Source organism: Harpegnathos saltator, unplaced genomic scaffold (genome assembly GCF_003227715.2).
Source record: "Harpegnathos saltator strain DR-91 unplaced genomic scaffold, Hsal_v8.6 scaffold25, whole genome shotgun sequence".
Lineage (NCBI taxonomy): Eukaryota > Metazoa > Arthropoda > Insecta > Hymenoptera > Formicidae > Harpegnathos > Harpegnathos saltator.
In genome coordinates, this window is record NW_020230039.1 from 1522805 (window position 1) to 1594893 (window position 72089).

Consider the following 72089-nt stretch of genomic DNA (forward strand, 5'->3'; position numbering starts at 1 on the left):
TTGTCACCGACACAATGAGACAGTGTAACGCGCCGAGACAATACCAGGCGGCAAGACAAAGATCGAGCAAATAATTCGTTTGTAAACATGGGTGATTTGCCCGAGCGGTGACTCGCTGTTACCGGCGTCCAGCACACGCTCCGCGAGAATCCGCTGGACAATTTTAATGAGCACGCAGAACCGCCGATATGATTTTCCAATTCGGAACACCTATCCTTTTTGATAGTTTGTCGTACAACTCCCTGCTCGCAGCATCCAGTCTGCTGATCCGCAGGGAGTCGCCGAGTTCCACTCTCCGCCCCTGCATCTCCGGTCTATACACTTTTGGTATCGGTGCCGTGGCCTTCTCTCTCCTGAAAAAGCCCAAGTTATCATTATATACCATGGACCTACCCTCCTCCACCTCCATGTCCTCTGTGGAGTTGGCCTGCTCCAGGCCAACCTTCCTCTTCTTCAGCCGTTTCACCTTCTTCCGATACGACAGTCATCCTCTCTCCCGATCCGTCTCCGAGGGGTCGCTGCCGGATACCACATCGGCATATTTTCTTCTCCCGGCTGTTATTGGGGGAGCGGGAGCAGAAGCAGTACCGTTGGCAGTCAACCTGGCCGCACCGAGCTCCTCCTCGAGCTCACGGTTCCGCACCCTCACCCCCCTTAGCTCCTCTCTCAGTGCGGACATTTCCTTCCACGCTTCTGCGGCAGCGTCCTCTTCCCTATCGTATGCCGCAACCCTCGCGATAAGGGTCGACAGGACGGCCTCGGAGGTGGCCACAGCACGGTTCAGCAGTGCCTGATAAGTCCCCTTCAGGGTTCTGGACCTATGAGACACAAGCCGAACCGCGCCAAGAGCACGGCCAACCTCCGAGGCCAGTTCTGCTGACCCGGCCTCCTTTAGTAATGCCCTCGTGGCAGGGTCTTTGAAGACCTCCTCAGCGGTGCGCGTGTCCTTCAGAGTGCGACACATCCCCCGCTGAGGAGGTCCTCCACCTCCTTCTGCAGATCCCTACGGGCCACCACCTTCTTCCTGATGACCCCCATCTCCCTCTTATGCCGGAGACCAACTCCAACACCCGTAATGGCCTTTCTCCTTCTGTGATCCTTCTCCTGAGCCATCTCCCGCGCGATCTCCTCTACTTCCTTCTCTACGCCGGTTGTGCTGGCTGCGGTCACGTCCCCGACGGTCATCTGGCTGGTGGTCGCCAGGCTGATCGCCTTGCTCTCCGCGGCCGTTGCACCTGCTGGGCAGAATTTTCCTGTCTTGGGGTCTCTAGGTCTCACTCTAGACCCCTGGAACAGGATTACATCCGAAATGACCACTAGTTTTCCAGTGGTCCTTCCTCCCGCCCTCGCGTCCGCGTGACCCCCCATCGCTCGCGGGGCCCCCTCTTACCGCAAAGGGGGCCAGGTCGATTCACGCCCAGCGTCGTAGCAGGAGTTCTGGTGACCGATCCCTGGGCCGCTGCTCCTCCCACATTGGGTGGCCGCTCTGCTTCCCCCGAAGAGCTCACCACACCACCCTCACGGTTGAGGAGGTGCTTCCCATCCAAAGACGGGGGACCACTTCCCACGCCGCATGGCCGCCCCTCTTCTCTTGCGCGGGTGCTCACGTGGCGAGCCTCCCGATGGAGGCGGCCTTTCTGACTGGTGGTAGCCAGGGTTGCTCCCGCGTTGGACGACCGCCTTTTCTTCAGATCACGAAGGCTCGCCCTGCCAACTCCCCGGTGGGAGCGACCTTCCCGGTCGCAAGCGGCCGAGTTCAGAGACCGATTATGGTCTCCTCTATCGGAGGTAGGAGAGTGAGAGGAGGACACTCCACTACTCCTACTTCTGTAGGAGGCGTTTCCCCCCTCTGACGGCCCGTCGTCGGTTGCTGACGTGACAGGGATCGTGAACATGTCCCTGCCAGGACGCTCCGCGGTAGCCAATTCTACCTTGGGGGCCGCGGTGCACCCCAAGGTTAGCCCATCGCTGGTTGACGACGTGGGGGGAACTGGGACGACATTCCCACCAACACACCGGTTCCTGGTTCCGAGACCCAGGACGTCTTTTGCCATTGTAGTCATAGTATAATCCATCTGAGTGTCGGATTGTTACGAACCCGACCCACTCGGGTTTGAATTCGGGGTTTTCCTTTCCCTAGACCGGCTGCTTACACAAGGCTAACGAGCCCGCTCTGCCCGCGCTGTAGGAACCTTTGGGTCGCACGAGTGCAACCCTCCAGTTCCTGGGTAAAACCTGAAGGCAGCTGCCCCTCCAGGAGTATGGACGCTCTTAGTCTGGTCCCTCCGTACAGACCACCCCGGCATGATAGAACTTGCTAGGGGCCGAAACCCTCGCCGGTACAGCTCTGTATGTCATTGGGACACGTAAGCTCCCACACCACGGCAAGGTGGCGTCCACGGGGGAGACCTGACGTGAGCCTCCCCCTCGGCTGCCCAGGATTTCTAGGAGTGGGTGGTGGAGGAGAAAAGCGAATCCGACCATCGGTACATAACGTGGTCTCTTCGACTCCCCACCCCTCACCGGGTGCTGGACCGCTGCCCAGGGGAGGGAAACATTCCCCTCCCCAAAAGATGGGCCCTCGGTCGTCTGGACGCGGATAGGTTTCAGGCGGCCGTCCTCGCGGCCACCTGGCATCTCTATCAGAAGCCAGGTGAGTGGGACTCCAGCCCACCTCAGGAGAGGGCTAGGGAGGTAGTGGGCATTGTGGCGTCGGCGTGCGACGCCGCGATACCCCGGTCCCACCCCTGTCGGCACCGGGCTGCCTATTAGTGGACGCAGAAGATCGCAGACCTCCGCGACTCCTGCGTCTACGCTAGGAAGGTGTACACCCGGGCCCGGGGTGAGGACGCGGACGCTGCGGGGGCGGAAGAGGGCTACCTCCGAGAGAGGGAAGCCCTCAAAGCCGCCATCGCTGAGGCAAAGGATAGGGCCTGGGAGCAACTAGTGAGCTCCCTGGACGACTCCTGGGGGCGCCCGTACAAGCGGACGGTCGGGAAGATCCGCCCGTGGGCGCCCCCGCCAACGGAGTCTATGAAACCCCAGGACTTCGAGGGGCTCCTCGACACTCTCTTTTCGAGGGCGGAGCCCCCCCCCCAGATCCCAGTTCCTGAATTACAGGACGGGGACTGCGACGAGGACCTGAGGGTCTCGCCAGAGGAGTTCGCTAGGGCCAGGAGAAAGCTCGGGGCCAAGGGCAAGGCCACTGGCTCCGACGGAATTCCTGGCCGCGCCTGGGCTCTCGCCCTCGGCGAGGGAAACCTATCCGCCGCCACGCGGGAGGCACTCGAGGGGTGCCTCAGGGAGAGGGTTTTCCCCAGGAATGGAGGAGGGCCAAATTGGTCCTCCTCCCGAAGGAGAGCAAGACGCCCGGTAGGGCACGGGCCTACAGGCCTATATGCCTCTTGGATGAGGCGGGCAAGGTGCTCGAACGCATCATTGCCGACCGCCTCGTCTAACGTCTGTCCCTGAAGAGGCCGGACCTCCACGACAATCAGTACGGGTTCAGACCCGGACGGTCGACGCTGGATGCGATCCAGCATGTCCGGGACCTGACCTGTACCGCCGTGGAGAAGGGAGGCGGAGTGTTACTCGCGGTGTCATTAGACATCACAAATGCGTTTAACACCCTGCCCTGGCCGGAGATTGGACGTGCACCACGGAGTGCCCGTCTATCTCTGGCGCATCCTGTCGGCGTACTTCAAGGACAGGGACCTCGCCTACTATGGGAGAGGTGGGGTCCAGGGCCGACGCAAAATGGAGCGCGGTGTTCCGCAGGGGTCCGTTCTCGGCCCACTGCTCTGGAACATCGCGTTCGACCGGGTGTTACGCTCTCCCCTCCCCCTCGGCAGCCACGTAATCTGCTATGCAGATGATACGTTGGTGCTAGCCGAGGGGGAGGACTGGGGGGAAGCCCTCCTCCGGATGGAGGTGGCACTCGACTCGGTGGTAGACACCATCAGAGACCTTGGGTTCAAAGTGGCCACCCAGAAGACCCAGGCCATGTTTCATGGCCGGGGTCGAGGGAGGCCACGGAGGGCCCGGGTCCTGGTGAATGGAGTCCGCGTCCACGTCAAGTCTACGATTAAATATCTGGGCTTGACGTTGGACAGCCAATGGGGATTCGGGCCACACTTCAGGCAACAGGTCCCCCGGGTTCGCAAAGCAGGCATGGCGCTGGCCGGCCTCATGCAGACCCAGGGGGGCCCAGGTTGGCGGGCTCGTCGCCTGTACGTTGGTGTCATGCTCTCGATCGCCCTGTACAGGGCGCCCATATAGGCGCCCCGACTTTTAGTCACCGGCCGCAACAAGTGCCTGATGCGCCGCGGCCGGTGAGGGCGATCAGAGGATACAGCACCGTCTCGTACACGGCGGCGACCACCCTGGCCAACTCTCCTCCAGTAGAGCTCCTAGCTGAGGAGAGATATCTTCTCTAATGGCGCATAACGGAGCTCCGCGAAGGGTGAGGGGGATTAGCGGCCAGGGACCTGAAGGCCTTGAAGACCCAAGCCAGAGCCCTGGTCCTGGACAAGTGGTCAGCCGAATTGGCCGACCCGCGAGGATTTGGGCTCCAGACGGCCGATGCTGTCCGCCCCTGCCTGCCGGAGATGGCGGGCGAAAGGGGGCGGGGACTCTCCTTTCACCTGGTGCAGGTGCTGACCAGACATGGTTGCTTCGGAAAGTACCTGCACCGGATAGGGAAGGAACCCACCACCGAGTGCCACTACTGCCCGAGGCCTATGGACTCGGCGCACCATACGCTGACTGCATGCGAAGCATGGAGTCAGCAACGCCGAGTCCTGGCCCAGGCGGTGGGGTGCCAGGTGGAGGCACTTTCGCTCCCGCACATGGTTCAGGCCATGTGCGGGAGCGAAGAAGCGTGGGGGGTGGCGGCCTCCTTCTGTAGAGACGTTATGTCCCAGTTGGAGGCCGCCGAATGGGAGCGTCGCCCCCCGTAATAGACGGCGGAGGGAGCGGGGCTCCTCGAGATTAGGTAGCGGGCCCGTGGTGGCGCCGACCGAGGAGCCACCCCCGATTGATCGGGGGTCTCTTCGGCCGCTTCGGGTCCGACTTCGGACGCATGGGGAAAGGGCAACGGGAAGGGTGTGAGCCCTACCCCCCGTGGGCGCCACCTTGACGTGGTGGGGGGGCTTGCGTGCCCTGATGATGTACCGGCGGGGGCTTCGGCCCCTGGCAGGTTCTACCATGCCGGAGTGGTCTGTATAGAGGGGCCAGACTAAGAGCGTCCATAATACTCCTGGATGGGCAGCTGCCTCCAGGTTTTATCCAGGGTTTGGAAGGTCTCATTCGTGGGGCCCAAAGGACCCTACAGCGCGGGCAGAGCGGGCTCGTTAGCCTTGGCAGGTAACCGGTCTAGGGGAAGGAAAACCCCGAATCACACCTGTGTTGCAGGGGCACGTAAAACCCCTGCAATTTATGGTAGTATGTCGACTTGGGAGAAAAATGCCCCGGTACTCGGGGCCGGGGCACGGCGGGAGGAGGCATACAGTCCCGGCACCCACCCGTCGTCATCATGCGACGGGCCAGGCGTCGCGTGCCAGGCGGGCGCGCCGCCCGAATTGGTTACCGCCCGAAGGGAGGCGCTCTTGGACCGGCTGAGGCCGAGTGTGGGTCGGATGGACCCACCCTCGGCCTTTGTTGGTCCAAAAAGCGCCAAGAAAAGGAGACGCGAAGCGGAGGAATCCGCCTCACCACCGTGGCAGAAGGAGGGGGCGCACTTCCCTTCGCTCGGGGGCGTTAGTTCCCACCGAGGGGGGAGGTGCGGCCCCCCGTACGAGTGAGGGTGGGGAGGTATTCTCTGCCTCACAGAGATGGGATGAGCTCTTCCTAGGGGAGGAGTTTCCCCCGGTCGAGGGCGAAGAGCTCTCGGCCGTGGGGGCACCTCCCCGAAACGCGCGGGAGGGGGGAGCTCCGGGGTAGAGCGTTACGCACGCCAAAAGTGGGGTCTTCCGCCCGTGCGGAGACCCGCACTGGAGGCAGCAAGGGGGAGGGATCTGCTCGGGGAGGCCTTGCATGGGATCGACTATATAAAAACTCTCCGGGTAGATCCCACTATAAGGGCAACTAAGGGCTATGGGAGACCAGTAGAGGCCCTTAACGAGGGGTTCAGAGCATCCTTAACATACAGGATGCTCTCTCTGACTATAAAAGGTTGGTGGAGGAGGGCGGCCCTGATGGAAGACTTGAGGCCCTGGAAGTTCAGGTCCGGGGCCTCAAGTTTGAAATCGCCCGCATTGGGCGGCTGCTGGAGAGGTTCTTGCCCACTCCAGCAGCAGCAGCTCCGGGCAGCGGGGCCGCCCCCCTCCAGCCGCCCAGGGGACAGCCGGCTGTCACTGGGGTGGGAAGGGAGGGAGAGTGGACGCTTATATCCACTCGCAAGGGGAAAGGGAGTGGGAAAGGGGGGAAGGGGAAAGCTGAACCCCCCAAGTCGTTGGGAGGGGGGCACAAAGAAGGTGGCCCCTCCTCCTAACAAAGTAGGAAAGGTTGCGGGGAAGGGGGCCCCAAAGAAGGGACCCATCCCTCGCAGAAAATACCACAGTTGAGGTGCCCCCCGCGCAACCCTGTAGTAACGGTTACAGCGTTGCCGGGGGGTTCCTCCATAAATGAGGTAATGGCGAAGGCCAGGCTCCGGGTCGATCTCCAGGAGATCGGTCTGGAGCCTGGTGCGTTCAAAATAAAACGCGCCAGAAGTGGAGGGGTATTGTTGGAGATCCCTGGCCAGGGTGGTCGGGACAAGGCCGACCGCCTGGCCAGGGATCTGCAGGATGCACTGCATGGGGAAGCTGTAGTCTCCAGACCGGCGAGGAAGGTGGAACTCCGTGTCGTCGGCCTGGAGGACTCGGTTACCCCGATACTGTTGCGGGCGGCGCTATTAAAAACGTCGGGTTGTCCTCCGGACGATCTCCAGATCGGAGAGATTAGGAGATCGTCCGGAGGACTAGGGGCAGCTTGGGTTCGGTGCCCTCTAGCAAAAGCTGTCCAAAAGCTGTCGGCAGCGGGGGGAATTATCGTGGGGTGGGCGAGAGCCATGGTGAAAGTACTGGAGGACCGGCCCCTCCGATGCTACAGATGCCTGCGATATGGACATATGGCAGTGACCTGCCAGACCGATAATGGTCTGGCGGGTCACTGCTTTAGATGTGGGGGGGCCGGTCACGTGGCGAAGGGGTGCACCGAGGCAGTTCGGTGCCCCCTTTACCACCACGAGGGGAAAAGGACGGACCACCGTATGGGGGGCATGGTGTGCAGGGCGCTTCCCAGGTCTGCCAGGTCTGCCCCGAGAGGAGGGGCTCCTCCCAGGAGGAGAAAAAGGAAAAAGAAGGCAGCACGTTGGGGGGCTGCGGCTGACGAACAGCTGCGGCCCCCCGACGGTGCCGCCAATAAGGAGAAAGAAAAGAAGGCACCGGTCGCCGGTCCGGATACGGCCGGATACGGCCGACAAGGTAGGGACGGGTGACGGAGGCTGAAGCAATTCATCCTCCGTCATCAACAGTTCAGGTAGGGCTTGAGGCAAGAGGAGCGACGGCCGTTCCTACTGCGCCGGACCCTCCCTCGGCGGTTAGACCGAGGGAGGTCTCCGAGGCGGAATCGATGGAGGTGGAGGCCTCTGCATCCCTCCTGGCGGAGGTGGGGTGGGAGGAGTGGGGTGGCAATGAGCAGGAGTAGCTCTCCCCACCCACTCCCTCACCCCAGACCCATGGGATCTGCTGGTGCGGTAGTGGCCTCGAAGTGTTAGAGGCCCCTGCACCGGAACACATGGGCCAGGTAGGAGCGGTCGGGGGTGGGCCGACCCCTTGTGGGAACACCCCTGACCGCGCCAGGAGGGATAGCCTCCCCCCAGGGTGAGAACCCTGAATCCGCTTCTGTTGCGGAAGTGGAGGGAGCCCTGGGGGGGAAGAGCCGCTCCCGGGAGGGGGTAGTTTCCCCCTCGGTTCCGCACCGAGGGGGAGTTGGGGTGGTCCGGTTGGGACCCCATACCTTCCTCCCCCGTGGGCCACCTTGTTGTGGTGGGGAAGCTTGCGTGTCCCTATGATGTACAGAGCTGTGCCGGCGGGGGTTTCGGCCCCTGGCAGGTTCTACCATGCCGGAGTGGTCTGTACAGAGGGGCCAGACTAAGAGCGTCCATAACACTCCTGGATGGGCAGCTGCCTCCAAGTTTTAGCAGGGTCTGGAGGGTCTCATTCGTGGGGCCTAAAGGATCTTACAGCGCGGGCAGAACGGGCTCGTGAGTTGGGTGAAGGCAACCGTTCTAGGGGAAGGAAAACCCTGACTGCAAACCCGTACTTGTCAGGACGTATAACCTGACACAATTGCGAGGGGCCAGGGTACTTCGGCACTCTGGTACAGGGGACTCAGGCAACACCGACAGACCCTAGCCTACTACACCGTAACCCTAGGTCAAGTCTCTGGGGCCGGGAGTCTTGCCTTAATTGGCCGGACCGCGAAGCAAGTCCTCTATAAAACACCACGTAATCCTACGGTTGAGGCATGCCACGCTTAGGGGATGAATGGCAGGTACGTGACCCATCGCTAGTGGTTTCTCACTTTGGGCACCTAGCGAACCCAAGGGACATGCTAGCCTTACCCCGGTTAATGCGGGGGCTCTACCCGGGGTCGACGACCCATTCCCGCCGAAACCGACCAGAAATGAGATCTCCTAAATTAAAAAAACTAAACTTCTCCGAGTCTTCGGACTCAGAGAGTCCCGAAAAGGCGGGTGTAGCAACCCGCCTAAGGGCTCACCACCTGCCTCGGCAGGTGATATTTTGTCAGAAGAAGAGAGAGCAGGAAGAATGGGCAGAGATTTGCCGGCGGGTGCCATCTCCCCTCCCCCCAGGGAGAGAGAGCGGATGGACCTCGGAGGAATAGCCTCCGGGGAACCATCTAATGAGGGTAGTCCATCCCCCTCAACGACCACTAGCGATAGTGGTCGAGACTATCGTCCTCACCGGAGGATTGATAGGGTGAGCTCTTCGCGGAGGACCACGAGAGCGGCCACCCAAGGGACCTTGGCATGTCCCTGGGGTCCGGAGTCCCTGCGGGTGAGGGGACGCCGGTACCAGGGGCCAACAAGCCCGACCCCCTCCGTATGAAGAAGATGCAGAGGGAGTCTGTCCTCAGCAACAGCGAGGGGGCACTTGGGGCCAACTTGGGAAAAGAAGGATGTGGGGACCGGAAAGAGAGGGGAGGAGTCGGGGGCGAGGATCGCGGGGCCGGTCGTCGTCACCGACATACTTCTCTCTCAGGGGTTAAAGTTTCAGATCCGGAGAGCAGGAGAGCCCCCCTGCTCTAGGTTGCAGCAGCGCCTTCGCTGCTGCAACCTACAGAGGCGAACAGGGGGAACAGCAGTGTGGTCACGGGGACGAAGAGGGGGAGATCTTCCACCAGTGGAGGATCCACATCGGCGGTGGAGATTGTGGAGGGCCCAGCCCTGGCCCTTATACAAGCCGAGAAAAAAAGGGGAAGACGACCCACGACCGGTGAAGGAGTGGGGCTAAGGGAGAGGAGAGAGAGGAGGGTAAGGGAGACAAAAGAAGAGCGCCTCAAGAGGCTGGAGAAGGAGGCGTGGAGCCTACTGGATAGAGGGCTCTGCCATACTCTGGCGGACAAACGCCCCGCTGAGGAGGTTTTTAGGGATATCTCTTCTCTGAACCTTCTCAGGGGGGAGGGTCCGGCGGAGCTGGACGATTAGGTGGGTTGGGCTCTGGGAGCAGTCAAGCTGGTGGCGAGACGTTCGAACACGCTCAAGGGGACGTTCACCAGCTTGCTGAATCGGGCCACTAATACCACCACTCAGGCAGCCATGACGACTCTGATAGCCAGAGCAGCAGCACAGGAAGTTGGAGGAGCGGAGAGGCCAGAAGTGATGAAGGAGATAGAGGAGCTGAGGGAGGGAATCAGGGAACTGCGGGCGGAAAATTTGAAGCTCCAGGAGGAGCTCCAGACAAGCAGGACCGAGGTGATTCCCACTCAGCCCCCTCCTCCAGAGCCGATAAGAAGAAGGAGGACCTATGCGGAGGTGACAAGCGGGGCGGCGTCCACCTCAGCCGAAGAAGAAGGAAGAGAGGAGAGAAAGAGGAAGAAAAAGAGGAAGAGGAGGATAGTGGCGAGGATCAGCTCCTCCTCTTCCTCCCATGGGGGGGAGGTGAGGGATGGGGGGTCTCTTCCGGGGGTCTATCCCGTCTATGACGATAAACTCTCGGGCGAGACTCCCTCTCCGACATGGAGACCCGAGCCTGAGAGTGTGCAGGGAGACCTGGATGCCTCCATGACGACCATGGCCCGTGCATCCGGGGGTGGGGTGGGGCGGCTGATCCATCAGAAGCCTCACCTTGTCTACGGATGGAACGGGAGCCGGGTCGAGGAGGGAGTGGTGACCCCTGCACCAACCCAGGGTCTTAAAGGTAAGGAGAAGGAAGAGGACCGCGGGAGGAAAGAGGGCCAGGCCCAGGCCCAACAAGCTCCGGCGGACCGAGCGAGGAAGAGGGAAAGGGCCAAAGAGAAGAAGAAGAGGAAGAAGGCGAGGGCGAGGTTCCAGAAGGAGAGGGAGAGGGAGCTAACTCAGGAAGGAGGAAAGGGAATCCCGGCTAAAAAATTGGAGGGGCTGGGATACGAAGGAGGATTGGGATGGGCGCTTCGGGTGGAGGAAAGAAAGGAAGAGGCCTGGTCCCGAGTCTTAGGTAGGAAGGAAAAGAAGAAGGAGAAGGAAGGGGCAGGAAAGGATCCAGCTCCTCCACCCAACAATCAGGCGAGGGTGAAGAAGGGTAAGAAAGGGGCGAGACCGGGTCAGCCGAGGCCGCCGAAGAGCGCGGCCGTCGCCATTACCTGCCCCCCCGCCAGATACCGGGAATTTATAGTAGAGGCCAGGCGCCGAATTAGACCAGCGGATCTAGGTGTTCAGGGGTCCCTGAGGGTAACCCAGGCCTTGAACAAGGATATGCTGGTCGAGGTGCCTGGCCTCACTGTGGGGGCAGCCGCCAACCGGCTTGCGGAAGAGCTCCGCAAGCTGGCGGCGGAGAAAGGCCCCGGTTTTCGTATCCGCAGGCTGGTCAAAATCGCAGCGTTGCGACTGACCGGCCTCGATGCGACGACTGGGGCCGACGAGGTGGCGACCGCTGTGGCCCTCGCCGGGGGATGCACGCCGGAGGAGGTTTCCTCCGGCGAGGTAAGCATCTCCCGGTGGGGAACGGGCATGATGGTGGCGCGGTGTCCGCTGACGGCTGCCGCGAAGGCCGCAGAAGGAGAGAGTCCTAGTTGGATGCACTCGCGCCGGGGTGGTGCCGCTGCCTGCTCGCGTAAAACTATGCTACCGGTGCTTAGAACCGGGGCATGTGCGCGAGCAGTGCGATAGCGCCACCGACCGCAGCGGACTGTGTTATCGCTGCGGTAACCCCGGCCATCGCGCGAAGGGATGCCAAGGGGCGGCTCGCTGACCGGTCTGCGCCGAGGCGAGCAGGCCCTCCGATCATAAGATCGGAGGGCCTGCCTGCAAACCTTCCTTCTCCAGGAAGAGGACGGGGGGTGAAGGTGCGAGAACAGGGGAAGGGAGTGCTGCCGACCGTGGTCGAGGGAGCCGAGGAGGAGGAGGCCCGACCCCCCCGGAGGGTCCCATGAACCGAATCCAGCAGCCGGAGGAGACCAGTCCGGCCCCCTCTGCAACGAGAGACCAGGAGGCTCCGGGAGGAGATTACGAGGAGAGGGACTCCTCTTTGGTGTCGTGGGAGCTCCCGAAGAGGACATCAACACCAGTCCAAATGGAGACCGAGCCACTGTCGCAAAGAAAAAGGAGAGGGGACGAGCGGAAGAATACCAGCAGATTTTCAGAGGAGGACAAGACGACGAAGGTGAGGCGGATGCAGTCCGCGGACTCTCCCCCAACCACTCTAGCAGAAGGGGAGACAGTGGGTGAAACACCCCTGTCTCCCCTCGTGGTTGTAGACGACTCCCCCCATACCCCCCAGAGGAAGGAGAAGTCCGGGTAGGGACACCCGAGAGGCAATCGCCCTCCGTGCAAGAAGAGGCACAGGTCATAGCCACCAAGACCGAAGCCCCCTCTGAGGAGACTGAGGCGGTCCAGCCAGAGGTCTCCCAAGAGGGGGTGAAGGTAGACAGCCAGGAGGAGGCGTGTAAGGCCTAGCCTTCACGGCACTCCGGGTGCTACAGGCGAACCTAGGCCGCGGCGCCCGGGCCCAGGACCTGTGGGTACACAGGATCCGAGAACTGGGCGCCGGGCTGGGGGTGGCCACCGAGCCGAACTGGGTGCTGATTAGCAACGAATACTGGTTCGGAATACGGCAGCCCGGACGGCACGGTGGCCATGATGGCTGACTCTGCAGCGAGGACCCCTCCCTGTGTTTTAAAGGAAAAGGGGTCCTCGTACGTGGCGGTCGACTGGAGACCCATAACTGTGGTGGAGGTATATCTCCCCCACCACAGAAACATAGCCGGACTTGGCCGCCCCGCTCGCATCAAAGGGATCCTGAACAGGATCGGGGAACTGGTACGCAAGTGCCATCCCCGACCTATCGTGATTGCCGGGAACTTTAACGCCCACTCTGAGGAGTGGGGTTGCAGTCCCCGGCAGCGGGATCCCAGGGGTGAGGTGGTCATCGGCTGGGCGGCGGGATTGGGCCTTCTGTTGGTAAATAGAGGGTCCACCGGCACCTGCATAAAGCCGGGAGGGAGGTCATCGGTCATTGATTTGACTTGGGCCTCCCTCTCGGCTATAAGGATGATCTCCGAATGGAGGGTGGAGGCGGAGGGCGAGACGTTATCTGACCATAGATACATAGTCTGGGCCCTCCGCCTCCCCAAACCGAAGCAAGTGTCGGCTCGCAACCCAGGGGAGAGGAACTTCCTCTCCTCAAAAGATGGGCCCTTAGTCGACTTGATGTGGACAGGTTCCAGGCAGCTGTCCTTGTGGCCACCTGGCACATAGAGCCACGTGAGTGGGACCCTGGCCCCCTGGAGGGGGCCGAGGAGATAACGGGGATAGTGGCGTCGGCGTGCGACGCCGCGATGCCCCGTTCCCACCCCTGTCGGCGCCGGGCACCGTATTGGTGGTCGGAGGACATTGCGGTACTCCGCAGTGCCTCCGACTGCACCAGAAGGGCGTATACGCGTGCCCGGCGACAAGACGGGGATGCCACAAGGGCAAAAGAGAACTACCTTGCCGCCAGGGTAGTCCTAAAAAAGCCATTAAAAGAACCAAGCGGGAAGCCTGGGAGCAATTGGTGAGCTCCCTAGATGACGATCCATGGGGGCGCCAATACAAGAGGACGATGGGGAAGACCCGTCCTTGAGCGCCCCCGCAAACGGAGACGTTAGAACCCCAGGCCCTTGACGGGCTCCTGGACGCCCTCTTTTCGAGGGCGGAAGGGGGCCTCCCAGTGATCCCTTCCCCAGAGATGGGGGAGGGAGACTAGGACGAAGGCCTGGAGGTCACTCCAGAGGAGCTCGCCAAGGCCCGGAGAAAGCTCGAAGGTAAGGACAAAGCCCCTAGCCCCGATGCAATTCCGGGCCGCGCCTGGGCTCTCGCGTTGGCCGAAGGGACCTGTTCGCAGCCACATGCAGGGTCATGACAGGATGTCTCAGGGAGGGGGTCTTCCCCCCAGAGTGGAGGAGGGCCAAATTGGCCCTCCTCCCGAAGGAGGGCAAGGAGCCCGGTAGTGCGTTAGCCTACAGGCCGATTTGCCTGCTGGACGAGGCGGGCAAGATGCTGGAGCGCATCATCGCGGACCGCCTCGTCCAGCACATGTCCTCGAGTGGGCTGGACCTCCACGACCGCCAATACTGAATCAAGCCCCGACGATCCACGCTGGATGCAATCCGGTTGGTCCGGGACCTGACCCGGGCGGTCGTGGAAATAAGGGGCGGGATATTGTTAGCGGTGTCGCTAGACATATCCAACGCCTTCAACACCATGCCCTGGCCGGAGATAGGACGAGCCCTCGAGCACTTCGAGGTGCCCGCCTATCTCCGGTGGATAATGTCCGCCTACTTCAGGGACAGAGACCTCGCCTTCGCGAAGGAAGGCGGGGTTCAAGGCTGGCGCACCATGGAGCGCGGTGTCTCGCAGGGATCGGTGCTCGGCCCCCTGCTATGGGACATCGGCTTCGACCGGGTTCTTCGCACTCCGCTCCTCGACGGCTGCCACGTCGTCTGCTATGCAGACGACATGTTAGTGGTGACCGAAGGGGAGAACTGGTGGGAGGCCCGCTTCCGCACGGAGGTGGCAGTGGCATTGGTGGTGGGTACCATCGGAGACCTGGGTATCAAGGCGGCGCCCCAGAAGACTTAGGCTGTGTTCTTTCACGGCCGACGTTGGGCGGCGCCGCGGGAGACCCGGGTCCTAATCGATGGCGTCCATGTCCGCGTCGATCCGACGATTAAATATCTCGGCCTGACGTTGGACAGCCGATGGTCGTTTGGGCCTCATTTCAGGCAGCTGGCCTCCAGGGTGCGCAAGGCCGGACTGGTCGTGGCCAGGCAGGATGGCAGGCTCGCCGCCTGTATGTCGGTGCGGTTCTCTCGATCGCTCTGTACAGGGTGCCTATATGGGTCCCTCAGCTGCTGACCACTGCGGTGGCCAAGCGGCTAATGAGGCAGGCCCTTAGGCCCCTCATGATCAGGGCGATTCGGGGGTTCCCGACCGTGTCATACATGGCGGCGACCACCCTGGCCGGCTCCCCCCCGTGTAGCTCCTAGCCGAAGAGAGGAGAATCCTCTACTGGCGGATAAAGGAGTTCCGCGAGGGGGAGAGCTGAAGGCCCTAACGACCCGGGCCAGAGACCGGACCCTGGAGCGGTGGGAAGGCTTGCCAGCTGACCCCCGAGGGTCCGGTCTCGCAACGACCGAGGCTGTCCGACCCTGTCTGTCAGAAATGACAGACAGGAGGGGTTGTGGAATGTCCTTCCACCTGGTGCAGGTGTTGATCGGGCATGGATGCTTCGGGAGATACCTACACCGGATAAGGAAGGAGCACACCGCTCGGTGCCACCACTGCCCCGAGCAAGAGGACACAGCGCGGCATACCCTGGCTGCCTGCGCAGCATGGGATGAGCAGCGCCGGATCCTGCTCGGGGCGGTGGATTGCCGAAACGGGGAGCTCTCGCTCCCGCACCTAGTGCGAGCTATGTGCGGGAGCGAAAGAGCATGGGACATGGCGGCCTCCTTCTGCAAGGAGGTAATCTCCCAGAAGGAGGCCGCCGAATGGAGGCGCCGGCCTGGCAAGCGCCGTCGCAGAGGACGGCGGGGCCGGCGCTCCCCTGGGGGGGGGGGAATCTACAGCGGGCCCGAAGTGACATCGGACGAGGAAAGGGCGCTGGCCTACACGGGCCGGCGCCTCCCTCGGCCACCAGGCTCCGTCACTCGGAGGGGGGCGAGGAGGATACCTCCCGCTCCCCCGAGTGATCGGATAGGAGGGAAAAGGGGAGGTGGAAAACCCGATTGGGGTCGGACCCACCCCAAAATCCCCTCTCTCCCTTCAGGAAGAGAGGGATAAGGAGGAAGGGTAGATGTCCCCTTCCTCTAAGGTGACACCAGAAAGCCAATCGGCGGGGTTACCCGCTGGGGACTGCACCTCTCCCACTAATTCCCCGAAAGGGGAAGGGGGTGCGGTACAAGAAGGCGAGGGGCTCTTAGATTAGAGCCCTGGGGCCGGGGGGTTGGGGAAGGAATGCGGGAGCAGTTCCCATAACTCCCCTCCTCACGGTCCGACAGGTAGACATCCCGCAGAGGTTTTAGTCGGTAAGAGTCCGACATAACCCTCGCCCCTCCTCAATGGGGCGGGGGTATCCATGATGGATTTCCCCTGCGTGAACAGAAAGAAAAGGGCAAATGAGGGCTATCTCCAAGCAAAGGAAGCTCCCAAAGTCGCCATCGCCGAGGCCAAGAAGAGAGCCTGAGAGCAGTTAATGGACTCCCTGGATGAGGATCCGTGAGGGCGCCCCTATAAGCGGACGGTCGGGAAGATCCGTCTGTGGGCGCCCCCGCAAACAGAGGCCTTAGACTCCCAAGTCCTCGGAGGGCTCCTCGACACTTTCTTCCCGAGGGTGGAGGGGGCCCCTCCTAGATCCCCGTTTCCGAATTACGAGATGGGGACTGGAGCGAGGACCTGGAGGTCACTCCAGTGGAGTCAGCCAGGGTCAGGAAGAGACTTACGACAAAAGGCAAAGCTCCTGGCGACTGCATTTCTGGCCGCGTCTGGGCTCTCGCCCTCGGCGAGGGGAACTTGTCCGCGGCTACGCGGGACGTGATCAAAGGGTGCCTCAAGGACAGGATATTCTTCTCAGAGTGAAGGAGGGCCAAATTGGTCCTCCTCCCAAAAGAGCGCAAAGCGCCCGGCAGTGCGTCAGCCTATAGGCCGATATGCCTGCTGGACGAGGCGGACAAGAACGCATTATTGCCGATCGCTTCATCTAACATCTGTCCTTGGAAAGGCCGAACCTTCACCACCATCAGTACGGGTTCAGGCCCGGACGCTCGATGCTGGATGCAGTCTTGCACGTCCGGATCTTGCACCTCCTGACCCGTACGGTCATGGAGGAAGGGGGCGGGATGTTGTTGGCGGTGTCATTAGACATTACGTACGCCTTCAACACCCTGCCTTGGCCGGATGTCGAACGGGTTCTCGAATACCACGAGGTGCCCGTCTACTTCCGACGCATCCTATCGGCCTACTTCGAGGACAGGGACCTCGCCTACTCGGGGATAGGCGGGGTCCAAGGCCGGCGCACCAAGGAACGCGGTATCCTACAGGGGTCGGTTCTCGGTCTACTACTATGGAACATCGCGTTCGACAGGGTTCGCTCTCCCCTCCCCCTGGCTGCCACGTAATCTTCTAAGCGGATGACACGTTAGTAGTAGCCGAGGGGAGGACTGGGGGGATGTCCGCCTCTGCGCGGAGGCGGCATTAGCATCGGTGGTGGGCACTATCAAGGACCTGGGGCTGAAGATGGCGCCCCACAAAACGGAAGCAGTCTTTTTCCATGACGGCAGCCGTGGGGCGCCACCGGAGTCTCAGATCTTGGATGGAGTCCCCGTCCACGTCGGGCCCACGATCAAGTATCTGGGCTTGACGTTGGACGGTCGTTGAGACTTCGGGCCGCACTTCAGGCACCTGGCCCCCCGGGTCCGCAAAACAGATTAGGCTCTCGGCAACCTGATGCAGACCCAGGGGGCCCCGGATGACACGCTCGCCGCCTGTACATCGGTGTGGTGCTCTCGACCGCCCTGTGGCACCCATATGGGCACCCCAGCTCATGGCCACCGACCACAGTAAACGCCTGATGCGCCAGGCGCTGCGGTCGGTGGTAATGAGGGCGATCAGGGGGTACGGCACCATGTCGTACATGGCGGCGACCACACTGGCCGGCTCCCCCCCCCCGTGGAGCTCCTCGCGCAGGAGAGGTACACCCTCTATTGGAGAGTGCGCGATCTCCGCGAGGAGGGGGAGGAACTAACGGCCAGGGGCCTGGCGGCCCTGATGTCCCAGGCCAGAGCTCGGGTCCTGGAGCGGTGGTCAGACATATTGACCGACCCCCATGGATCCGGGCTCCGAGCGGCCGAGGCCGTCCGCCCCTGTCTGCCCGAAGTGGCATACAGGCGGGGACGGAGACTCACCTTTCATCTGGTACAGGTGCTGACCGGAGACGGATGTTTCGGTCGGTACCTGCACCGGATCAGAAAGGAACCCATCACCGGATGCCACCACTGCCCGGAGCGCCAGGACATGGCGCAACATATGCTGGAAGCATGGGACCAGCAGCACCGTGTCCTCGCCCGGGCGGTGGGGTGCCGCATAGAGGTTCTCTCGCTCCCGCGCATGGTTCACGCCATGTGCGGGAGCGAGGAGGTGAGGGGCGGCGGCCTCCTTCTGTAAGGACGTAACGTCCAAGAAGGTGGCCGCCGAATGGGAGCGCCGCCCTGGCGACTGCCTGGCGCAGGGAGAGGCGGCGCCGGCGGCGTTCCTTCGGATTAGGAAGCGGGCCCGAGATGACGCCGGCCGAGGAGCCGCCTCGATCCTTCGGGGGCCTCGTCAGCCACCTCGAGCCCGCCTTCGAGCGTGGGGGGGTGTAAACCTACCCGCCTCTTCCTGAGCGTTGGTAGGGAATGGTAAAGGGGGAGTGGATGCCCGCTTGGGGACGGGCGCCACTCCCCCGTCCCTCTTGACTAGCAAGAGAGGCCAGGAGAGAGAGTGGAGTGTCCCCTCTCTCCAGTAATAGGAACCGGAAGGCCAACCCGGTCGGGCAACCGGCCGGGACGCCGCGCCTCCGACTCCCTTTGTGGGAGGGGGCGCGGCACTTAGGCGTGGAGCTCCATAGAGCCCCGGGGTCGGAGTGTTGAGGAGGGAATGCAGGCGTAGTTCCCCTGGCTTCTCTCATCACGGCCCGATCGGTAGACACCCCGGTGGGGTTTTAGCCGAAAAGAATCCGGCATAACCCATGACCCCCCCCAAGGGTCAAGGGTATCCATGAGGATTTCCCCACCGTGATAAAAAAGGGGGGTGAGGGGGAGCATGGACGCCACGTTGTCGTGGTGGGGAGGCTTGAAGGTCCCAGTGAAGTACAGGGCCATGCCGGCCGGGGTTTCGGCCCCTGGCAGGTTCTACCATGCCGGAGGGGCCTGTATGGAAGGACTGGACTAAAAGCGTCCGCTCCTGGACGGGTAGCTGCGTCCAGGACCGACTAAGGACTGGACTGGTCGCCTAGACTCGACCCAAAGTTTCCTACAGCGCGAGTAAAACGGGTTCGTTAGCTTTGTGCAGGCAGCCGGTCTAGGAGAAGGTAAACCCCGATAACAAACCTGAACGTCCGTTCGAGCTCGTGAGCCTGGCTATCCAGGTATCCGAAACCTGGGGAAGGAAAAACCTCAGCTAACAAATCCGGGCGTTCGGGCTCGTTAACCTGAATTCAGGCATCCGAAATAAGGGAAGAAAAACCCGTAAACCCGGGAGGTCGGTCTCGTAAGCCTAGTGAGGCATCCGACAGTTATAGAATAGAAGGTTTCCTGGGTGCCGTTATACAACCCCTTGAGGTAACTCGGGGTGCACTTACCGGTATCCAAGTTTTGTCTTCAGTGGGGGGTCGACTGGGCGGTGGCCCGGCGTACGGGTTACGTTGGTAGCACGGCCGTGGCGGCTGTTACTGTCTCTAGCTGCCCGCGCGGCTGCCCCCTGCCCTACGGGTTGGGGACCGCTATACGGCGGGGCGAACGGTGTAGGCGCAGAGGACGACGGCGGCGGTGTTGCGGCCTTAGCGGGGAGGGGGCCTGGCGGGTACGGTTGAGACTCACTCCCGTGCCGAGTATCCCCCCGCCGGCCCGTGATACCGCGTTGGTTACCATAGCCCGGTTGATACGTCTACGGGCGCTTGAGAATGAAAAACCCAATATCTAAACCCGGAAGGTCGGTCTCGTTAGCTTAGTGAGGCAGCTGACCACAATAAAGAAGGGTCTCTGGGTGCCGGGTGGGCAACTTCTTGAAGTGATTCGGAAATACACTCAACAGTGTCCCAGGCTTACTCTTCAAGGATTGACTGAGCAGTGGCCTGGCGTATGGGTTGCGAGAGTAGCGCCACCGCGGCGGCTGTCGCAGTTGCCGGCGGCGTGCTCTGTTGCCCGCCTATCCCACAGGCCCCGTTATCAGAGCCCGCTGTAAAGTAGTGCAGGCGGCGGAGTGAGTGTTGAGGGCGATGGCGGCGATGGTGTGGCCTTAGTTGGGCGGGGAACAGGCGAGCGCGGTTGAGACTTAGGCAGAAGCTCCTGCCTTTCTACCATGCCTGGGGGCCGTCTCTCGACCCGCGAAACCGCGTCGGTAACTAGGGCCCGGTTGATACATTTGCAGGCGTTCTAAGTAGTGATGGATGCCGTCGAGAAGATGGCAGTGGCGAACGCGAGGACGCACTCGCAGGTAGGGATAGACTGGATGAAGGCCCGGCGTAAGGGTTGCGGTGACTGCGCAGCTGCCGTGTTGCTGTTAACGGCTGCCGCCAGTCCTATGCTTCCGCTGTTAACGCAGGCTGCTGCCCGTCGGCCCGCGGGCCCCGTTTGGTCGAAGCCCGCAGTAGGGCTGTGCGGGTGGCAGGTTGCGCGGCGCGGGTGACGGCGGCGGCTGTGCAGCCTTAGCTGGGGGCGGACCCGCGGGCACAGAGTGCTTGCTTGGGACCGCCCTTGACCCACGGAACTGCGCCGGTCACTGTGGTCTGATTAGCACATCTGTGTGCGTTAGTATGCAGTGTTGGATGCCGTCTGGGAGACGGCGAAGGCGGGTGCGAAGATGCGCCTGCAGGTAGGATATGACGGGGCGGCGGCCCGGCGTATGGGTTGCGGTGACTGCGCTGCTGCGGCGACTGTCGACGGCTGCACACGCTGCTGCCCGCCTGCCCCGCGGGCCCCGTTTGTCGAGGCCCGCGGCGGGGCGGGTGGCGGTAAGTGCGGCTGGGCGGCGGCGACGGCGACAGTGCGGCCTTAGCTGGGGACGGACAAAAGTTGTTCAAATTAATTGACAGAAAATAACAGTGTAATAAAAAAATAGGAATTCCCACTTAAAAAACGCAAATTGACCTTCAAATAATCTCCATGGTCGAGGTCAAGATCAGATTTGAAGTCACAAAAAACAGAACTTTATGAACCCTAAAACTTTTGTTCGGGTCATTTTTCTCTATAATGCATAGATTCTGAAATAGGAGAGTCCGTTACTTTTGGAAAACTTCGTATATATACAGGGTGCTCCAAAAGTAACAGACCACTCTAATAACTCTAAAAATTTTGTATTTTTACGTATTATAAGTAGTATTAAACACAACAAATCAATTTCAACAAATTCTATGTGTTTTAATATCCATATATTGACTTTAAATCCTGTACGGAAAAGTAACTGCGAAACGCTAAATTTGCTCCGACCTGCTGGTACTCCCAAGAGCGAAATCTGCCGACCGCAAAGGGTTAATGTTGGAAAATAAAAGTTCATTCATGTTTCATTAGTAAATTAATATAATTAATATAATAAAATTGATTATACTCACCCGACGTTGTTCTGATGCAACTATGTATTTCTCTACAGAGCATTTCATTATAAAAAGTTTCTCTCGAATTAAACAGTCTTTTTTGGAAATCTTCCAAGTGTGTTTTTGTGTTCAGTCAATTTCTACCTTTAAACTATGGCATATGTACGACTTAGTAAGTAGAAACGATTATCACTATTAATGCTGCGAATTTAGGGTGACTTTCAACGTTCTTACTCGCAAACTCGAACAATATTTAATCAAACGTTTCGAGATAATAGTCAGGCGTTAATTTCCAGATCTACAGTTATTCGAACTGTGCAGCGATATGAAACTACTGGTGGAGTAAAAGATCGTCAGAGATCTGGACGGCCTAAATCAACTACAAATGAGGAGTGTCAGATGGAGATTGCACAAGCATTTGTAGAAAACCCTCACCTTTCTATTCGCAGCTAAACAGCATGGAAACATTCGAACGTCCGTTCATAAAATCTTGAAGTTAATCAAATTTCATCCGTATAAAATTCACTTAGTCAGGAACTCAATGAAAACGATTCCGATCGTCTAATAGAATTTTGTGAATTAATGATGGATTTGGTCGACAGGAACCAGGATTTTTCTTACAATATAATATTTTCTGACGAATGTCGTCCTTTAATGTTTCACATTAAAGGACGAAGTGAATAGACACAACTGCAGACATTAGAGTGACACTAATCCACGCTGAATGCAAGAATCTCGTACTCAATATCCACAGAAAATGAATGTCTGGGCAGGTATTTTAAATAACTCAATAGTGAGTCTTTTTTTATTTATGGTAATTTGAACGCCGCAAATATCTGGATATGTTAAGGAATCAAATAATACCAAGGATAAAAGAGATTGCAAGTGATAATTTTGAACAAACTTGGTTTCAACAAGATGCAGCAGGACCTCATTATGCTATAATTGTTCGTGATTTTCTTAATAATCAGTTTCATTGTCGATAGATTGGGAGAAGAGGTGAATCGAATGGCCTCCTCGATCCCCAGATCTATCATCTCTTGACTATTTTCTGTGGGATTATCTGAAGAATAGAATCTATGAAACAAAGCCAAATAATTTATATGAACTCCGAAATCGTATTATCCGAGAGTGTATCTCGATAGACCAAGATATGATAAGATAATCTGTCTTTGATTTTTATCAACGCATAGCATATTGTCAAGAGGTTGGAGGCCTTCAATTTGAACATTTAATCCACTAGTTTTCCATTCACACATAAGTGAGGATTCAATTCCAGAAGCGACCTCCATCTCGCATCCATGGGCCAAACTTAGATCTTGCCTTTAGTGGCTGGATCACATGGGGTCTGAAAATCCAGCCTACTACGCAGGCAATGGTTACCTAACATTTTATTCAATCAAGTGAACATTGGCAACGTATTCCGTTACTGTACGGTGCTCTCAAGGTCAAGTCATTATTTGTCCTTTGAATGACCCTCAATGTTTGCCTTGACTCCTACAACAACCTGAATGCTCAACAATCTGAACGCGCTCTTCAGAATCCGGGGTCAAAAATAGAGGTTCCTATTTTAAAAAACACGAGTTGACCTTTAAATAACCTCGAAAATGGAGGTTAAGGTCAAAGTCAAGGTTACCAGGCTTATGGCCCTCTTTGATCCCAACAACTTTTATTCAGGTCATATGAAATATTCATAAAAACCACGATCTACCAGCTATTTCGTACCAATAACATATTTGACCTTCAAATGACTTCTACAGTTCATTTCGACCCTCTATACAGATACATATCTGAACGTAAAATTTTGCGTTCTTTCAGAATCCGTGGTCAAAAATAGGGGTTTCCATTTGAGAAACACAAGTTGACCTTCAAATGACCTTGAAAATAGAGGTCAAGGTCATCATAAGGTAGCTCACTTAAATCCCGACAATTTTTATTCAAATAGTTTTCTTTGAAACTTCAATACTGAAGAGTTATTAGGGTGGTCCGTTACTTTTGGGACTCCCCGTATATGTATATACAGGGTGTTTCATTTTAAGTGATATGGCCGATTATCTCGCGAATCGATGATTTTATTGAAAAATTTTTCGAACAAAAATTGCATGGCTTGAAGGGAGACACATGGTAGAAATATGGACTTGATCTTGAGTGACCTTGTCAAAATCAGGTCAAGGTCATTAATGTTTGTTTAAACGGAAACCTCTATTTTTTATTATATATTCTTATAGCTTATCTCAAGAGCTTTTTAAAACACTAGAATAAAGTTACGTTTCATTAAGTACTTTGCAAGTTATGAGGTTTGAAAGTTAAGGCAAGACCGATCACTGATCCGACCAACTAAGGCAAGACCGATCACTAATCCGACCAACTAAGGCAAGACCGATCACTAATCCGGTCAACTAAGGCAAGACCGATCACTGATCCGGTCAACTAAGGCAAGACTGATCACTGATCCAGCCAACTAAGGCAAAATCAATCCGAATATATCTTTAGCCGTTGATAATTCTTGCCTTAGTTGGCCGGATCAGTGATCGTTCTTGCCTTAGTTTGCCGGATAAGTGATCGGTCTTGCCTTAATTGGCTGGATCAGTGATCGGTCTTGCCTTAACTTTCAAATCTCATAACTCGGAAAGTACTCAATGAAACGTAACTTTATTCTAATGTTTTGAAAAGCTCTTGAGATAAGCTACAAGAATATATAATAAAAAATAGGGGTTTCTGTTTAAACAAACATTAATGACCTTGACCTGATTTTGACAAGGTCACTCAAGATCAAGTCCATATTTCTACCATGTGTCTCCCTTCAAGCAATGCAATTTTGGTTCGAAAAATTTTTCAATAAAATCATCGATTCGCGAAATAATCGACCATATCACTTGAAATGAAACACCCTGTATATAGTTATGAGATTCTTTTGAGAAACAGAAACGCTATACCGAATATTCATTTAAAACGACAATTTCTTTAATTGTACGACTGATTGATTTGCGACTAATTTGGATTCGCGAATCGCTATTTCCCGGCTATACCAGGTGTGTCGGTAATTCCTTTCCGGTTTTTTCGCTAAAGAAAACACGTTATTTACAATGGATAGTTAAAATATATTTATTCAAAGTATTGGCCATTTGATTCTATACATTTTGCCCATCTCTCAGGCAATTTATGGATGCCATTCCAAAAGAACTGTTTCTCCTTTGAGCTAAACCATTCATCGAGCCATTTTTTAACTTCTTCGAAATCGGCGAAGTACTGCTCTGCAAGCGCGTGCCCCATCGATGCGAAAAGGTGGTAGTCGGATGGAGCCAGGTCTGGAGAGTACGGCGGGTGCGATAAAACTTCCCATCCAAGTGATTTCAACACTTCTTTGACTGGTTTTGCTGTATGAGACGGCGCATTGTCATGCTGCAAAATCATCTTATCATGTCTTTGAGCATATTGTGGACGTTTTTCAATCAATGCACAGTTCAAATTAATCATTTGTTGTTGGTAGCGATCAGTATTAACTGTTTCTCCAGGTTTCAACAGTTCATAATATACGACACCAACCTGGTCCCACCAGACGCAGAGCATGGTCTTGCGACCAAAGCGATTTGGCCTTACAGTCGATGGGCCGCCTTCGCCAGGTGATAGCCATGATATTTTCGCTTGGGATTTTCGAAATAAATCCATTTTTCATCACCCGTTACTATTCGATGCAGAAATGACTTCCTTTCATACCTTTGAAACAGCATTTCACTGACGATTTTTCGATTTTCCAATTGCCTGTCGTTCAATTCATGTGGCACCCATCTTCCCATCTTTTGGATCTTTCCCATCGCTTGTAATCGTTCACAAATTGCTACTCGGCTCACATTCAACTTTTCTGCCAATTGTTTTTGAGTTTGTGTTGGGTCTTCATCCAATAACTCCTGCAATTCCGCATCTTCAAACGTTTTCGGCCTACCAGGACGTTTTTTGTCTTGAACATTGAAATCACCACATTTGAATTGTCGAAATCATGTTTCACATGTTCTTATGGTTGGAGCATGCTCACCGTAAATCTCTACCAGCAAACGATGACTTTCAGTGGCTTTTTTCTTTTGATTAAACAAGAAAAGTAATGCGTGCCGCAAATGCACGTTTTCAGACACAAAACTCGACATTTTCAAAAAATTATTAATCTATAACGCTGTTATTTTGGCGGAACGTAACTTGTGTAGTTTTGAGGTTAATGTCAGTAGAATAAAATGACATATGTATCAAATTATAACATTGCATACTTATGGCTAGTAACATCTGTTACAAAAACCGGAAAGTAATTACCGACATACCTGGTATATACAGGGTGGGGTGTTATAAGTTTACAATCCGAAGTGTGAAGGTAGATTGGGTTAAGACAAACATAAAAGTCCCATACCGTTTTGCGAGATTCGCAATAATTATCGAGTTATTAATGATAGAAATCTGAGTAATGGGAGCGCGCCGACATAGATGATTGGAGAAGCGTTGCAGCTACTCAGGCCACAGCGCGGCCCACTCGACCTAGCAACTGTTGGCGGCGTGCGGCGAGACGTAGGTCCGGCGAAGTAAAACAATGAATAGCAGCGCATTGTCTTTCCCCTCGTCGCACACCGGCAAGAGTTGCTGGATCAACTGGGCCGCGCTGCGGCCTAAGCAGCTGCAACGCTTTTCTAATCATCTATGCCGGCACGCTCCCACTCCTCAGATTTCTGTCATTAATAATTCGATAATTATTGCGAATCTCGCAAAACGGTATGGGACTTTTATGTTTGTCTTAACCCAATCTACCTTCACACTTCGGATTGTAAACTTATAACCCCCCACCCTGTATATGCGCGTAACCGATATATACAGGGTGTTCCGTAAGTCGAGGTCAATCGCTCAAGAGATGAATGGGAACCACAAACAAGAAAGAAAGTTGATACAAACATAGGTCCAAAAATGCGTTGTTTTTGAGTTATCGCCATTTTTATATTAAAATTTGAAATTGCTTTGCTTTCGAATTTTTTTGGTTTTGGAATTTCGATGGTTTTTATGAGTTTCAAAACATAACTGAAGTCAAATAAAAGTTGCGGGCTGCTTTAGCACTACCCAGGATGCACCGTGTGGAGGTACAGCCCGCTTAACATCCCTTGGCAGAGATCAGGACCCCACAGTTCGTCACTCCTATGGTAAATATCACAGTGTTATTGTACAAGTTTTGTTTTCGAACACCTCATATAATTTTTACGTTCACTCACACACACACACACACACACACATACACACACGACAGAGAGGGTTTGGAGTCACTAAATACCACAGGAGTGACGAACTGTGGGGTCCTGATCTCTGCCAAGGGATGCTAAGCGAGCTGTACCTCCACGCGGTACATCCTGGGTAGTGCTAAAGCAGCCCGCAACTTTTATTTGACCTTAGTTGTGTTTTGAAACTCATAAAAATTATCGAAATTCCAAAACCAAAAAAATTCGAAAGCAAAGCAATTTCAAATTTTAACATAAAAATAGCGATAACTCGAAAACAACGCATTTTTGGACTTATGTTTGTATCAACTTTCTTTCTTGTTTGTGGTTCCCCATTCATCTCTTGAGCGATTGACCTCGACTTACGGAACACCCTATATAATACATACTAAATATTATGTGTACATATTGCGAGCGAATGGAATGCTATGATATCGGAAAATTGCGCCACAAAAATTATGGAAGAGATATCGATTTTCGGAGTTAACATAAAGGTTCACAGTGTCCGGCCGTTGACACATCTATGAACCGAAACTCCCGCAAAAATAATCATCCCCAGAGGAAAAAGGAAGAAAGAGAAAAAATGAGGAAGGGAGATCCGTGGCAGTGTAGGTGAAGAAGGAGAGACGCCGTTCCTCTCGTTGGCGAAGAAAAAGAAGGGTCGACTCATGAATAATGCGGGGGTGAAAGCCGGCTGAAACAATTGCCGGTCGTCGCCCTACTCCAGAAATTACATCGTCAGATTTTCCGCGAAATTAAAACATTATACCGGGTGCTCGAAGCATCGCTCGCACTTTTCGCTGGCTACGGATTTCTTGGCGAATTCCTTCCTTCGCGATCTCGTCATTTCCTACGTTAAATATCACCGTAATTAAGTGTCAAATGAAAACACTGTTAAAGCGCGTTTATTTAACATCGACTAAAGAAAATATGGTTTCATTATCCATCTACATTTTATGAAGTTCGTTTTGTCAAATTTTTTTGTTTTTAATTGCATGTAATGGAAAAGCTGTGTCGCGATATGGAAATGGATCATTTCACATTGCTTCGTCTCTTTGAGTGCCTTCCTTCGTTAATTTATTCTATCAATCGTGGATCATAAAGGATATATCTTCCGCTTGAAAAATTCTCATTTCTAGTCGATGGCAAGTAAATACCGACACCCCGTATATATTCCGCTTTCGGCCACTTGTCATCCTGCCCTTTTCTACTTACACGATACATAGATTCGTTCTGGTACGAAGCGCGAGAAAAAATCGCCGATTATGCGATCTGACGACGATACGCCACGCCAATGAGAACACTTTTCTTCGGGATTTAATGGCTCGTTCTTGCCAGGGACGGAATTACGCGGCCGGCTCGCACCGGCCGAGCAGTCGCCGAGCAATTTCTAGGATAATGTTGGCCCGGTTATTAAACGTCCTTATGGTCGCCGTAACATGTCCATGGAGAATGTGCCCCCGGAAATCGGAGGATTTGCGCAAGCGAGAGGATGTCAGAATGCTTTGTAGAATAAAGATGCGAACTCGAAGCGCAAAAATCTATCGTAACTATCGTACAGTCGTCCGGACGAATAAAAGCGAAGTTGAAATTTATCGAGTTAAAGCAGATAGTTTCGCAGGTTCTATTCTGGCTGCATTCTCTTGCATTTTTCAAAAAGTTTTAGAATTCGAACTTCCACACGAAGATTCTTATTTTATTTATTCGTCTTTTTTCCAGTTAATAGTTTCTAGCTTTTAAGGTAGAACAATGCGCACATGCGCGCGATGACTTTCCGTATGCTATATTCTTGATACCTTTCGAGTAAATTCCTGTTTCGAGCGCTGCGATCCTTGCCCGATGCCTCAATGGTGTTGATTGCTTATCTGAATATACATAATCGCGACGATAATGCTCGGACGCTCGGGCTGAACACGCAGATATGCGACGTGCATATGTAACGAGAGTGCAATTCCCTTATGCGCCCGCATATGAACGATCACCGACAATGAAGCGATCATCACCGTTTACGCGCGGAAATTGAACCCTCGACTTTTTAGTTGACGGATCAAACGTTTATACAACGGGTCAAGAATTTTCATGTTTTTCTAGCTTACCGCATTTTGGCGTCGGATCGGATAATAAAAATGTTTTCGATCTTTTCGTACCGGTCCAATTCTCCTCGCGATATGGAAACATTTAATTTTCGCGAATTTCCGTTCCCTTGCGTGTTCAGTATTTTGTTTTGCACCTTTATGATCTAGATTTTTATCTCTCGCCCTCCATCGGATATTTTTCTATTCATTTTGTATGCATTTTGTTTATTATCGCGATACACTTATTGCCCTTGTAGTAAAATCGCAGTTTTATCGTTGAATTTTACGGTTAGCGATGGGCGTCCGGCTTTTTCGATTCAAATGTGTTCATATGATAATATGTTCAAGTGCGTATTTATATGCGTGAGAAAGAGGAAAGGATCCGCAAAAATTGACGTGAGCGGTGTAAAAATGTTACCTGCGTGAGTGTGCGATAACTTTTTCTTGTTCCCCAGAATCGTAAAAATATATGCAAGAATACGAGAAAGAAGTTACGAAAGTCGTGTTATTCCGTATCGTGTACGTCTCTTACAATTGTATTTTTATCTTTTGTCTTTTATCTTTTATCTTTTATCTTTTATCAATTGTAATTTTTATCTTTACCATTATTATTATTATTCTCATCAGTCAACTGGATAATAAAACGAACGTTATTGACAATTCGCCCTTTAAGAAATTCAATTAAAACGGGTCAAGGATAAAATAATGAATGTCGGTGGCTTTAGAACCTATAAATCTATGAGGTATACTAATTTGCACAAGACATCCGGATCAAATATTACGTATGTTGGGTCCGACCTTTGTTTTTGCAAGACGACATACATTATGTATGTGTGGACGCGTGCTTGGCACTTACAGGTCTCTTCGAGATATACGAGGGCTGGCTTTCTCTTTACGTCAAAGCGAATCGGGTAAAAGGAAAAAGAACAGAAGAAAAGATAGACAGAAAAAGCATATATATGACGGCATGGATGTAAGATTTAAGTTCTTTCATGTAAAAAGAGATAAGAAACTTGAGATTTTCCGAATCTCAAAATTATGCAAGAGACAAATTACAGATAAGAGAGACTTTTTAATCGAAAATTTAATCCAAGCACTTCGAGTTTTGTTTAAAGTAAGTTCAACAGCTACTGGTGCTTCATTAGAATCATTAAAGTAACATTTTCGCTTTGTTGTTGAGATATTCGCAGTCTACTCGCGTGGGAGGAAAGAGAGGATGAGAAGGAGAGGAAGAGTAAGCGCGCGGGCGACGCTGGAGACTGTACATCGTCCTAAAGAGGAAAAAGTTTGCGTATCCCAACGTCATTTTTTGCGGCGTCTGGACATAATAAAATAACGCGGGCAGAGCCGTATAACGAATTGAATTTCTGCAGAAATGACCCGAGGCATACTCCGTGGAAGGGTTCGGGACAGATATCCTTGTACGCGAAGTTATAATAAATTCAAAGCGAACGAGGACACGAGACGCGCGCGGCCACGGCTCTCGGGTTACGTTTGGATTTTGCATAGAATATTCCCCGCGTGCGAATTCAAAGCCCTTGGTTCGTGCTAAAAGTGTCTAAAAGCAAGCCACTAAAGTACGAGTCGCCACCAGGTGATACTATCGAGTCGCGGATAAAAATAGAATGAATAGAATTTCTCCATCGCGACTTTCTTCTTCATTGCAAGATCCTCCCGTATGACCTGTCTTGGAAGTACACTTGGCTTTACCGTCTCGTATCTGCTCTGTTCTAATCTCATTGAATGTTATTCTCAATCTTTGTCTTTATCAAAGCCACGTGTATCGCGTGCGATTGCGTAAGATCTTAAAAAAGATCCATAGACGGAAAAAATGTTGCTTGCGCAACAGCTAATTTTTAATGCAAAGGAACCTAAATGATTAAAAAAAGGAAAAAGGAAAAGATTTCTGAAGTAACGCGACAGTTAATATGTTAACGGTGATTTATGCTAAATATGCGGTTGATGAATACTTGATGGCTAAATGGGATGCGTAAATATGCGCATTCATTCTGCGAATTGCTTAAGAGCTTATTTTTACACATCGTCGCTTCAAGTTGTACCCTTTATGTTCTCTTTGCTGAACAAATTCTCTTTTGCTGAACAAATAATGTGCGCGGATAGCAATGTTGTAATTCTCGCTAATTTGTCTCTTGGTGACTTCGAACGAACGAATAAGAAGAAATGTGTGCACATATTTTGTTTACGTCACCTGGTTATTATCATTTTAAAAAGAATAAAATTCGCTTTTTTGCAAGTATTAACGTACTCGTAGATATTGAGGTGGATAAAAAACATGACGGATATATTTTATATTTTGATTTTTGTGCCGCCTGTAAAAGAGACCATTACATAATACCGTAAACATTTTTTTTTAGACACATTGTCTACAACATATATACATATCCGGGAATCTTCTGTTTTTCGGAGTTAATTATATTCCTCCTTCGCGAAAAGCATGACCTGTTCTTACGTTTTAAATATTCGTGATATACAGAATGTCTCATTTTGATCTATCACCTTTTGTAATTTTGTAGGGAGTGGTCATAGCAAAAAATGTTGTACAAAAGTTATAGGATTTTAAAGAGATATTACAAGAGATTTTGAACCTGAAGCCCAATTTGAGTCCTATGAGGCCCAAATCTAATTTGTTAAGCGAAAATTGCTATTATTTTACTGCAGATACGTAATCTACATGAGAAAATAAGATAATTTTGTCTTTTGTGTTTCTTTACAAAACCTCTTTCATTTAAAATGTCAGTCAAATGACTCACTCTGAAAAAAATGGAATTAGTAGTTCATAAAGGTTACTTATAAAATTTCTAGCATAGTCACATTTTGGATTCGAGATATATTTTTAGCACATGGCTATTTTAGAATTCCTTTTGAGCACACGTCCATTTTGGGCCCGGAGCCTATTCAGGGCCTAATGTGACTTACGTTGAGAGTTTCTTAACACTTTGATGGCCGGACTCACATATATGTGAGTTCACTAAGCCAGCGGTTATTGGCCGACTTCACATATACGTGAGTTGATTTAATTTAAAATTCAAAAACTTTATTTATAAACTTAAAGAAAATACTCTTAAAAATGTGTGAAAGTGATCCTTTGCAGAAAAACACTCAAATATTGAGTATATATATTCAAATTTGAGTGTATACACATTAAGAGTAAATCCGAATAATTGAGTGTAGATACTTAATATTTGAGTATTTTTTCCGTAAGGGACGACGAGGTATACGCCCTATCATATAACCTATCAAATATTAGCGATCAGATATCAGATAACAATGATGAAGAATGAGACAATGGAGGTGAGATTATAGTCAGAAAGATGACAAATCTGCTACTGAAGTAATTATGCTTTTTTATTTACTAAATACTAATTATGTCTGAATTTGCAACAACATGTTAATAGCATGCCTTTTGTAATAAAGCTTACAAAAGGCCGACGCCAGTCAGTAGTTTTCGACATTATATGCCGGCAGTAAGGGCAAAGTTTTTCATGAAACGTATAGCCGTCAAAGTGTTAATATTACAATATTTTTTCATAATTATGGCAATGCACTGATTCAATCTATGATTTATTTGGCATAACAAATCACGAAGGAAAGTTATAACGTTAAGAAACTCAACGTAGATCAAATCAGGTCTTAAATCGGGCCCAAAATGAATTCTAAAATAAGCATGTGCCAGAAATATATCTCGAGTCCAAAATGTGATTGTTTATGCTAGAAATTTCATGAGCAACCTTTCCGGACTATTAATTCCATTTTTCATAATGAGACATTTGACTGACGTTTTAGATGGAAGGGGTTTTGCAAAGAAACGCGAGAGACAAAATTTTTTATTTTTTTTTTATGTAGATTATGTATCTGCAATAAAAGAATAGGGATTTTCGTCTAACAAATTTGACTTAGGCCTCATAGAACCCCAATTGGGCTCCGAGTTCAAAATTTATGTAGTTTTTGTAACATCCCTCTTACTTCATCATAAAATCTTACAACCTTTGTATAACATTTTTCATTATAACGACTCCCTGCAAAATTACGAGGAGTGACAGATTAAAATGGGATACCTATATTAATTACATTAGCACTACTAATTGAAATATTAACTGGCAATTGAATTAATTAACTGCACAAATCGGCAGGAAAATGCATAACAGTTTAATATAGTATTGTATCACATATAGTCGTGTCGTAATTTATATTCTTTGGACACGTAAAAATTAGCGATTAATAAACAAATATATAAAAATGTTGTATTTTTAGCAGCATTATATTTTATATATAACGTGCTTTTACCGCATACTTTAAAAAAATACCGAAAGAATGAAAGACTGTGATATTTCGATAGTCATATGTAATTATACTTTGCTGATGGAATTACAAATTTTGCACGGTACTTTTCACATGGCGCTTATACGATGCTCATCTCCGCGATTGTTCTTCGCGAATAACGTGTGAATAACGTTCAGTACAAACTCGCGTGATACGCTGCTAGTCATTCTCTCAACGCTGCAATTTATTAATGATGTTAATTCTAGGCAGAACAAAGGAAATATCTCGCTAGCGGCTATCGATATTGCGTTTGTAAAATATGGATTACGCGTGAGATGTCCGTAACAGGTGCAGCGGGACCGGTCTCTCGATATAATAATACAATATTCTATGTCCCATTATATACTCCCGGTCAGATAAATTTATTACGAATTATAAAATCCTATGCGACAAACATTACGCGCATTTTGAAATGAGCTATAAAAAATTAATAAATCGTGTAAAATATATAGGTTACACATTTTCAGATTTACCGGAAACTTTCTTTGCTGTTAATTAGGCTTATAGCTCGCTTTCATAACTGCGAGTAAAATAATATAGGCATAATTTTTCTATCACTACATACGAGGGCGGTCCGATAAATACTTAGCCTCACCGCCCGATGGCGCCACTATCGCAAGAGAAATTTACTATCGTGTAGTACATTCTCGTAGACGGCTACTGTCGAAATTTCAGCCGAATCGGATTCGTAGTTTTGTTTTGACCGCGTGTGGAAGCGGGCGTGTCCGCGGATTTTAGAAAAATGGAAAAAGAGCAATATCGGTCGGTGATTCGATTCTTGTTTTTGGAAGGGAAATCGCTCAGCGAAATCAAAGAGCGCTTGGATGCTGTGTACGGTGACTCTTCTCCTTCGATGGCGACCGTCAAAAATTGGTTTAACGAGTTTCAACGTGGTCGCACGTCGGTTTTTGATGAGCCACGCCCAGGTGCTCCGAAAACGGCTACCACGGAGGATAGCATGACAAAAATCCACGATCAGGTATTGGCAGACCGCCGATTGAAGGTGCGCGAGATAGCTGAGACAGTAGGCATCTCAAAAGATCGCGTGGGTCATATCCTGCATGAAATTTTGGGCATGAGAAAGCTGTCGGCGCGATGGGTGCCGCGTTTGCTCACTCCGGACAACAAGCGCAACCGTGAGACCACTTCAGAGCAGTGTTTGACGCCATTTAAGCGCAATCCGAAGGAGTTTCTGCGTCGTTTCGTGACCGTCGACGAAACATGGATCCACTGGTACACACCAGAGACCAAGGAACAGTCGAAACAGTGGACTTCACCCGGCGAACGTGCTCCGAAGAAGGCGAAGACTGTCCTATCGGCCGGAAAGGTGATGGCCACCGTTTTCTGGGATTCACAGGGTGTGATCTACATCGACTACCTGGAGAAAGGCAAAACGGTCACAGAGCTGTACTATGCCGAATTATTGGGCCGATTCGACACCGAATTGCAGAAAAAACGGCCCCATTTGGCGAAGAAAAAAGTGCTCTTCCACCATGACAATGCACCGGCTCACACCTCCGCCCTCGCCACGATCAAATTGGTCGAATTGGGCTACGAACTGCTGCCCCATCCACCGTATTCTCCAGATTTGGCCCCGTGCGACTTCTTTTTGTTTCCAAACTTGAAAAAGTCACTCGCCGGGCAGAAATTTGAGTCGAATGAGGAGGTCATCGCCGCCACGGAGGCCTACTTTGCAGACCTCGAGAAAACGTATTTTTCAGACGGGTTAAAGAAGTTGGAGCATCGCTGGGTCAAGTATATCGAGCTAAAAGGAGACTATGTTGAGAAATAAATCGCCACTTTCCCAAAATTTTCGTTTTTCTTTTGTAGGCTAAGTACTTATCGGACCACTCTCGTAAGATTGAAGAGGATTATACAATACACAGCGTACAAAAGAAATATGATACGTATGTTTAACAGAAGAAAATCTCAAACGCGAATATATTTCTTCGCGTTGATATTATTTCATATATGCGTTTCTCTTCCTTTCTTTTATTTTTGTTACACAATTCTTATAAAACACAAAATTTCATCGCAATATTACACAACTCCGAGTTGCATCCGCTCGCGAATTGTTTCGATCAACATGGAGCTTTGAGAGGATGCATCGGCCAAGTACAGCGACTTCGTGCAGGTCTTATGCAGCTTGCGCAACACGCTAACTCGCTCAGCCTGATTTTTTCGCGAGTCGCCTGTTTTCGCGCGGCTACTGGAACGGAAGCAATAATTCCCCCGCGGCCAGCGGCGAAGTTAACGAGGTACGAGGTACGTCAGTTAACTTAACACCGACCAAATATTATTTTTGCAATTCCCGCTGAATCCCGCTAACGAGCGCACGCTCGATAAAAGCGCTGACGCTCTTTCTCTCTCTTTCTCATCCTTTCTCTCTCTCTCTCTCTCTCTCTCTCTCTCTCTCTCTCTCTCTCTCTCTCTCTCTCTCTCTCTCTCTCTCTCTCTCTCTCTCTCTCTCCCTCTCTCTCTCTCTCTCTGTCTCTCTCTCTCTCTCATTCTTCCTCTCTAATGTCGCACGCATTCTAAATTCTCGCAATCGATGTGATGAATACATTAATTCGTCGTTTTGTGATTCTTCCGACGAATAAACATTTCAGGGGGACCGAATTTCGTAATTTGAGGGATCCAGTTGATCAGATCAAAAAATCAGACTCTAAGAGTGGTAAGCGGAAAGTCATTTTTTCCAAATTTCTTCAAGCGTTAGTCGGAGAACTTGATCGGCGGAATTGCGATCAATCAGTCGTTCGCGACAAATCAGAGACAGACCGATCGCTAAACCGACCTAGAAAACTGCGACTCCCGCGACTAGAGCGACATATTTGCGCGCGACGAGGTGAATGATTTGCGATCACGCGAGGTGACTTCCAAGACTTTACGCGCCGGTGATGCACGCCGTTTTCGTGCTATTCATCTTGCCGGCAGAGTTGCGAGGACACCAGACGACAAGGAGGGGTCCGAGACAGGCAGTAAGACCGATTCAACGAATTCGGTGGTCCGAGCAATCGGGGCCTGGGTATAAAACAGTTGATCGACGCCGCCGTCAGCATCAGTAGCTTAACTCCGCTCGAATATGAAGGTAAGCACATTGCTCTTCTATCGCTCACCTTTATCTCCTGTACCCTTTTTATTTTATCCTCTTGCTTTTTTGTTCTTTCTATCCATCCTCCTCCTTATTACCCTCCTATAATCCTTCCGCTCTTCATCTCCCTTTTTTCTTTACCATAACGATGTCTTTGTCTCTCCTTTGTGTTCACCTTTTTACGTCTGCTCGGTTGTCTCTTCTGCTCTCGTGAATTCTCGAGGGGGATGATTTCTCCCTTTCTCTCTTTCTTTCTCTTTTTCTGATCGGTGTGTGTTTAATTACGAGTGTAATTTTACTCTGTCAATTTTTCCGAACGATATATCGGCGAGGATAGTAGGAGTGAAGAGGTATACGAACTGAAAGCGTAAATGAAGGGAAAAACGAAACGAGGTCGCAAACGATTTTGATGTACGGTGGTGCACCATTTTTATTTTTTTTTTGTTTTTGGATTACGGATATCTTTTAATTTCAGAATCTTATTTTTCAGGATCTTTTTTGTCTTTTTATTATAATTCTCGATCTTGGAATATTTTATTCACGTTCTTTCTGCCTCTCTTGTGCATGAACGTTAATTGCCGCCTTTTATGCGGCGAAAAAATCTGATCCTGAGAGACTGAAAGTGAATAATGCAGCGCGAGTTCTTTAGCGCATCTCGGAGCTGTTTCGCGTCGTTAACGACCTCGGGGACCGTTTAAGGGTCTCCTACGGCGATTCAACGTCTGTCACCCTCGTACATCGTCACAAAAATCCACCATTAATCTGACGCGTTAAATGCGCGCGTACACGATTTTGTGGCACCGTTACGGATATGCTGACTCTTTGGATCGGGAACAGTGTCGATTCTCTACGCCAGGTGAAATTTCCTCATGAGAGTGAAAGGCGTTAGGAAGTGTTACTCGTGTTTAATGCAAGCAATTGCGTAATGGCACTCACGCAAGTACCGGTAAATCGCAATATAATTCTCTTTTTTTTATGTTATCGTGTAGGATAACCGGTTTCTTTGTTCTTTGCCCACCTTGCGCGACGAAATACCTCATATCATACCTTGACTGGACGTTCTATTGTATTAATTCAAATGAACTTCGAATACATGCTACAATTATTAGAATGGTAGGCGCATTGACGCGCAACTATAAAGCTTCTAAGTAGGTGCATCTCAATGCGATGCTCCATATGTTGAACAGCATTACCGTCCTTGTCATTGGTAGGGTTAAATATCTTTAGGCGAGCTCATTTTGTGTACCATCATTTCGCTATCCTTTGCGCGCTTCATCCTTCACTGAAATATAGTCGGTATCGCGTGTTGCAGGTCTATTCTATACTAATTAACGTTCTAACTTTCCAGCATTAACCCGTTATATACTAGCGCAACCATCTGGTCGCGATCTTTGGTGATGGAGAGTAGGGGATGAGAGATCTTCACGCTTCGAGTTTGAACTACTCGTCGAAGCTGTCGTGGTTCGTGTTCCCGTCGGATTGATCACGAGGGAACAATGCTCAGTTAAAATTTAAAGGAAAAGAAGAGAGATCCTAATAATTTTTACAAAAATTAAGGAGTAATTTGTTTGTCTATTTATTGTCAACTTTGTGAGTTTGAAAATCATATAAAGATCCCCATTCCTGTTATATAGGAGCGAGCTTGATGATGAATCGATCTCTCGATCGATGAGAGAAATGCATAACAGAAACGTCGATATGCGAGACTGTCGAAAATTAGACATACTCAAATTTATAGACTGAAATTTCTATTTTTATCCTTCTAAGTTTGATTTAGTCTTCATATAGTTCAAAGTTCACCAGTTTCTCGAGTTTCTCCGTGTAAAATATTACTGCTAAATTAGTATCTCGAAACTAGAACAATCGATGTCATGTTATCATTAAGAAGGCACGTGGTATCTCTTTTTTTCTTTCACAGTGTGGCATTTTTTGGTCTCCTCTATTCGTAATATTCACATATAAACATCATGTTTTCATAATACAATTTTAATATAACGATATACTTAATTTAGATAAAGTATCGGAAACAAATGGATACAATAATTAAACGTATCCAATGAGGTTTCAGGAGATTCCTTAATATTATTTCGAAAACGATGGAATGCGACGCGCGTTAAGTCGCATCGCGTCACGTTGACTCATACTGCATATTTTATTCGCCGCATATCGTAAGAACGTAGCTTTTAATGCTCCATGACGCAGAACCGAACTGTTTCCCAGCTCCGTATGCAGCCACGCTTGAGAAAGCGTTTAACACTCTCTGTGTAATGAAATCGATTTCTAAACGGTACTCCGCTCCACGCGTGTTCCATTGGTTGTCCATTCTCGACTTTATCTGTTAATGAGACGTGACGCGACGTCCGTCTGTATGTCGATCCTCTCGGCCCCTATTTTCTATGAGCTTGTAGGAGCCCGGTGACGTGTTATCCATTTTTGTTGGAAGCCTAGGGGGGGAATATCCATAGAATCATCGACTGAAATGCACAACGCGCTCGCGTATATAACGCAGAGACGCGTTCGTTAGCGTTCGCATCACGCGTTGAATGCATTCGCGCGATTCTACCTTTCGGTAGTGCTCGCCCACGTTCGTGATTGTCAACCGGCTCAGTTGCAAACATTTAGCCACGCAAGCACGCACGCACGCGTGCACAGCCGACCGGTATTTAGCATGGGAAAACGAGGCCGCTGCGTTGTGACACTTTGTTCACTATCGGTCGATGTATTTATAACCGCTGTGTTTGAATGGGTCTTTCGGACTCGCGTTTAACCCTAAACTTCTCTCGCGATTGCAACCGGATGCGGTATATTCATAGCCAGAGGTGCGCTTGATCTGTACCGGTACTCGCTGAATAGAATAAAACGTTCAATAACCAGTATCTTGCCAATTTCCAGCATTCTTGCGCAGATTTGATCGTATAAAGCGAATAGTGACTTATTAGTTACTTACTAATTATTATTTATTCGCTTGTTTATTATACATATATATTTTAAGTATTATATAATACCAAACATCTTAGTGTTTAATAAAATCCGTAAGAGTGCCGGAAACTAGCAGAGAACTAGCTACTGAACATTTTATTTCAGGTCGCAACAATAGATTCGGATGTATGACTTTTGCATGTGTTTCTTTGTAATTAAAAGGACTTTTTGACTTTGTATGTCGCGTGCTTGTTATTCTTGTGGTCGTCTGCGTTTTGGCAGAAGAGAAGTACACGACCAAATACGACAACGTCGACGTAGACTCGATTTTGGCGAGCGACCGTTTGCTCAAGAACTACGTGAACTGCTTGCTGGACAAAGGAAGCTGCACGCCTGATGGCAAGGAACTCAAAGGTGAAAGTTCTTTGACATTTCATTCAATATTACCCTCGTTGCGACCTCTTATGCTTAGACCGGGATATTTTACGTTACTTACGTGTTCTTATTTTAACGTTTGCTTTGTTCTTACTTTAACTTTAACATTTCTTGTAATGCGATATAATAATGATGATAATAATAATAATGAGGAGGATACGATAATATGAGGAGCGAATGTATCTCGCACACAGTACGGCATCACGTGATAGTGTGGCAAAACATGCACGACGAAATGAAATGGTAATGACGATCTTTCCCATGCTTTCCAGCGGGAAATCAGTTTTGGGACTAATGGCCATCTCGTTTCATCCCGTCGAAGGATACGCGATATGAGGTCGTTTCGTTAACTACGCTACATATGTACGAACTACGTGTGTGTATCACGTGTGTGTATCACGCCGGTTCGAGATATGGATGATACCCTACAAGCCCGGCTTGTCGCCGGGGAGATTTTGACAAAAAGTACCGCCCTCTTCACTCAGCAAGACATTTGCACGTGTCGTATTATTCATGCTCGCGGTTAGGTGCACGAACAACGAACGCCCATTTTTTAGCGCGTGAGAATTTCGTTTGCAACGGTCTCGCAGTATACATAATATCTCTCGATGAGATATTAAGTGAAAAAAATGATTCGCACGATGTGCCAGGAAACTGCGCTATCGGTTGTTGTTATATTCTCTGATGAAATATATTGTGCAAATTTTGTATTGATTATTCGTCCCACATACACACGCGCGCACACACACACACATACATACACATATACCATTCTTATTTATTCCTCTCGCATAGAGTTGCGTTTATCGTCCCTCCCTTTTCCTTTTGGCTGAGCTTTTTTCATTTATACGCCATCCCAAACGTGCGATGGACAGTAATACGTTACCGAGGATATATAGTCCTTGTCTCAGAAAATTCACGAGCGATATGCGCGGGTGTACGGCCAGCTGCCCAGAGCAGCTGGTGCAAATGACGTGGGACGACAAAAAATCTCGAGCGAATCCTGCAGAACATCGTATATTCGAGAAATAACATACATTATTATGAACTTCGTCTTTACCAGAAACGACTCGGTCGTGATGGAAACGATCCTTACAAGAGCGACTAACTTCGTCGTCAAGATATTTGAATGAGAACCATGAGAAATTAGAATCGAATCAATTAATCTCAACTGAGGAAGAAAATAGGAATCGGCATCCGAATCGACGTCTTGTCGTACAATTTACGGGCAACATTCTTTATAATTTTATGACGCTGGGTACTCATGACTGACGCAACTAGAGTGCATTCCCTAGATGGACTTTGTTGTACTCCGCACAGAGATTACGGAGTCCCTGATCTGAATTTTTCTGCAATTATGATTTTCTGTATTGCAGAACACCTTCCGGACGCGTTGGCGAGTGACTGCAGCAAGTGCAGCGAGAAGCAAAAGAGAGGCAGCGAGAAGGTCATCCGGTTTCTAGTCAACAAGGTACAATCCTGTCACTTTTCACTGGGCTAATTAAACGCGCGGCCGCGTAATGAGTTGATGTTGGAGGAAAGAGAACGGTTGGGGGATACATCGAGTCAGTTTAAATGCTGCGGGGAACTAGTTTGACTTCCACACAGAAACGCAGTTAACCCTCTCTCTTTCTCTTTACCTCTCGGTAATGCGGGCAGCTAGGGATATCCCGGACTCGTCACGCCCGGAAAACTTTTGCATCCGTAGCCAAATAATTAAACAACGATATACATCCGTCGTCCTTTCAATTCGCATCCCTCGAAAGCCTGACCAGATGAGCAGACGGTGTAATCGTATGAAGAGAGTAGAGAGGTTCCACCTATTTTGAATCTGTTGTATTTCAACATTCCTGATACATACGCTGAGAACATCGTTGCGAATATGTGGCAAATTCGGCATTTCAAAATATAAATTTTAGAGTGTAACAAGTCCTGCCTATTTACGTAGGTTTGGAGCCTTTTGTGACTAATAATGTGACTTAAGTAAAGTACAAAATTGTTACAGGATTAAAATGTCGCATACACACAGAGGAATACGTACTACGTTCAAGTAAACCTTACTTGTTTTAAATATTTCATAAATTTATATGTCCATAAACCTATTATAAGTTCATTATAAACAAAATATATTCTGAATCTTAGTAAGTTTAATATTTCAATCAAATTAAGACAAGCACAACTGACATAAAAATTCAATTTACTTCTTATGCAGAGTATAAGTTTTATAATATTTTTGAAAAGATAGTGAATTTTTATTTTAAACATACGATAATAAGATTTTCTAAAACTTGTGATATTTTATATTGAGAAAATATTTTATTGAAAATAACCATTATTTAAAAGTAGGAAAGTAAATTGTGTTTTCTTAATAGTAAATACCATTTTTCTCTGTGTAAACACAATTCTCTAAGTTGACGCCATTTAGAAATACACTCTTTGAAATATTGGAAAAATATATTAAATGGAATTTTCTATTTGATTTCTTAACATCCAGAACACTTTCCCGTGGTGACTGTTGTAAAAACTGATGCAGAACTGTGCAGAAGGGTGTTGTGCATGTGATGAATTTACCACGGTCTAAAATTAAATAAATATGGAATCTTGACTAAAATATTAGAATACTTGGAATAAAAAACAAATAACATTTTTGTTTTAGTAGAATTATCAGATAAGAAAATTTAACTTCTCAAATTTGCCGATTTTGGCAGCTTTTTTAGCAGTAGATATTAAGTTTTCAATAATCTATTATCCCTTTATCGATCTCAGTACGCGTTTCATTACTTGCGACAATAACATCCAAAATGGATAGGATCTTTTGATAGACATGTATTATCCCGAAAAATCAAAATCTCTAAATTTGAAAATTGAGACAATTTTCTAAAAAGTTACAAGACCGAATTCCGAATACTGATACAATATCTCGAAATATAATTTTGTTCTAAATATATAATTGTTCCCAAAAACAGTGCACATAAGTGTATTAGTACTACACTCTTGTACTCAAGTGAGTAGATATTAATGCATCTGACTATATAACAAGACAATTTCAATGATTACAATTTTATTTCGGAATATTGTTTTGATGTATGTATTTAATAATATTATAACTTTCAAGAAGACTTTTCAGGAAATTGTTCCATTTTTTATATTTGATATAGTTTTTCTTGACAATACATGCCCATTCAAACATTTACCTTCTTCCCTATCAGATTTTGTTATAACTTTACGATATTTATACAGTCATTATGACATGGATACTTTTTATACGGAGTTTCGTTTTATCATGTTTTTCGCTATGAAGCTAATAATATAGAAGGAGTAAAAAAATTTTGGCAATAAAAATATTTTTCTTTATCTTTATTTAGCCCTTTAAACGAGTTTAATATCATAGTTATCAATGTTTCACGAATGAAAATATAATTTTTTCAATCTTTCGTTATGAAGATGGAGAAATTATTGTTTATGTGATCTTTCATTTCATTTCAGAAACCAGAAACTTGGGAGGATCTCAAAAAGAAGTACGATCCCACTGGCCAATATACTATCAAGTATCAGGAGGATGCAAAGAAGCAGGGATTAAATGTGTAAATAATTTAGATCCTCATCTTGTCGATTAGGACGTCAAGAGATATTTGTCTTTTTTACAATGTTCGAGTTAAATAAACCCGTCAGTTTATCACACATAATTTCTCTTGTGCTCTTTTGAGAAAGAAATTAGATAAATATGAAAATTTACTTTCTTAAATGTTACACACACACACACATATATATACACATACGCGCGTGCGCGACAAGAAATTTCACACAAAAATCTCTCTATTATTATAAATTAAATATAAATGATAGTTAATCAGTGTACAAGAAGGATCAATCGTGATTAAATTACGTGATTAAATATGTGATTAATCTAATTACAATATAATTATCCATTAATAGATATGAACGATAATTTCCCTCTCTTGTCTCATATCTACCTTTGTTCTCGACGGTTGAGCAGTATTTGTACGCCAGTCACGGCTTGCAATAATATATTTCTGGGTTCCGTGGCTCTTCTCTCGAAAGCAGTTCGACACGTCGGGAAGAGATAAATCCAGGCACAATGCCGAGAAAAGTTCCGCGACCGAAGTTTGAGGTCTGAACGTCGCCCTTGAGACCGTCTCGCTTAATTTCCTGACGCTGTCCAATACGAAATATATGTGCACACATACCTATGTACACGCGCCGCAGCTTCGCCGTTCAACTCGCCGGAAACCGACGACGATTTTGTATTTCCATCGTTCTACACCGAAGACAAGTGAAAGGTTCTAGCTCACTACTCGAGAAACCATTCACCTCCGACCGTATTTCATCATCGCGAAACAAGAACATCGGACGATATAATCGATGCAGTTCAGTTAGGTAACGATCGACTCAACTTCTTGGTGCGACACAGTTATCAAAGTTGCACAAGGACTAACGGGATAGTAACTTCGATATCAGGCTTCGCGCGTGTTTGCTTGCTTATAGATTGAGTTCTCGATCATTTCGAGAAACTAATGTAAACGCACAATTCTTGTGGTCGTGGTGGAAAAATTACGTCACCGTAATTTCGCGGACGCTGCGAAATTACGGTGACACAAGACTGATAAAACTGATAAAACGGAAGGCGCCGAACTTTGTTTTGTTCGCTCGCGTCGCTTGCTTGTTTTTGAAGCGATGATTCTTGCTCCGCCTCCGCACGCGCTTGTTATTAAATTAAAGAAGTTAAGGGTTGACCGAGATGGGACCCGACAAGTACACATGCATAACTAATTACTCTCCTTCGTCGCCCTCCCGCTCCGACTCACCAGTCGGCGAACTTTGCCGACGACGCGCGCGTTAAATATGTAAATGAATTACGAGATTAGTGTATTATAGTCAACTTAAGCAGTCGATTTAAATGCACCGCGATGAACGAAGAGGCTACCAACGGAGCGGTCGGATGGTTGAGGGTCACTCGGACGATCGGGATCGCGCGGAAATCGAGGGGGAAAATTCGCGAAGGCGCGACTCGAGGGGGAAAGTTCGCAGCTACGGCGGTGGCGACGGCTCGGCAAAACCGAAAATTCAATCTCTGCGTGCCGCCACTCGACGAAGATGCTTATACCCTCTCAGGCATCTTTCGATTCTGTTGCGTCAGTCGGATTGAAATCCATATGTCGTCGATTTAACGGGCCATTTTTAGAAAACGGATTACTTCAACAGGTTGAATTTCGCACGCAATCTTTGTAGCACCTATCGATGGTGCAGTTTGATTGTCTTCTTGTTAAACGGGAAATTACGATCAATAAACTACGATTTACGTCCATGACATATTTGTCAAATGGTCACGAAATGAGGGGTGAAGAAGGCAGATATGGGAGAAGAAGAACAGGAGAGAAAGAGAGTTTGTTAGAACTGAGACGAACTCGACACGATCGATCATTGCGGAATCTGGAATGTGAACCATTTCAAGACTTCACGTTTTCTTAATTGTAGAATTACTTAAATATGACATCAATTTTACACGACGGACGGCAGCTGTCTTTTAAATGTCATCGATCGATCCCGGGCATTCCAGTTATGAAAATACCGCATTTGATGAATTTGAGATATTCTCGGCTTCGTATCAAGCATACCGAAATCGCTGGAATTGCTAGCGATACTCGAATTGCAATATGACTATTGTCGCATCCATCGCTTTTATTACCTCATTTGTAACACCGTACATTGTTGATTGAAATCACTCGTTACGATTGTTTCGTTGAAACATAGAAATATACATGTATATATTTTATACTTTTGACAAGTAATAGATTAGATGACATACATCGGGATGTTTGGCGAAAATATTCATGTATCGCAGGTATCCATGAAGGTTAACGACAAGGAGTGACGATAAGCAACTTTACTCTTCAGGTTATTCGCAGTTGGGTGCTTCTCGGCGATGATCATCGGCTCGTTTGTACCACCGCTCATGAACCCGTGATATTTTTCATGTATGTCAGCGAAAACACCCAGATATCGCAAACGCAAACCATTGTCAAGTACATCGTACCATTTTAAACCGTAGCGAGCCACAGTTAACGGTACGGAATTAAATACTGTTGAGACTAACCGAAGTTAGCCGACGATTCATTAGAATATCACAATACGTCCAGCCGATGATATTCGTTGGCAAATACACAGTTAAATTTGTAACATTAGGGATAAAAAATGGTTGTACAGTCGGAGGATGTACTTCTCAGATCATCTCCTAAGACGAGACACTAAAAGGATTTCCAATCATGTGACAATCGTAAATGTGTTACGACGTTTTAGAACCACAAGGTGATTGGCCGAAACCATACGTCATCGAAAGTGATTTAAATTACCTGACACATTATTTACATTGTAATTAGTGCTGTTAATTAAAACTCCCAAGTATATAAATATCTAGCTACCTGAATATTCAAGATCTATGCATATTAATTAGAGTATCCAATATCAAGTTCAATCTGAAAATTCAAACTGTATTTGGAGAATTCAAATTATCTCGAACCAAATTCGAACTACACTGTATAAGAAGGAAGTATCCGGATACAGAATCATGATACAGACCCAGAATTCGAATTCGAATTCGAATCCGAATTATATACGAGGGTGGTCCGATAAGTACTTAGCCTACAAAAGAAAAACGAAAATTTTGGGAAAGTGGCGATTTATTTCTCAACATAGTCTCCTTTTAGCTCGATATACTTGACCCAGCGATGCTCCAACTTCTTTAACCCGTCTGAAAAATACGTTTTCTCGAGGTCTGCAAAGTAGGCCTCCGTGGCGGCGATGACCTCCTCATTCGACTCAAATTTCTGCCCGGCGAGTGACTTTTTCAAGTTTGGAAACAAAAAGAAGTCGCACGGGGCCAAATCTGGAGAATACGGTGGATGGGGCAGCAGTTCGTAGCCCAATTCGACCAATTTGATCGTGGCGAGGGCGGAGGTGTGAGCCGGTGCATTGTCATGGTGGAAGAGCACTTTTTTCTTCGCCAAATGGGGCCGTTTTTTCTGCAATTCGGTGTCGAATCGGCCCAATAATTCGGCATAGTACAGCTCTGTGACCGTTTTGCCTTTCTCCAGGTAGTCGATGTAGATCACACCCTGTGAATCCCAGAAAACGGTGGCCATCACCTTTCCGGCCGATAGGACAGTCTTCGCCTTCTTCGGAGCACGTTCGCCGGGTGAAGTCCACTGTTTCGACTGTTCCTTGGTCTCTGGTGTGTACCAGTGGATCCATGTTTCGTCGACGGTCACGAAACGACGCAGAAACTCCTTCGGATTGCGCTTAAATGGCGTCAAACACTGCTCTGAAGTGGTCTCACGGTTGCGCTTGTTGTCCGGAGTGAGCAAACGCGGCACCCATCGCGCCGACAGCTTTCTCATGCCCAAAATTTCATGCAGGATATGACCCACGCGATCTTTTGAGATGCCTACTGTCTCAGCTATCTCGCGCACCTTCAATCGGCGGTCTGCCAATACCAGATCGTGGATTTTTGTCATGCTATCCTCCGTGGTAGCCGTTTTCGGGGCACCTGGGCGTGGCTCATCAAAAACCGACGTGCGACCACGTTGAAACTCGTTAAACCAATTTTTGACGGTCGCCATCGAAGGAGAAGAGTCACCGTACACAGCATCCAAGCGCTCTTTGATTTCGCTGAGCGATTTCCCTTCCAAAAACAAGAATCGAATCACCGACCGATATTGCTCTTTTTCCATTTTTCTAAAATCCGCGGACACGCCCGCTTCCACACGCGGTCAAAACAAAACTACGAATCCGATTCGGCTGAAATTTCGACAGTAGCCGTCTACGAGAATGTACTGTTACGTCCTAGAGGAGGAACGCAACCCTTTCGTTCGCGAGTAAGGCGAACCTCGTTCGTACACGCGTATCAGTGAACGGGTCAGCGACCCGACGGGTCCCTTTACTCGAGCACCGACGTACGACGAGCGGTCCGTTTTGCGGTCAGGGACGCGAATCCCTTTACCGGGGATAGGACCATGAGTTGACTGTTGGAAGGGTATATGTGATTTTGAAATTAATTGGAAAAAGAATGAAATATAAACAGATTTATTAAAATGACTATAATAACAAAATGAATTACGGCGCGGTTTAATACAGTTGAGGAATGACTGTGTATGTGTATGTGTGTATGTATGAGAAGTGAAAGAAGGAGGAAATAATAAAAAAATAAGGTAGAAATATGAGTAAAGAGTTAGTCGGGTGAGGGGGAACGTGAGTGGTCGGGTGAATTTAAGGGAGTGGATAGTTCGGAGAAGGAAACTGGTGAATAAGATATCGAAGGGATTGAAGGCGGGGACGCGTGTGTAGGAGAAGAAGGCGGAGTACCAGGGGAAAAACGAGGAAGAAGGTAAGGGGATAGGAGTGTAGGATCCGGGTGATAATCAGTTCCTAACGCTATATTAACTATGGCTCGGAGGTAGTGGATCTGAGACGTAAGTTGGTCTGGATCGCTAATATCAAAAACTACCTCGAACGTTCGGAAAACGTGGTGGAGGGTTATTCCTATGTTGTAATAATGACCCACTAAAAACGGATTTCAATAATATGGGAAATTAATAAGATGGTGGTAGAAAAGGTAGAAGCAAAAAAAACAGAACTTACTGCTGACTCCTGTTATCCCGAAGGTGAGCAAAAAATAAAATTGTCGTTTGGTAGCTCCTGCTCGGTAGGTTAAGTTGTGCTCGTCCACTCCCTTCCGGTTGTTCAATTATAACACAAACACTAATGCCTTTTGCTGATTTCTTTGAATGTTTGCACAAACTCGGATATATGAATCGTAGATATATTATCTGGATGTCTGACTTGAAATCTAAATTCTGAATGCTCAAAACAGAATATCCGAGTGAGAGTATGACTGCCTTTTTCAGAGTAGAATTAGAAGTAGAAGTAGAAGTAGTGTGTGTATCGCGGAGGAGGATTACCGCGGTTTTTATAGTGATAATCGGAGGCAGAAACTATCAGGGTGGGTAGAGAGATGGCCTTTGAGGAAGGGGTGAATTGGTCTTAGTGGGAAAAAGTCTCAGCCATTAGCAAAGTTAAAAGACATCGTGGGAGGAGACAGTTAGTTTTTGGAGATATGAATATGGAAGGGCTAAAGGGTGGAGCGTGGGTGTCTCATAATTTTAGGTGGATATATGATTGGCTGAATGAATTAGGCGCGACAAGCGTGGAGGTGGTGGATTCTTGAGATAGAGAAATGTATACAAGTGGCCGGCTGGAAAAATCAAAATGCCGTAAATCAAAGGCTGAGATCAGATTTTACGACTATCAGTGAAGTAAGCTTTGTTGGTTGACTGATAGGGCACATATGGTTTTGGATTGGGAAGATATAAGTTTCAAGTTTTAGAGCAGGAATGCTCTGTGTTGCTTTGTTCTACTGAAGGTTTGTTAGCGCGGAGTTTCAAATTTTTATGGCTAGGACGACGGACACACTTGGCGAACACTACCCAGATATAAACTTTAAACGAAGACGTAGATTTTTACAACAGGGCACTGTTTCCTGTTATGGAATTTTCCCGAATCGCTTTTCATTTGGCGCGACGGCTGTTCGCCAGATGGGTCTGTTTCCTAATTTATATTTATATATGTATATATTCCTATTATAGTTATATTAGAAGAATATAAATCTGCGAGAGGAAAGAATTTTTACTAATTAAATCTACAGGACGTAACAGTACTACACGATAGTAAATTTCTCTTGCGATAGTGGCGCCATCGGGCGGTGAGGCTAAGTACTTATCGGACTGCTCTCGTAGAAGACAGATAAATAAAAAGAAATTGATTTAATAAAACAAAATTACTCATCATATTTGTTATCCAAATGCGTTAATAAACATAATTATATTAGGTTAAGAGTTGTTAAATTATAGTAAAAAATATTGATTTATTTGAATTTAAATTATTGAATATTTGATCAATTCCGTTGTTTGGTTTTGAATTCAGATTCGATATTCCCGGGAAAAATATTTTGATAGAGGCTTGATAGTGCTCGATTTAATCCGAAGCATTATACTTATCCGGTATCCAAATAATCGAATATTGGCATAATATAGGGCCCGAACGAATATTGAAGTTCATGTGTCGATATAAGGGTATTTCTATACATATTTGGATATTTAAAATTATGGATATTATCTATTGGTTTGGCAACTAAGTGATTGCGGATTTTAAATATGAATGAAAATTCAAAATTTTAAATTTGCTTTTTTAAATTTTTTTCAATGCATGTATGCGATACATTGAGCTTCTCTGCAATATCGCGTGTTGTGCTATGACGATCTGAATCGATAATGGCCTTGATATGGGTCTCATCGACTTCAACTGGACGGCCAGATCGTTGATTGAGCATTTTTCAATGAAAAATCACCAGAACGAAATCTGGCAAACCAATTTTGACACTGCCTTTCTTTCAAGGCTTCATTCCCATATACGGCACATAACTTCTTGTGTGCTTGCGATGGGTTCTTACCTTTTCGGAAATAATACAATAGAATATGTCTGAAGTGCACGTCTTGCTCTTCCATTTTTAAATTAGGATAAAAACAAAACTAAAGAACTAATCGATATAATTTTTGTACTAAATAAAAGGTAGAAGTCCAAACAATAAGAAAAAAATATAGGTTAGGTACTTTGAACACGTTAACGAAACAAAAGAAAGTGTAAAATCCATCTGTCGACAAAATCCGCAATCACTTAGTTGCCAACCCAATAGTTATCATTCAGATACTCGGATATATTTATTCATAGATATTCAGGTACCCAAATACCTATATTCGCGGATATTATCCTGGCAACTAGAAAATAATAACGAGTAAATAGGAGTCTGTGATATGTTCGTTTGTTATTTGTTATCATTAAAAAAATCAATAATGTTTGAAATTATTCATTATATTCACAAGAAAACACATAAAAGTGTCCCTCTCCGATTTTGATGAGCTTGAAATATGTAGCAATCTAGACCAAAATAAGGGATACGAATTTTTTTATACGTGCCTAATAAGTCTTTTAAGAGGTGAAATATCTTTTGAAAAAAATTCGTATTTTTCTTTCGAAGCATGTATCATCAAAAGTACAATAGATAGAAAAAATTTTTCTGAATAAAAGTTTAATGATTTGAAAAGCACTTTATAACGATATTTTCAGTTTAAAAAAAAAGAACGTTAAAATTTTAAACATACTTCCACTATTTATCAATTTTTTATAAACTAAAGTTTTTGTTTCTACTAAAAATAAAATGACATTTTATGCCAAACCCAACCATATATTATTATAATATTGTTATTTGTATAACAATATAATTTTGTTATTTTTCGATATACGGACTTATGTAAAAATAGATGAGGATATCTCTATATAAGGTTTCCTATAATTAGCTGCCAATCCAAAGTATGAAGGTAGAATGGGTTAAGATAAATATAAAAATCATATATCGTTTTGCGAGATTCATGATAATTATCGAGTTATTAATTACAGAAATCTGACGAATGAGCGCGCGTTGAGATGGATGATTGAAGAAGCGTCGCAGCCTCTCAGGTCACAGCGTGGCCCAGTCGACCTAGCAACTTGATGGCGTGTGGCGAGACTTAGGTGCAGCGAGATAAAACACCAATAACGACGCATTGTCCTTCTCCTCGCCGCGTACCGGCAACAATTGCAGGATCAACTGAGCCACGCTATGACCTGAGCAGCTGCAACGCTTCTCCAATCATCTATGTCGACGCGCTCCCACTCCTAAAATTTCTGTCTTTAATAACTCGATAATTATTGCGAATATCGTAAAACGGTATGGGACTTTTATGTTTGTCTTAACCCAATTTACCTTCATTCTTGGGGTGGTAGCTAATTACCGAAAACCCTATGTATCCGTAACGCTATACATTAATACATAGACGTTTACCTGACTCGATATATAGAGTGATCTGGAACAATTTCTTGCCTTTAACATACCATATTCTTGAACAAATTCTAAAATTATTTTTCCTCTTGCAAAATATTATCCAATATTTAGTTACTGAGTTATTAAGATAAGTAGTTTGTCTATTACGAGCCGGGTACAGAAGGCAAGCAGAGACGGAATACTTGACCGTTCATGCGCGCGTTGCATACACTGAGAAAAAAAATTTCTTGAACTAAATAAATGTAATTTCTTGAAATGTAATCATTTGATGCAAGTAAATAATGTCTGAAAGGTAATAACACATACTTACTTGTAAATATTAGTGAAATATCAAGTAATTTATTTTCTATCTTCTGAATCTGTATATACAAGTAAAGATTTTATATGCTCTATACGCTAGTGACTAAAGTAAAGTAACTCATTTGCTTGAAAGAAGTAAATTATATTTCTTAAAAAAAGAATATGACAATATAGAACATATTTTCTTAACTAAAAGATATAAATTCTTCATACTTTATCAAGAATATAATGGTTTAATATCTGTATATCTTTCAATAAATGCACATATATATGAAAAGAAGAATATATTGTGTCTCTTATAGTACATATTTTCTTACGTAAGAGTATATCACTTCTTAATTAAATGTGATCATGTACTAGTAACTTAAGATTATATTTATTTATCTTAAATCCACGTTTTGTTACATTCAATAAATATGAGTGAATTTGATTACAAATAGCGTTTTAAATCAAGTAGAAAGGTAGATTGGAATAGAAATATTTACTTGTATCCGAATCCAATATGTACTGTAAGTAACGACACATTTATTAGCTATAAATAAATACAATACTATGTTGACATAAAACAGATATATCTCATTTCGAATATTATATGTCGTGCTTAAGAAAATATGTACTACATAGAAAGACATTTTTCCTGTTTCCTAATATGTATGTACGTTTATTGCAGTATATATCAGGTATAGTAAAAAGAAATCCATTATTTTTGCATGAAATTGAAGGCTTTAATTACCATAGTTAGAATGATCCGATTTAGGTCAAATATGCGCCGTTTTGTTCGATAACTTGTTGCCATTTTGAAGGTAATTTCATTATGCCTCTCTCATAGAAGCCCTCGTCCCTATTGGCAAAAAATTGAGACAGTCGATTTTCACAAGCCTCTCTTGAAGCGAATTTTTCACCAGCAAAATTGTTCGCCATGGACAGGAACAGATGGTAATCACTTGGTGCCAGGTTCGGACTATAAGGTGGATGCATAAGAACCTCCCAACCAAGCTCCCGGAGCTTCTGGCGAGTCACTATCGATGTGTGTGGCCTGGCGTTGTCCTGATGGAACACAATTCCTCTCCTATTGGCTAAAGCTGGCCGCTTCTGGCCGATTGCTTCCTTCAGACGGTCCAATTGTTGACAGTACAGTTCCGAGTTAAGAGTTTTGCCGTAGGGGAGCAGCTCATAGTAGATAATTCCCTGCCAATCCCACCAAACATACAGCAAAACCTTCCTGGCCGTCAATCCTGGCTTAGCCACCGTTTCCGCCAGCTCACCGCGATTCGACCACGACCGTTTTCGCTTGACGTTGTCGTAAATGATCCACTTTTCATCACCAGTGACCAACCGCTTCAGAAATGGGTCGATTTTGTTGCGATTCAGCAGCGATTCGCAGATGGAAATTCGGTCCATGAGGTTTTTTTTCGTTAACTCGTGTGGCACCCATACATCGAGCTTCTTTTTGTATCCAGCCTTATTCAAATGGTTCCAAACGGTTTTTTGTGCAATCTTTAGCTCTTGGGTAATCGAAACAGTGCTTACATGACGGTCGGACTCGACAATGTCCATGATTTTATTGATATTTTCGACAATTGGCCTTCCAGTGCGTGGTGCATCTTTGACATCGAAATTACCGGAACGGAATCGACGAAACCAAAATTGCGCGTGATTGGCTGTTACAGTATCAGGACCATAAACATTATTCACATTTTCAGCCGCCTGGCTTGCGTTTTCGCCTTTATCGGAGAAAAATTGTAAAATATAGCGTATTTTCTCTTTGCTAGTGTCCATCTTTGACGCGCGCTCAAACAAAACTGAGTCAACTAATCTCAAAACTGTCAGAAAAGTTTTTTTAGTACGAAATCTCATCTTTCTAACGCCATCTAGTGGAACCCGATCGGACTTATACAACGCGAGATACAGATAACTAAAGCCATCTATTGGAAAAATAATGGATTTCTTTTTACTACACCTGATATTAGAAGAAGATAAAGATGCACGTACACACTAGAGGAAGGAAATATTTTATTAAATGTAGTACATAGTTTCTTACGTAAGGTGCATCACTTCTTAAATAAAATGTGATCGTGTTCCTAATAGCACAGATGTCCAGAGTACGTCTTGAGGACGTCCTGGGGATGTTTCTTCATCCTCAGGACGTCCTTAGGACGTCCCCAGGAGAACATGTGCTATCAGGGATACTAGCAGCTTAAGATTATATTTACTTATCTCAAATGTACTTTTTGTTATATTCAGTAAATAAGAGTGAATTTGAATACAAATAATGTATTAACACAAATAGAGAAGTAGATTGGAATAGAAATATTTACTTGTATTCGGATCCGATATACATTGTTGTCATTGATATATAACGATGTATGTTTATTATTGTATGATATGTAACGACATATGCTTATTAGCTGTCCCTATTGTTATTAGCTATAGCCAATAGATCGTGAGAAAAAAAGAGAACAGTCGTCTGCACTCTTCCTCCCCTCGAACTTTGCCGAAGTGCCGAGTACTATAGTTCGTGACGGGCAAACGCACGTATACGTACTATAGCTGCACTGGTTGGGACCCGAAACTGGCTCCACTACGCTATAGTCTGTCGCATGGCACGGCATAGATTGGTATAGTCTGTGGCGTGCTCGGCACGTGCGCGTCGCGTATATTTACGTATCAACGCTTCTTCATCACTAGTACAAATCGTCCATGGTAACTTCCGTAAAACCTGAAGTTTCTACATACAGGCAATATTCCTCATTGTGTGTTGGTTCGTGTGCGTGGCGTTATTACAGTTGCCAACCGTGACGTTATTACGGTTGCGACTTCCCAGTGGTTCATTTGTTTTTCGACACAACAAACTATGTGCATCTTCTCATATCGTCATTTATCGCGCAAAAGGGATAATGTTCTTTCTACAGCATTGGGCGGATACCGCAATCGAGCAAAGAACAAATTGGTTCACCAAATTGGAGCGACCAGTGGCGTTGTAAATCTATCTTCGGTTTTTTACAAGGTTAGTATCAAGTTTATAGAATACATATAGCATATAGCGTATAGCATATAGCGTACTACATATAGCACAATTTATTAATAAGGTGTGGATAAGTAATGCTACAGATACGTAGGTGATCTTCACTTGGGTGATTTAGACTTAGACATTTTGATGATCAGTAAAGTCGGGCGATCGTGGCTGATTATAGACGCCAATGTAAAAAAAATATATTAGGAGTACAAATAAGTTTCCGCCGTTTGACAAAAGATGGCCCCACCAGAAGGTTATGTTGAAATTATCAGATGTAAAACGTAAATATCGTAAGTTTGGACATCTAGTAACAACATAACCTTGAAGTATTAGTGACTCCATATCAGCATCATATAATTTTTTTCGTGCGAAAATGTCAAGTTTTGTGCCGAATAAGCGTCATTTGCGGGAACTTTTGATTTACTTCTTTAATTTGAAGAAATCTGCAGCTGAGGTGCATCGATTGCTTGTAGAAGCATATGGTGAGACTGCTTTAAGTGAGAGAAGTTGTCGTGAGTGGTTTCAAAAGTTTAAAAACGGTGAGTTTGACGTGGAAGACAACGAACGTAGTGGAAGGCCGAAAGTGTACGAAGACACGGAATTGGAAGCATTATTGGAGGAAGATTCGTGCCAAACGCAAGAAGAACTTGCACTTACATTAAAAGTGACTCCACAAGCAATTTCACATCGTTTAAAATCGTTGAGAATTATTAAAAAACAAGGAAATTGGGTTCCATATGAACTGAAGCTGAGAGACGTTGAACGCCGATTTTGCATGTGTGAAATACTGCTTGCCAGGCATAAAAGAAAGGGTTTTTTTGCATCGTATAGTCACTGCTGCTGAAAAATGGATCCACTACGATAACCCAAAGAGAAAATCATGGGGATCACCTGGCCATGCTTCGACATCGACAGCCAAACCGAATATTCATGGAAAAAAACTCATGCTGTGTATTTGGTGGGATCAGCTTGGTGTCGTGTATTATGAGTTGTTCAAACCGAGCGAAACCATTACTGGAGCTCTCTACCGAACACAATTAATGAGAGTGAGCTAAGCACTCAAGGAAAAACGCGCCCATTACTACTCCAGACACGACAAAATTATTCTCCTACATGACAACGCTCGGCCACATGTTGCAAAACCGGTCAAAACCTATTTGGAAACACTTAATTGGGAAGTCCTACCCCACCCGCCGTATTCACCAGACATTGCCCCTTCCGATTGTCACTTGTTCCGGTCGATGGCACATAGCCTGTCTAAGCAGCGCTTTACATCATATGAAGATACTAAAAATTGGGTCGATTCGTGGATAGCCTCAAACAATGAAGAGTTCTTCCGACATGGTATCCGAATGCTGCCAGAAAGATGGGAAAAAGTAGTGGCTAGTGATGGACAATACTTTGAATAAAACGTAATGTACCGTTCTTTTACAATAAATTCCTAATTTTTGATAGAAAACGGCGGAAATTTATTTGTACTCCTAATATTAAAACAGTCACAGCTGGAAGAAGAGTTCCAAGTTTTGAAAATTAGTTTTGAGTGTTAATGTTGCATTACATTCATATCGTTAACAATATATTTGACCGACTTATAGTGAAAAGTTTTGCAATGGGTTTTTTCATATTATATATTACAGAACAAAAAATTACTGCAAATGTCTTAAAAAACCTGAATGAAGATATGATGGCAGAACTTATCCCGACTATTGAACCAAGGGCTATATTTTTGCCTTATTGGAAACGTATCTTTGTACATATAAAACATACAATAAAGAACATATAAAGGACAATAAAGGACATATAAAAACGATCCTTTACGTTCCACGGAAGATATAAATGTAATTCTACCTGAACCTATTGTAAGTGTGTTTTTTTATTATTATGTTTGTTTTTATTATATTTGTATTACTTTCTATCTATACTAATTAAATTTTGATTTATCACTGATTATATATATATATATATATATATATATATATATCATGTATGTCGCTTCCGAACGACATCTCTTAACGTTATCTAGGGAGAGGAAAATGTCGTGAGCGTGGAGCATCAGGTAACTCAGTGGTTTAGAGCAGTCGCCCAGCAAACGAAAGACCCGGGTTCGATTCCCGGTCTAGTGACTACCGCACTCTCGATATTTTTCTCTCTTTAGAACGAAAATAAGATGCAGGTCCAGAACGCACGGCGTCCCGTCGCCACCTAGTACGCTCTCCTTCTTTCATGGTTCATTCACCATATGTGCACGTGCGGTGCGAGGGGCTTGCGACGATCCTTCTTGCAGCAACCGATTGTCGTCGCCGACATTGTAGTAACGGGGCAGGATGTTATTTCAGCCGCATTAGATCCCTACCTTGGTGACCCACTTCTCTGGGGAGTATGAGGATGGGTCAGCCGTTGGGTTAGTCGGAAGTGGCGCGCCTTCCGACTCCCCTTCGCGGTCTAGGACTGTTGAGAGTGGAGCGCAGGGCTCCACCCTCCTTACCTTCTCCGCCTTTGTTGGAGAGGAGGTTTTTCCCTTCCTCGTGTTCCCTCGATGGGGGAAGTGTCGTACGGCGCCCCCCTCTTCTTCCGCTCCCTTCTCGGCAGTGGTTCTGCCAGGGCCTCATTGATGGGAGTTCGAGCCTTCTCCACCTCTATTAGCTCCAGCTTTATCGTTGGGGGGAGACCGGCCTGGTCCTCCCCTCGTCCTGCGCGGAGTCTTTTGGAAAGGGTTGCGCCCTGTCTCCCCCCCCGGTCCCCGGTCCTCCACCCGGTTTCTTCGTCCCCCCTCTTCCTCTTCCGGCCTAGGGGAGGCTTGCAGGCCGGCTCATAAACTTTATGGCCGGCTGGCCCGCCCACTTTATAATCGGCCGGCCTACCCGCGTCGGCGCAGATGATGCCGTGCGCCGTCTCGCACTGCTTGGCGCGGTGGCCGGGGTTACCGCAGCGATAACATTGACCCCTGCGGTCGACGGCGCTTGTGCACCGCTCGCGCACGTGGCCACGCTCCAGACATCTGAAGCAGACCACGGGCAGCGCTGTCACCCTGGCACGGGTCCAGCCTACCTGGACTCGCTCCGCGGCGGCAACCTTAGCGGCCACCGCCAACGGACACCGAACCACCACAGCTGTGATCCCTCGCTGGGAGACGTCGAGTTCATCCACGAATATCTCCGCGGGTGAATATCCCCCAGCAAAGGACAGCGGCCGTTACCTCATCGGTCCCGGTCGTCAGGTCCAGGCTAGTGACTTGCAGTGTTGCAACCTTCACCGGCCTTTGAACCAGATACTCGGGGCTCTTTCCCTCCGCTAGCCAGCCGGCGTCTGTCCCAGCGTTAGAGCCAGGCACCTTTACAAACAAGGCCCCGGTGAGGGTCTGGCGGAGCTTGAGGGATCCTGGGATCCTCAGATCCGCCCGCTTGATTCGGCGCCTGGCCTCAAGCATGAATTCCCGGTAGGAGTCACGGGGGCAGGTGATGGTAACAGCCGCCGATCTCGACGGCTTCCGCTTCACCGGCCGCTTCGTCGGTCCCCCATTTTTGGGCCCGGTGATTGGTGGAGGAGGGGGAAGACTGCTCCTCTGCTTCCCCTCCTCCTTCATCCTCTTCCTCTCCCGCTTCCCCACCACCAACGCCCAGGACTTCATCGCTGGAGCGGCCGAGGGTTGCTCCCCCGCACCCTTTTTTTATCCTCACCGTTACCCCCGCCCTTTAGGGAGGGCGGGGGTTATGTCGCACTTTTACTGACTAAAATCCCACCGGGGTGTCTACCATTCGGACCGTGGTGGGGGGAGTCAGGGGAACCATACCCGTATTCCCTCGCCGACACTCCGGTCCCAGGGCTCATGCACAGAGCCCCACGTCTGAGTACCGCGTCCCCTCCCACAAAGAGAATCGGGGGCGCGGTCCCCCGGCGGTTGCCCGGCCGGGTTGGCCTTCTGGTTACACTTACTGAAGGGGGGACACCTACCTTTTTTTATAACGGTGGGGAAATCCATCATAGGTACCCCCGCCTCTTGGGGGAGGAGGGGGTTATGTGAGACTGTTACTCATTAGAACCCCACCGGGGGGGTCTACCGATCGGGCCGAAGTGGGAAGAATCAGGGGAACTGCGCCTGCATTCCCTCCCCGACACTCCGGCCCCAGGGCTCGTATGAAGAGCCCCACTCCCGACTACCGCGCCCTATCATCTCCCGCTAAGGAGTCGGGGGCGCTGTACCCCGGCCGGTCCCCCCCCCCGGGTTGGCCTCTCGGTTTCTGTTCGGAGAGAGGGGAACACCCACCCTCTCTCCACGCCCCCACTCCCGACCCCAGTCGGGGGCGGTGTAAGGCCCTCCCCAAACGGGCCTTCACCCCCCCTTACCTATATCTACCAACGCGCAGGGAGGCGGGAGGACTCATACCCCTCTCGTCGCCCCTCCTCCGCGTGTCCGAAGGCGGGCCCGGCTGCTGAAGCCGGCGGCTGATAGGCCCTCGACGAATCGGAGGCGGTTCCTCCTCGGCCGGCGCCACCTCGGGCCCGCTACCTATTCCCGGGGAGTGCCACCCCCTCCGTCACCATCTACGACGACGGCGACCAGGGCGACGTTCCCATTCGGCGGCTTCCTTATGGGACATAACGTCCCTACAGAAGAAGGCCGCCGCACCCCATTCCTCCTCGCTCTCGCACATGGCGCGTACCATGCGCTGGAGCGAGAGTGCCTCCACCCGGCACCCCACCGCCCGGGCTAGGACACGGCTCTGCTGACTGCATGCCATGCACGAAGTCAGAGTGTGATGCGCCGTATCCATCCGCTCCGGGCAGTGGTGGCACTCGATGGTGGGTTCCTACCCTATCCGGTGCAGGTACTTTCCAAAACAACCGTGTCCGGTCAGCACCTGCACCAGGTGGAAGGAGAGTCCGCATCTCCTCCTATCCGCCATCTCTGGCAGACAAGGGTGGACGGCCTCGGCCGTTTGAAGCCCAGGTCCCCGGGGGTTAGCCAACTCAGCCGACCACCGGTCTAGAACCCGGGCTCTGGCTTGGGTCTTCAGGTCCGCCAGGCCCCTGACCATTAGCTCACCCCGCCTGCGAAGCTCCTTTATCCTTCAATAGAAGAGGTGTCTCTCTTCGGCTAGGAACTCCACGGGAGGGGAGCCGGCCAGGGTGGTCGCCGCCATATATGAGATGGTGCTGTACCCTCGAATCGCCCTCACCACCACCGGTTGCGTGGCCTGGCGCAACAGGTTCTTGTTGCGGCTGGTGGCTAATAAACCGGGCGTCCATATGGGCGTCCCATAGAGGGCGATCGAGAGCACGACACCAACATACAGGCAGCGAGTTCGCCAACCTGGGCCCCCCTGAGTCTGCATGAGGCCGACCAAGGCTTGGCCTGCCTTGCGTACCCGAGGGGCCAGTTGCCTAAAATGCGGCCCGAATCCCCAACGGCCGTCCAGCGTCAGGCCCAAATATTTCATCGTGGGCACGACGCGGACACGGACTCCATCCACCAGGACCCGGGTGCGCGGCGGCTTCTCCCGACCCTTGTCATGAAAGTACATAGCCTGGGTCTTTTTGGGAGCCACCTTGAGCCCCAGGTCGCTGATGGTGCCCACCACCAACGAGGCGAGTGCTGCCTCCGCTCGGAGATGGGCTTCCCCCTAGTCCTCCCTACGGCCAATACGAACGTATCGTCTGCGTAACAGAACACGTGGCAGCCAGGGGAAAGGGGAGAGCGCAACACCCGGTCGAACGCGATGTTCCATAGCAGGGGGCCGAGTACCGATCCCTGCGGAACCGCACTTATGGTGCGCCGGCTCTGGACCCCATCCTCCTTCGTGAAGGCGAGGTTCCTGCCCCCGAAGTAGGCCGACAGGATACGCCAGAGATATACGGGCACCCCGTAATGCACGAGGGCCCGTCCAATCTCCGGCCAGGGCAGGGTGTTGAACGCATTTGTTATGTCGAGTGACACCGCGAGCAACACCCAGCCCTCCTCCTCCACGAGCGTACGGGTCAGGACCCGGACATGCTGGATCGCATCCAGCGTCGAACGTCCGGGCCTGAACTCGTACTGGTCGTGGAGATCCGGCCCCTCCGAGGACAGATGTTGAACAAGGCGGTCGGCAATGATGCGTTCCAGCATCTTGCCCGCCTCATCTAACAGGCATATCGGCCTGTAGGCCGACGCCCCACGGGCGTCTAGCTCTCCTTCGGGAGGAGGGCCAACTTGGCCCTCCTCCACTCTTGGGGTAAAACCTCCTCCTTGAGGCACTCGTTGAACACATCCCGCGTGGCTGCGGATAGGTTCCCTTCGTAGAGGGCAAGAGCCTAAGCACGGCCAGGAATGCCGTCGGGGCCAGGGGCTTTGCCCTTGGTCCAGGGCTTCTTCCTGGCCTTGGTGACCTCCTCCGGTGTGACCAGGTCCTCGTCCCAGTACCCGTCCTAAATTTCAGAAGCGGGGATCCGGGGGCCCCTTCGCCCTTGGGAAGAGGGTGTCGAGGAGACCCTTGAGGTCCCTGGGGACCATAGACTTCGTCCGCGGAAGCGCCCACGGACGAATCTTTCCCATCGTCTGCTTATATGGGCGGCCCCATGTGTCGTCATCCAGGGAGCTTACCAGCTGCTCCCTGACTTTTGCCTTTGCCTTCGCTATGGCGACTTTGAAGGCTTCCCTTGCCCAGAGGTAGCCCTTCTTCGCCCCTGAGGTGTCTCCGTCGTGTTGCCGGGCCCGGGTATATTCCCTTCTGGATTGGACGGAGGCTTGCCGAAGTTCGGCTATATTCCGTCCACCAGTATGCGGCCCGGCGCCGGCGGGGGTGGGATCGGGACATCGTAGCGTCGGCTTGCGACGCTGCGATGCCCATTATTTCCCTGGCCCCCTCCAGAGGGGGGCCGGGGTCCCACTCACCTGACCTCTGATCGAGATGCCAGGTGGCCGCAAGGATGGCCACCTGAAACTTATCCACGTCTAGTCGACCGAGGGCCCATCTTCGGGGGAAGGGAAAATCCCCCTCCCCTAGGCAGCGGTCCGGCGCCCGCTGAAGGGTGGACAGGCGGAGAGACCACGTTATGTACCGGTGATTGGACAACGTTTCGCTCTTCGCCTCCACCACCCACTTCCGGAAATTCCGGGCGGCCGAGGGGAAGGCCCAAGTCAGGTCGATGACCGACTCCTCTCCCCCCGGCCACATGCAGGTGCCGATCGATCCCCTGTTCATAAGCAGGAGGCCGAGTCCCGCTACCCGGTCGGCCACGGCCTTGCCCCGAGGATCCTTCTGCCGGGGACTGCAGCCCCACTCCACAGAGTGGGCGTTAAAGTCCCCGACAACGACCACCGGTCGGAGGTGGCACTGTCACACCACATCCCCGACCCTGTCGAAGACCCTCACTATGCGGGCAAAGCCTCCGAGGCCGGCCCTGTTTTGATGGTGGTGGAGATATACCCCCACCACCGTCGCGGACCTACAGTCGACTGCCACGTACGAGTTCCCCCTCTTCCTGACTTTACAGGGGTAGAACCCACTGCGGAATTGGCCACCACGGCCACAGAGCCGTCGCGGCTGCCCGACCAGCTAGAATTACCAATCGGCACCCACAACGGCTCCGTGGCCACCTCCAGCCCGGCGCCCAGTTCCGCGAGCCTGTGTACCCACAGATCTTGGGCCCGGGCGCCGTGGCCGAGGTTGGCCTGAGAGAACCGGAGTAATGTGAAGGCGAAGCCTTTCACGCCTCCTCCGGGCGCTCTGCCTCTGGCCCCTCCGGGGAAACATCAGGCAGCGATAGCGCCGCCTCAATCTCCCCGGGGAGGACATCTAGGAGGCTACATGGGGAGTTCCTACCTGATTGGCCTCCTCCTCTCAGAAGTACGAGGAGAGTTCCTCTATTGGGGAAGTCGGGGATGGCGCGTCCTCCCCTTGAACTACGGTTGTTGGGGATGTGGCGATAGCTTCCATCCTCCTTACCTTCTCCGCCGCCGCCGTCTGGATGGATGATACTCCGGCCTTGTCGCTGGAGTGCAGCTATCTGTCTCCTCCTCCATGTGCAGCCTTCCTCCAAAATGAGATGGGGGAGCGAGTAAAGGGGGAGCACCGGCGACGGCCAGCTTGGCCGCATTCTGCTCCTCCATGGGCCGCCGATTCTCCTCCCTTAGTGTTCTCAACTCTTCCCGTGACTCCTCCAATTCTTTCCTCACCTCTGATCTGACGTCCTCCCCACTCTCCTGTGCTGCGACTCTCGCGATTAGGATCAACAGGACTGCCTCGGAGGCTGCCATGGCGCGGTTCAGCAGCGCCACGAAGGTCCCCTTCAAAGTTTTGGACCTCCGTGCCACCAGCCGAACCGCACCAATTGCACGGCCTGCTTCCGAAGCTAGCTCTGCCGACCCGGTCTCCCTCAATAATTCCCTCGAGGTGGTATCTTTGAAGACCTCCTCGGCGGGGCGTCTATCACTTATGGAACGAAGAATGCCCCCGCCGAGGAGATCCTCCATCTCCCTCTCCAGGCAATTCGCTGCCTCCTCCTTCCTGGCGACCTCCGCCTCCCTCTTTTGTCTGAGACCCACTCCTAGGCCTGTTGTCGCTGGCCCCCTTAGGTCCCTATTCCGGACCAGCACTGGTAAAGTGGGTGACTGCTTCGGTTGCGTCTCGAGAAACACCACCGAACTCCCACTCGTCTCCTCCCTCCTTCTCATTCCCATCACAACACTGGCTCCGATGTCTTTGCCATCGCCGACCCTGCTGGTGGTGGCCATGCTGGTAGTGGCCTTGGTGGTGGTAGTAACCTTGCTAGTGGAAGCCCTAGATGCAGCAGAGATAAATCCTCCGCTCTTGGGGTCCCTGTCAACCCGGATCTTTGACTTCTAGGAAAGGATAACGTCAGAGATAACCGCCGGTTTCCCAGCTGTTCTCTTCTCTACCGCGCCCGCGCTCGCGTTATTCACCTCCTTTATGCATGTACCCCTTTTTACTAGAAAGGGGGTCTGGCCTTTCGGTCCCCAACATCCTAACGGGAATCTTTGTACCCGCACTCCGGGCCTCACTCAATCCCCCGTTGGGTGGCCGTTCCTCTTGCTTCCGGGAACTCACCTCACACCCCTTCCGGTAGAGGGGGAACTTCCCATCTGCGCACGGGGGATTCGCTCCCTCGTTGCATGGCCGCCCCGCTTCTCCCCGAGGGCTCACGAGGCTAATCCCTCGGTGGAGACTGCCCTTCCGGCTGGTGTTCACCGAGGTTTTTTCCTCGTAGGGTGGCCTGTTCTTTATTTCGCGCAGGCTCACCGAATCTGCTCCTCGGTAGGAGCGGTCCCTTCGACTCCCACACGCAGTCGAAGAGTCGGACCAATTTCGGTCCTTCTCATCGGAGGCAGGTGGGAATGTTATCTCACTCCTACTCCGGTATGAGCAGGCATCCCTCTGCTCGCTAGGCCCGTCGTCGGTTGATGACACAACAGAGTCCGAGTCCACATCCCCGTTATGACGCTTCGCGGTAATCATATCGGCACAGGGACCCGCGGTCGATCCCTGTGCTTGCCCGTTGCTGGATGACAACTTGGTGGGGACGGTCGGGACACTACTCCCATCCACACGCCGGTCCTCGGTTCCGATCGCCGAGACGTTAGTTTCTTTTGTCGTCATAAGTGAATCCATCCGAGTATCGGATTGTTACGAGCCCGACCCACTCGGGCTTGAATTCAGGGTTTTCCTTCCCCTAGACCGGCTGTCTACACAAGACTAACGAGCCCGCTCTACCCGCGCTGTAGGGATCTTTGGTTCGTACAGGTGCGACCCTCCGGTCCCTGGTTACCTCCTGGACGCAGCTGCCCATCCAGAAGTGGACGCTCTTAGTAAAATCCTTCCGTACAGACTACCCCGGCATAGTAGAACCTGCCAGGGGCCGAAACCCTCGCCGGTACAGCTCTGTACATCACTGGGAGCCGCAAGCTCCCCCCCTCCACCACAACAAGGTGGCGTTCACGGGGGAAAGTTCTGACGCCCTAGCCTCCCTCAGTAAGATTCTGGAGGCAGGGTCCCTAAAGATCTCCTCGGCCAGGCGCTTGTCCTCTAAGGAATGAAACACTCCCTTGTCGAGGAGATCCCAGGCCTCTCTCTCCAGTCTCTCACTTTCTTCCTGTTTCTTCCTTTCCAGCTCCTTTTCCTTTCTCTCCCTAATACCTACTCCTTCTCCCGTGACCACAGGTCTTCCCTGCTTTCTCTGCACGAGTATCAGGGTAGGTACCTCCACTATCGAGGAGCCGCTGCTGGTAGCTGCTCTAGCCCTCTTTTTCCCGCCAATGTTGTTGACAGTCTTCCTTCCTTCACTGCCGGTATTGTTGGCAGCTTTTGGTGCTGAAGCCTGAGCAGCCGTGCTGGTGCCTGGAATCCGGAGCCTCGACCCCTGCGACAAAATAACGTCGAAGCGGATCAGCAGTCCTCCGGTGGTCCGCCCTGACACCTCCACTGCCTTCCGAGACTCTCTTTTCCCCCGTCCTGGGTCTACCCCCTGTGTCCCTTGGTATTTGTGGGGGAGGCCTCCCTCCTTACCCCTTTGGTATGAGGAGAGCCAAGTTTGTTAGTCCCTGATACCGGGGTTTTACGCCCGGACCCCAGGGACTTTATCGTCCCACATTGGATGGCAGCCCTTGTGATCCTAACCGACGGGCTCACCGCACCATCCCCGCGATCAGGGAGGTGCAACTGGCTACTCGCCAGTGAGGACGATGGTTGATCCTCTGTTTGTGATGACCCCCCAGAAGCTACACTTCTGGAGTCCATCGCCTCTAGCTTCCCGGAGGGTGGGAAGGAGGCACCTGCCTGTCGATTTCCTCCCATCTCTACTTCAACCCCTACCTCCACGTCAGAAAAATCACTCGCCGAAGCGAATGGTAAGTCCTCGGACGAGCTGCTACACCCATCCCTGCGGGACTTTGAGTCCGAATGCTCGGAATTTGTTTTATTTAAATTAGAAATCATTATTGTGTTCCCACGAGTTCGGCGGGATAGGTACGACCATCCCGAGCAGAGCCCCCGCATTACCTGGGACCAGGCTAGCGTGTCCCCGTGGTGCGCCAAGTTCCACGGGTGAGGAACCACTTGCGACATGTCTCGCACCTGCCATATCCCATAGGCATGACATTCCTCAACCGTAGGATTACGTGGTCTTTTAGAGGACACGCCTCGCAGTCCAGCCAATTAAAGCAAGAACCCAGGCCCTAGAGACATGACCTAGAGTTACGGTGTAGTAGGCTAGGATACGTCGAGGTTCGCCTGAATCCCCCGTACCAGGATGCCGAAACACCCTGGCCCCTGACGTCTACCTCCCTTCCCGCCCCTATCCCCCCCCAAAACCCACCCTTCCCTGAACCCGAGGTGCTCTTAGCAAGCGATCCTCCCAATCCGGCCCTCCCTCCGGTTGGACCGGAGGTACTGCCCAGATGGATTGACGGATCGCTTGAGCCTCCCCACCATGACAAGGTGGAACCACATCGGGGAGGACCTTTTTTTTGTTAACGTAGGGGAAATCCATCATTGATACCCCCGATCCTTGGGGGAGTCGGGGGTCGGACTCTTACCGACTAAAACCCCAGCGGGATATCTACCATTCGGACCGTTGTGAGGGGAGTTAGGGGAACTGCTCCCTCATTCCCTCCCCAATACCCCGGCCCCAGGGCTCTCCAGGAGCCTCTCGCCTCGAGTACCGCGCCCTGCCCGACAGAGAGAGTCCAGGACGCGGTCCCCCCAACCGGATTCCCGGCCGGTTTGGCCTTCTGGTTTCAACTTGGAGGGAGGGGACATTCACCCACCCTCCGCGCCCCCCTTTACTCCCCCTCAATAAGAGAGGGCAGGGGGAGTGGAGCCAGCCCCAACTGGACTTCCACTCCCTCTTCGCCTACCCCTACCGACGCGCGGGGGAAGGCGGGCGGGCTTACTCACCCGGCATCCCTTCCTCCGCCCGTCCGAAGCCGTGCCCGAGGCGGCTGAGGGGACGGCCTCCGGTTGACCGGTGGCTACTCCTTCTCGACCGACGCTATCTGTGGCCCGCTGCCGATTCCCTCCCTCGGGGAGCGCCGACCCCCGCGCCGCCTACCGCGGCGGCACCTACCCGGTCGACGCTCCCACTCGGCGGCATTCTTTCTGGACATCAGAAGGAAGCCGCTGCTGACCATACCTCCTCGTTCCCGCACATGACATTCACCATGTGCGGGAGCGAAAGTCCCCCCGCTCGGCACCTCACCGCCCTGGTGAGGACACGACGCTGCTGGCTCCATGCTGTGCATGCAGCCAGTGTATATTGCGCCGTGTCCTCCAACACAGGGCAGTGGTGGCATCGGGTAGTGGACTCCTTCCTAATCCGGTGCAGGTACCGACCAAAGCACCCATGTCCAGTCAGCACCTGCACCAGATGGAAGGTCATTCCACATCCCCTCCTGCCTGTCAGTTCGGACAGGGGCGGACAGCCTCGGCCGTTGTGAGCCCGGGCCCTCGGGGGTCGGGCAAAATGTCCTCCCACCTCTCCAGGGTCCGGGCTCTGGCCTGGAGCTTTAGGGCCTTCAGGTCCCTGGCCGACAGGTCACCCCCCTCGCGGAGCTCCTTCACCCTCTAGTAGAGGATTCTCCTCTCCTCGGCGAGGAGCTCCACGAGAGGAGACCCAGCCAGGGTGATCGCCGCCATCTACACATACATCATATACATCACTAATCTTTAAACGGAGTTTAAAGCAAGTTGTGGAACTGGGCCTAAAGATTACAACATATATCATAATTTCAATCATTATTCCGATATGATGCAGCATTACTCAATTTTGTGATAATTTTTACAATATTTTCTCCATATAGAGATACGTTTTTGCATTGTGTTTTGCAAAAATAATTGCATACTATTTCTTTAATTTTTTTGTTTATTATTAGCGCGCCATCTTCAGACACGTATCTTATCAGAATTTCGGAACATTCTCGGTCTCGAAATTTTGGCCCCCGGAAAGATACGCGTCGGGAGATGGCGCGCGTATCTGCACTTTTCTACACTATCTTATATTCAAAAAAGACTTAATTAATACCAGATATCATATATTCGCCATTGAAAAGGTTATCTGATTTTTTGTAAGTTTAAGAATTTCCTATTATAGGGGAAATAGAGGATTATTGATTTAAGAGATAAAATGAGATCAACATAAAAAAGGGAAAAAGAGGAAATAGGGGAGAGAATACGACTCCTGCTATTCACAAATAACGTTTACATACTAATAGACGTTTCCGAGCGATCGATCGCTGCAGCTTCTTCAGCAGTTGTGGTATCGCCAAGATGACTGCGACAAATTAAATTAATAAGCCTTGCAGCTTCGAACTCGTATATTATTCAGTCGAACAGCGAGAAGACATCATAGCGCGACACACATGACTAATATAATTCCGCCTATCTTTCGTTAGCGGTGCAATTAACAACGTACGGCTTCGCAAACGAGGCGAACCGCAATCACGAACCGTTGCGATTTTTCTCTTCAAGGCGAGCTCGGCAAAAGGGCTAGCGTGGAAATAGCTTAATAGCTTACACGTACACTCAGAGACAGATATGGTGTCCCTCGGCGATGTCGTATACGCCTGTAAAACAATCGAAAGCGATGACAGGCATATACGCATATGCATATGGGCATACTGTACAGCGCGAGAGAAGCGAAGAGGGAGAAGTGGTAGGAGACGTTCCGATGTTGCATCCTTATTGCACGTCGCACGATCGAGAGAGAAAGCATTACCAGACGTGGTACGGTTAATGGTGTCTCCAATAGCTGTCTCACTCTCTCTACGTTTGAATGCAGGCAATATGAGTGAAACAGCTATAGAGACACCGCGCTGTCTCTATAGGTGTCTCGCTCGCTCTAATAGCCATATATCGTGCTTTCCTCTTTTCTCCTTAGCAGAAATGCCGATTAAGGAGGCAATCCTGTCTGTAGGTCAGAAAAATAAGCTATTTTCGCGAATTCTTTTCCGGAAACTAAGCAGATGATTGATTTCAAACTTGATAGAAATAATAATATATATTTTATTGATAAGAATAAATTTTTATAGCGTTATATAAATAATAATGTAGCAAATATACAGAAAATAACGTGACGTGTTTAGGCGCGCGCCGTTTCATGGTTCCTATAAAATCTCGTAATACGATAGACTGGGACAAAAACGCAAGTAAAATAATTAATCTACGAACTTGCCGCTAACTCGTTTGAATTAAGGAAATAAAAAACGAACTACTTTTTTAATATTTTAAGGCATTTAAAAATTATATTTGAAAAATCATCATAAATATCAATGATTTTACGTTAAGAATATTTTATTTGCAAGAAAACGATATTTCATGAAATTTACGAAAAAAACTTATTTTATGCCGTAAGATATGTCAAATTGTGCAATTTTTTTTTAGACACAACATATCTTTACTTTTGAAAAGACTACGAGGAGGGAGAATAAATGCAACATCTTCCTTAAAATGCTACTTAAAATATACGTTCCGCTCTTGAAAAATATAAAAAAAATTAAGAGACATTTAATAATAATAAAAATCACAATAACGAGACGCTATATAGCATCTTCTGAAATCAGAGAAAAAACTTTTTTATATAAAAAAGTCGATCGATTGACTTCAGCATCTAATTACATATTCGAAACATGTCTATTTATCGTGTGACCTAGCGAAATAAAAAAATATTAATTTTTTATATGCACCGCGTTATCTCTATAGGTGTCTCACTCGCTGTAATAGCCATGTATCGCGCTTTTCTCTTTTATAACGCCATAAAAATTCATTCTCACCAATAAAATATATATTATTATTTTTATCAAGTTTGAAATCGTCTGCTTAGTTTCCGAAAAAAAAATTCGCGAAAATAGCTTATTTTTCTGACCTACAGACAGGATTGCCTCCTTAATCGGCATTTCTGCTAAGGAGAAAAGAGGAAAGCGCGATACATGGTTATTAGAGCGAGCGAGACACTTATAGAGACAGCGCGGTGTCTCTATAGCTGTCTCACTCATATTGCCTGCATTCAAGCGTAGAGAGAGTGAGACAGCTATTGGGGACACCATTAACCGTACCATGTCTGGTAATGCTTTCTCTTTCGATCGTGCGACGTGCGATAAGGATGCAATATCGGAATGTCTCCCACCACTTCTCCCTCTTTGCTTCTCTCGCGCTGTACAGTACGCCCATATGCATATGCGTATATGCCTGTCATCGGTTTCGATTGTTTTACAGGCGTATACGACATCGCCGAAGGACACCATACCTGCCTCTGAGTGTACACATACAAGTCTCTCTAGTCCCGCCGTCGCAGAATAATCATCCTAGGAAGTCGCTCGCTCTCGTTTATCTCATTGCGCACATACGTATTTATCACACCTATTCCGCAACAGTGCATCTGCTGATGCTGTAAACAATGCCTATTTCAATTGCCGATAAATCGAAAATATATGTCAAGAAAATCATGGGTATAATTTTAATGTAAACCAGAGCTCGGCAAAATGTGCACGCGACGGCCGATTTTCGACTATCTCCGCCCACCGCTATTCCCTTTACCTCGCTGCTCCGCGCACTGCCTACAAGCCGCTCGACTTTCAGGAACGTGTTTCCAATAGTTTTCCACGTCACCCATGAAGTACTATTGTTAATGCGTTTTTTTTTTAAGTGGTATCCTCAGTAAGCCTAATCCACTGATGACTGTAACAACCCATAACTAATTGAACAGAAGCGAAATAAAATATGTTAAATGAAGAATATTCAATTCGATTTTCGGCGTCTTTTATTGGTAAGAGTGGAAACATCAATTTGGATATTGCATGTAGCGAACCGCATAAGACGTGGTAAGGAATCGCTTAAAGAACACTTCTCATTTTTTATAAACTTCATTTTTGAAAAATGAAGAGGCTTACTACCACTTAAAAAAAAACGCGTCAATAGTATCTTATGGGTAATGTGAAAACTATTGGAAACATGCTCCTGAGGCTCGAGCGGCTTGTGGGCAGCGCGCGGAGCGGCGAGGTAAAGGAAATAGCGGTGGGCGGAGATAGTCGAAAATCGGCCGTCGCGTGCACATTTTGCCGAGCTCTGATGTAAACTATAGAAATTTTTCTCAACATACGATAGGGTTATATTCCTATAAATCCATTGTAAATTCAAAACATCATAAGCCGAAAATACATTTAATGCATCTAACCTACCGGAGAAAGATCCAAATTTAAAGTATGGTTTCTATTGAATGCATATCGCTTCCACGCAACCATAAAGCCTAAAAATCGTAAATCGAGTTGTCAGGATTTATACATTTATTGTTACATTTTCAGAGGCATATAACATATGGTTTAATTTTGTGATTAAGAGTTTAATTTTGTAATTAAGAATTTTATAATTAGGATATTATGTTTATTCCATACAATATATTCCACACAAGTTCATATTTCAAAAATTAATTTATAACATCATTTACTTCAGCTTAATTTCAGAACTAATATATTTTCACGATTCTAGTAAGATATCAATCAGCTGCTCGAAAGACACATCCAAGAAATACAGTCTGAAACAAGAAACATTTTCAGATAAAAAAAATAAAAATTTATAAAAAATTATAAAATTTTGATAGATTTCGTCAGTTAGTAAATATGAGTATTAAATCATAGCATTCATAGATCTTGATGGCAAAATTATCATCATTTTCGCAAATAAGGACATTATAAACTTGAAATATAATAAAACTATCTATATAAGTTTAGATTTATTAGAAAATACCATATCTTCGATAGGAGAACTACTTAAGCAGCAAAATAATTGTATTAAATTTACTATTTCTCCTCTTTCTCACTTTCTTTCCTTTCTCTCATCATTTAAATTATAAATTGTTTAACATCCTCATAGTTAGCCAATATTATACAAATTCTAATATTCATATATCATGATAAAACGTTTTATTACATTTGAATAATAATATATTATATGGAATGTCTTATTTTAATTTACCGCCTCCCTAAAATTTTATTTTTGATTGTAGAAAAAAATACTTCAAACAAAAGTTAATTTGTTTGAAGGGCAACACATAATTCCAATGTAAGTCATGTCGTACATATATAGTTTTCAACAAATTCAAAAAACGACTAATTTTTTAAATAACCGTTACGATTACGACATAAAACTTAATTTTTTCTTCAAAATAAAAGTTGTAGATCTTATTGTAATGTTTCCAAAATATTCTTAACATTGTGTTTTGCAAGTCAGGGATATAAAGCTTCAAATTTTACTTTAGGCCTCCTTAGGGATAAGACTTCTAATCCTCCGCGTCAAATGTCGTCTGCCGGAAAACCTAACGACATATACCTCTTCCGCTACTCTCAAGTTGTTATTGCATAAGCAATTGCATACATTATTTTTATTATGTCAACTATTTCGGCTTGGTTAGATTAATCTTCCATAATTAATAATTTAATGAATAACCGAGGTTATTTATTAAATGAAAGAATAACTGAGTTATGAAATATTTTTGCAATAATGTGAATGTTGTATGAATTTATAAAGTGTTCCTAAGCAGATTCTGAAAATACAAATACAAAAATTCGACAATCAGTAATATTCTGCAATATTTTAAATTTGTATGTCAATATTAAAATGTTTGATATATATATTTAAGCACAAATATTCCTAATTAATTCTTGTAGAAATCTTGTTAAATCTCTTATGGCGTTAAAACGAATTTAAAAC

At 48.5% G+C, this 72089-nt stretch overlaps 2 protein-coding genes across 2 annotated transcripts; both read left to right on the forward strand.

Annotated features, from left to right (window-relative positions):
• Positions 1-3615: 3615 nt before the first annotated feature.
• On the forward strand, positions 3616-4958 carry LOC105182526 (uncharacterized). Its single transcript, XM_011140013.2, has 3 exons — positions 3616-3733; positions 3890-4210; positions 4477-4958. The coding sequence occupies exons 1-3, from the start codon at positions 3616-3618 to the stop codon at positions 4956-4958; spliced, it is 921 nt and encodes a 306-aa protein (XP_011138315.2).
• A 17675-nt stretch (positions 4959-22633) lies between these two features.
• On the forward strand, positions 22634-43331 carry LOC105182524 (Ejaculatory bulb protein III). The gene is made up of 4 exons (XM_025298987.1): positions 22634-22703; positions 38918-39109; positions 40507-40601; positions 42617-43331. The coding sequence occupies exons 1-4, from the start codon at positions 22634-22636 to the stop codon at positions 42716-42718; spliced, it is 459 nt and encodes a 152-aa protein (XP_025154772.1). The 3' UTR covers positions 42719-43331.
• Positions 43332-72089: the final 28758 nt, after the last annotated feature.

What these genes read in the sequence shown, in the direction of transcription:
- LOC105182526 (XM_011140013.2), top strand. Translation starts at nt 3,616, where the DNA reads ATGCGTTTAACACCCTGCCCTGGCCGGAGATTGGACGTGCACCACGGA. An exon ending in CCTCGCCTACTATGGGAGAG is followed by an intron (nt 3,734 to 3,889) that starts GTGGGGTCCAGG and finishes CGTTGGTGCTAG; the next exon opens with CCGAGGGGGAGGACTGGGGG. An exon ending in GCAGACCCAGGGGGGCCCAG is followed by an intron (nt 4,211 to 4,476) that starts GTTGGCGGGCTC and finishes GAGGGGGATTAG; the next exon opens with CGGCCAGGGACCTGAAGGCC.
- LOC105182524 (XM_025298987.1), top strand. Translation starts at nt 22,634, where the DNA reads ATGGAGGTTAAGGTCAAAGTCAAGGTTACCAGGCTTATGGCCCTCTTT. An exon ending in TCCCAACAACTTTTATTCAG is followed by an intron (nt 22,704 to 38,917) that starts GTCATATGAAAT and finishes TGTAATTAAAAG; the next exon opens with GACTTTTTGACTTTGTATGT. An exon ending in TGATGGCAAGGAACTCAAAG is followed by an intron (nt 39,110 to 40,506) that starts GTGAAAGTTCTT and finishes TCTGTATTGCAG; the next exon opens with AACACCTTCCGGACGCGTTG.